Raw genomic sequence first — 72,089 nt, forward strand, 5'->3', positions numbered from 1 at the left:
TCAAATAAATATTTTTTTTCTGTCTATATAATATAAAATTCACGTGACGAAAATGAATTTAAACTTGCCCTAAATTTCATCATAGAGGAATGAAAGTTTTCAATTAAGGGTTGGGATCTGTTGACTTATGAAGAATGACACGATCTCAACCTTTTAAACATAAACTCCACCGATTGAAATTTATTCTTGAAATAAGGATTATAGACATTTGTACCATTTGGAAATATGTAAATCCCATCCATTGAATTTTATGTTTAAACGGTTGAGATCATGAGTTTATTGATCAATTAAATGTTAAAATAAAGTTTCTTTTGTTTTTTTTTTTTTTAATTAGAAATATATGGCTACAGTGGCAAGGGCATTTCCGTCAAAAGAAAAATTCAGAATGACATTGTTGTAAATATCGTAACATGCGTGACACGCCGTAATTTACAGGGAAGCAGTAGTATTCTATTATACTGCGAACATACGTGGAAGGTTTTTGAGAGTCCACGAAAGCTGTAAAACAAACGGCACAAATATTTGTCGTTTTGTGCTGCCCATAGCTTTTGTAGCCATTGGATTCGAGTCAGAATTCCGCAAACCAACGTTCTCTAGTTAATGGATTGGCAGGTCTGGTTAAGTTAAACAAACAACTAGAAACCCTAATGGGCCCCAATACTGGACCAAAATACCCTCGAAACCCGACTTATTTACCGTTCTCATATCTTCTTCAGTTCCTATAAATAGAGGGCTTGAGGGAAGCTAGGTTTGCCAAAATAGAGAGCGATAGGAACATTTTAAAGAGAATAAACTTTCTCTCTCTTACATCTTTCTAGGCTTTCTCTCTTACATCTCTCTCTCTCTCTCTCTCTTCTGAAACAACAATGGCGACTTCTAGAACCAGATCGAGTGGTCCAGTTCTACCTAGAGGGAACGGATTCCAGAGATCTCTCTCACCTGCTGGAAGGTTTTGCTCTTCGTCGTTGTATTCTTCGTCTTCATCGGCTTTCGCTTCTTCAAGTTCGAATTTCTCGTCTCAATCTACTGGTTTCTTTCACAGATCTACATCACCAACTCGTGTAAACCTCCATGGATCGATCTCATCTGCTTCGACCGTTCGTTTCTCGATCGAGCGACCGAGTTCTCCAAGTAGATCGATCGCTGTTTCTCCTCGTGATCAGGTAGTTAAAAAACAGAACAATCGGTTACCTGCACCGTCCTCTCAGAAGAGAACATGTATGTGTTCGCCAACATCGCATCCTGGATCGTTTCGGTGTAGTCTCCATAAGAACTTGAACAATCATCCTGTTTCGTATCCTTCGAATAGATTAAACGCTCGTAGATCAGCCATGACGAATTCACTTGTTAGGATTGGTACTGTTGAGGGAGATTTGGTAAAGAGAGCTTTGGCTGCTTTGATACGACCTTCGTCTCATCAGCAGAAGAGAAGAGCTGCGTTTCAGCCAAGACAGAGTCGGCTTTCGGTCATGTCGAGGGCTGAGGATTTTTGATTTTGTGTAACAGGTTTACTTCTGTTATCTTTTACATCAGATTTCGGCACTGAAGGAGGAAAACATGGATCAACGAATCGCAATTAGACGGATCGATGAACAGAGTGAAGAATGATTCGGTTTTTGTATTTTGGACACCGAAACCCTAATAAGCCCTATAAGCTGTACAGGACATCGAACCGTCTCTCCTTTGTATATAATACTTGCAGCCATTGATGGCTATGGAAGGAGTAATCAGAGATTAAATTTTATTCTTTCTTTTTAGAACTCAAATCAACTAAAATTAAATCTTTGATTAAATTTTGACAAATTAAGCAAAACTGGTTTGCTTGGAATCATCATCCATCGTTAATAACTGAAATGACGATTGCCGTCTTCTGTGTTCGCAGCGTAACGTTATCTGTTGGACTTGCCGTTAAGTTACCCGTCTATTTTGACGTTTTAAGTTCACCGTTATTCTATGGACCACGTATTGTACGTACCTTCGTCGCATATGCACACCTGTTGCGTTTCGTGGAGGTGAAGTAGTATTATTCTTTTATTTTATTCGTTTATTTATTATTTTCTTTTTCTGATTTTTTATTATTATTTTTTTTTTGTTGCAGGTTTGATTCGGTGCGTTGGATGTGGACTAAGCTTTATTTTTCAACTTAACCGAAAAATAAGACTTTTAATTAATTAAAGAATTTTAAAATGTTAATTGATGAAAAAACAAATTAAAAATTAAAAATTAAATTGCATATAACTTCATTAATTTTTAATTATTAAATTGTATTTCAAAAAAGTTATCTGATGAAACTAAGCACAGACTAATATTCTTAGGGCGAAAAAATAAATCAAAGAAAATTAAAAATACATATAACTGTATTACTTTTTAATTAATGAATTTAAATATTAATTGATGAACTTATATTTATGAACTATGATGTCAAAAACAGATAAAAATAAAAATAAATGTACAAGTAAAAAACATGAAATCTTTTCTTTAAATTATAAAAGAATGCCACTGACTTTCGTCCGTTATTTTGCCAATGTGCACTTCAGTAACGGTAGATTTTGGCAAGGATTGCAGGGGTATCTTGGTAATTTCATAAGACTCGAACAGTGTCGACACATGGAACAGGACGTTTCACAGCTGACAGCAAAACCACCTCGAATAAATACTTTAAAGTTGGATTTGACCAAATCAGCAGCGGTGTCAACCTTGCGGAATCATCTCAAAATTAAGAGTGATTATCGGGCAGACCAATCTGTTGCAATTTTATTACAAAAACTCCTTGCTTTATCAAGTTTGTTACATTAACAGGCTGGAAAAACCAAGATTAAAAGTAATTATAATAATAATCATTTATGGGTTGAAATTGGATAACAATCCATTCCAATGTATATTAATTAACAAATTAACATCATCAATTTAAATTTTATGATGTCTATCCCATTCAAGGGTTGTTTCTTGGGTAATAAACTTGATAACCTAAGGTTTGGCAGGTAATAAATTTGCTTCATAAAATGATTCTCTTGGAGTTTGTCATAACTCATAACTCCAAGGGAGTTTTTGTATTAAAAATATAATAGTTAAATCTATCGGGTAAATCCTGTTGAAAATTTTGACTTTTGAAATCGAGAATAATTCAATGAAGGAAGAAGATCGGATCTGAGATCTAATGATCTAAATTGCATCCTATCGAAAGTATGTGTCTCATACCTTTTAATCAACACCTATTAGTTGAATCTGTATGATTTGATGATTCTAATCTCATCTGATCAGTTGTCATTTGATCTAACTGATCCGATCATCCTTGATTAGATACCAATCATGAATCAATACACATGATCGATTCTGATAGTGTACTAACTTGATGCAAAATACCAAATCGTTATTAATTAGGTACTATTTTGATCAATCGTATCCGATCGATTCTCGATCGGATACTAACGTGATTGTGTGGTGTAGATCGTACTCGTTCCATCAAATACAACCGTTGGATGGTTTCGTATCCTAAAAATTTTAAGGCTTCCCAACTCTTTGCGACGATGCACACATGTAAAGTTCAAAGTGCGCTTCAAAACGCCCTAATTACCCAATCGTTCTTTTGCACGATTCACGTGTGAGTGCGAGGGTGGTGCTTACACTACCTTGAAGCACTAGATCAAAGCATTAAAATTATGACACAAATATAACTAACTATGTTGACTACTACTTATAAGATACACCACTATCTCATTTGTGAGTAATATAGGATTAAACCTTATATACACAAAAACCTCAAAAATCTAACTTAAGAAAAAACCAAAGAAATAAATCACAAATTTGATTTTATTTTGAAAATATTCAATAAGCCCCCACTATTTCAAATATAAATAGTACAATATATGTACAATACATATATGGGTAGCGTTCAATGGCTAACTTTTTGGCAAAACATTTTTCAAAACATGAGTTAAAAGTTTTGGAATGGGCTGATTTTTGGTGAGGATGATCTCTACGGTGAGGAGATCATCTTCACGAAAAATCAGTCCATTCCAAAACTTCTAACCCATGTTTACAAGTTAAAAAATTGTGGACCGTCCATTTTTTGTAAACTATTTTTGATGGGGTTAGAAGTTTTGGAATGGGCTGATTTTTGGTGATGATGATCTCCTCACCGTAAAGATCATCCTCACCAAAAATCAGCCCATCCCAAAACTTCTAACTCATGTTTTGAAAAATGTTTTGTCAAAAAGTTAGCCATTAAACGGGACCTATATATATATAGGGAGCGGTTCAGCAACCCTAAAGTTTGTCAAGTTTGGTGCCAAACATTTTTTGTAAATCACTTTTGATGGTGTTAGAAGTTTTAAAATAGGCTGATTTTTTGTGAGGATGATCTCTACGGTGAAGAGATCATCCTCATAAAAAATCAGCTCATTTTGAAACTTCTAAGCCTAGTTTACAAGTTGAAGAATGGTGGACCTTCCAATTTTTATAAATCACTTTTGATGGGGTTAGAAGTTTTAGAATAGGCTGATTTTTGGTGAGGATGATCTCCTCATCATATAGATCATCCTCACAAAAAATCAGCTCATTCCAAAGCTCTAACCCATATTTTGAAAAATGTTTGGCACCAAACTTGGCAAACTTTAGGGCTGCTGAACCGTCCCCATATATATATGGGAAATGTTCAACACCCAACATTTTGCCCAACATGTTTTGTCCTACATGGGTTAGAAGTTTTGGAATAGGTTGATTTTTGGTGAGGATGATATCTACGGTGAGGAGATCATCCTCACCAAAAATCAACTCATTTCAAATCTTCTAACCCCGTGTTTACAAGTTGAAAAATTGTGGACCGTCCATTTTTTGTAAACCATTTGTAATGGGGTTAGAAATGGGCTGATTTTTTGTGAGGATGATATCTTCACCATAGAGATCATCCTCACCAAAATTCAGCCTATTCCAAAACTTTTAACCCATGTAGGACAAAACATGTTGGGCAAATTGTTGGGCAAAATGTTGGATGCCGAACGGGACCATATATATATATATATATATAATATTAAAACAACTGCACTACTTAAGTGGTTACCTACGTATCCAAATAGGAATCAAGCTTCAATAGTTTTTACAACTAAAGAACAATTAAACAATTACATCATTTTACAAAAATTGGCATCATCGTAGAGACCATTACATAGATGAGATGTATTTTTTGGATTTGAATTTTCACTTAGTATAAATAACCAAAGCTTTGTCAAAGTGTTGTGCTGAACTTATCTTGAATCAAAGACCCTTAAAGACGAGTCGGATTCTTCACACATACTATTCTCCATGAGGTTGAGTGTTTTATTTGCTTTGCACATTAATGGCCATGCGCTATAACCTATTTTCATGAGCACTTTTAGAAATGATCTAGTTTTCATAAGAAACGACTTAATTTCTTCACTTGTATAGGTAAGTTCACTTGAAGTGATTCTGCAAGTCATTATTTAAAATTTTAGAACTTATTAATGATTTGCATCCATCATTTATCTTGTAGAAATCAACACTAGATATTAAAAATGGGGTAAATTAATTCTAATGTTCTACTAAACCACTTATTTGACTTGTTTTTACCCATAACATTCAATGTAAATTGACTATTTTCCAAAGTCTATGACTACTTTGTATCACATGCATATACTTTGCATGCATTCACCTTTAAAAATGATTATAAGTAAGAGTACAAGTCCCTATGGACCTATATTCAACATTTAAAACCAACAAAAATAGTCAAAAAATGGACAAAATCTTGTTGAAGTATGGTTCAAGGTAATTTGGGTTGGGTTTATAACTTATATAAGTGATCAACTTATGTGGTGATTTTAAAAGGGGTTTTGATTTTTATGTTTGGTTGTAAGTTTAATTTTAAGTTTAAGTCTTTTCTGGAGAAGAGAGTAAAGAAAGAGATAAAACTCAAAATAGGAAAGGTTAGGAGGTTTGGGAAGATTGAGATCTAAAAAAATGTGAAACTAAGTAATAGAGATGTTTTCTTATATTGATTTGTCCCATTTTCTTCATAGTAAAATCAAGCTCTAACGCTCATACCTCTGTGGACATAGCCTTTGGGTGAATCACGTAAAATTTTTTATCATGGGTATTATTTTATTACTTTTTTGTGGTTGTTTATCTTCTTTATATTTATTACTATTGCTTGGGTTTATCCTTCATTGTCATTATCAAATAAAGTCTTGGAAGTTGTAACATATAATATGTTTAGTTTAATACTCAATATGTGTTTGATCAAATTACTAAATGAATTTCACAAAGGTGTTCACATACAAAACTGGTGGTATCAAAGCCTAGGTTATCTAAAGGGTTTGCAATGGCGAAGAAGGGTACATCGATAATCAAAAGTTCTAATGGGATGAAGTTTGAGGTGAAGCCATTTGATAAAAAATCAAACTTTAAATTGTGGCAAAAAAAGATGAAGAATATTCTTATCCAACAAGAGCTTCATAATTGCATTCGGGAAATTGAAACGAAGTCAGAGAGCATGTCCAATGAGACATAAGAGGAGTTGGATTTGAAGGTTATTAGTTCCATTGAGTTGCATATTTTTTATGAAGTCATGTATAACGTCATGGAAGAAAATACTGCAAAGGGAACATGGGATAAGCTTAAAAAGTTTTACATGGGAAAGATTTTATCTAGAAAGCTATTATTTAAGGACTAATTATATGGCCTAAGGATGGAGGAGTGACAAGACATCATGGAGTACTTGACTACAATCAATAGGTGTTTTAGTGATTTGTTGAATGTAGAAGTGAAATTTGAAGAAGAAGATAAGGCATTATTTTTGTTGAGATCACTTCTTAATTCCTTCAAACACTTTCGAACTATACTTATGTTTGACAAGGAGAGCCTCAAATTTGAGAAGGTAGTTCAAGACCTTAACTCTTATGTGACAATAAACAAGTCAAGTGTGAAGGATGTTCAAGGGGAAAGACTCAATGCAAAGGATTCTAGTGAGTGAGGTCGAACAAAGGAGAAATACAAATTTGAAATGAAAAATTCTAGATCAAAATCTAGAAGTAGAAAAAAAGTGGAGTGCTATTATTGTGCGAAGAAGTGACCTTACAAAAGATTGAGATTATAGAAAGTACAAAACGAAAATAAAAGAAGGGAAGAAAATCGAGTCAAGTTCTATGGCAAACATAGCATCAAAAAAACGATAGAGAGCTATTAATGGCATTTTTGAATCTCACATTCAATTCTTGGATTTTAAATTCTAGATATATTTTTCATATGTGTTCCAATTTTGATTGGTGTGAATCCTATAAACCTCATGACGGTAGAGATATTCTAATGGGTAATGATATGGTATGCAAAATCATTGGAATGTGAATCTTGAAGATAAGAATGTATGATGGGATTTTTAGAACTTTGAGTAGTGTGAGGCATGTGTCAGAAATCAAGAAGACTTTGATATCTTTGTACACACTCGATTCAAATGAGTATTCTTTCTTGGCAAAGGATGGAGCATTCAAAATGTCTAAAGGATCTATGGTGATAATGAAACGTATGAAACTTTCAAATAACCTCTTCAAACTTTCAGAGAATACAGGTCTAGGTGGAATTGCAATATCCACGAAGAAAATTCTAACAAGGATAAAGCTCAATTTTGGCACTTAAGACTTGACCATAAGAATGAAAGAGTAATGCAATAGTTATACCAGCGACAATTGTTGAAGGTTATTGAAGCATGTAAGCTATAATTTTGCAAATTTTGTATGATGGGAAAACAAAATAAGGTGTCATTCAATATTGCAAACAAATGAATCGAGAGTAAGGGATTGTTAAACTATATTCATTCCGATGTGTGAGGGCTTGCACTTACTAAATCAAAAGGTAAAGCTCGCTACTTTGTCACTTTCATGGATGATTTTTATATAACGGTTTGGGTCTACTTTATGACAGAGAAATCTGATGTCTTTGTCAAGTTTATGAAATAGAAGGTCAAAGTAGAAAATCAAATGGAAAAAAAAACTAAATACTTGAGAAACGACAATAGGGGTGAGTACAAAGATGAGAAATTCTTGAAGTTGTGCAAAGAAGGCATCACAAGGCATTTTACCATGAAGAAAAATTCTCAACAAAATGGTACGGCCAAGAGGATGAATAGAACTCTCATGGAGAGGGAGAGATGCATGAGATTATATGCGGTGTTGCCCGAACCATTTTGGACGGAATCGATTAACGATGCTTGTTATTTGGTTAATCGGTTACTATCAGAGTTGTTAGAATTTAAATGTATCAAAGAGGTATGAACGGGAAAATAAGTTGATTATTCTACATTGAAGGTGTTCGGATACAAGACATATGTTCTTATTCCTAGTAATTAAATAAATAAATTGCAATCAAAGTTACTTGAGTATATCTTTTTAGATTTAGAGAAGAGAATGAAGGGATTTAAGTTTTGGGATTCGATAAATAGGAAGAAAATCCTTAGTAGAGATGTGGCCCTTGATGAAAGCTCCATGCTCAGGGGAGAAACAAAGAAAAATGATGGTGAAAACTTAGTTGTTGATGATAAGATAGTTATCGAAATTCCTATTAGCATGGAGAAGACAACAAAGGAATAACTTCAAATTCAATTTGAGGAGGGTAACACATTCGATATAAAAATAATAATAACAAAAGGGGTTCATGATGAACCTTTTAGCATAGCACATGAAAAGTCAAAAAAGACCATCAAACCACTTCAAAGGTTTGGATGGGAGAACGAAATACAATTTGCACTAGTGGCAAGTGAGGGAGATCTTACTAAACTAGTTACAAGGGATAAGTTCAAGCATTGCTTGAACTTGCTTAATCTTAATGTTTGTTGAGATTATAGGGAACTTCCTACTTGAGGTGCATGGAGATGAGAGATTTCTCATCAAGGTGGAGGTGTTATAAACACATCAAGATTCCAACATTTTCGAGGGTTGAAGAGCTTTTTTTTTTGTCAAAGTGGAGATTGTTGAAGTATGACTCAAAACAATTTGGCCTGATCCAAGTATGTGTGTTTTTCGGGATCGGTCCAATGTAATCTAGGTTGGGCTTGTAACTTATGTAAGTGACCTACTTATGTGGTGCTTCTAAAAGAGGTTTTGATTTTCTTTTGGTTGTAAGTCTAAGTCTTTTCTAAAGAAGAGAGTAGAGGAAAACAAAAAACCTAAAAGAGAAGAGGTTAAGATATTGGAGAAGATTGATATCTATAAGAAGGTAAAGTTAAGTGATAGATGTGTTTCCTTGTATTAATTTGTCTTGTTTTCTTCATAGTGAAATTGAATTCCAACATTCATATTTTTGTGGACGTAGTAGCCTTTAGATGAACCACGTAAAATCTCATGTTGTAAGTATTATGTTCTTACTCTTTTTTTATGTGGTTATTTATCTTCCTTGCATTTGCTACTATTAGTTGGGTTTATCCTTCATTTTCATTATCAAACAAGGTCTAAGAAGGTATAGCATATAATGTGTTTGATCAAATTACTACGTAAGCTTCACAAAGGTGTTCACATACACAACAAATCTCATGCATGTAGTCTTGATTCCTACACGGTGTAGTTTAAATCATGAACCTCATCAAAGGATCAAACCAATAAACAAAGGCTCCTACGAGAGCACATAAACTTGTCTTGTAACTTTAGGACCTCAAATGATGAAATCTAAGTGATTTTTCATCAAAGTCCCAAGCTCACAAAAAAAATCCCGCAAACACTTATTTCTAGTAATGGCTTACTCATCATCTTGATTTGCTCTTTTTCCAAAAATAAACTATAAGTAAATTTTTTTAAAATTCTCTATAATTCCCTCTACTTTCAAAAATCTAAAAAAAATAGTTTTAAAGACTTCATTTATGTTCATATTGGTAACCATCTTTAGATGGGATGGACAAGGTGTCTAATACCTTCCTTGTCCCTCAATTGAATTCCTTTACTTAGAATCTCTACAAAGACCTTTCTCATTATCTTTTTGGATATAAAAATCACTACAAGCCAAGAAAAATGAATTTCAAAACTATTTTAGATGCCCATTCACATCTTAATTGAGTGGTCGCGACTCAAAATCTAAGTAGATGAGATCAAACCTCCCCAAAGGTTTCGAAGTCCACGTATTTACAACCATATTCCTTACAATAGTAGCATTATATGTTTCCACTCCGGATCTCCTCCTCCTACTTTTAGATTCCCTATCTGAAATATTTCCTTAATTATTCCTCCATGAACAATCAGTCCTTAATCATTGCCTTCAACATTGGATTTCTTCATAATATCGTTTGATAGGAGCGTTGTTTTGACATATTCCATCTTTACTGTATCTTTCCTGTGCAAGCATCTTGTCACTTGATTATCGTGTAGGAATCTAAAAATGAGATAAAAGCATAAGAACACTTGTATCTTCTTCTTCCAACTTAACATCAGCCTTGTGTAGTTAATCAAGATATGATCAAGTACATCATGTGTTCCTAGATATTCACTTCCTCTGTGAGATTCTCCTTTTATAACATTGAACAAAATGTTATCCGGTGAGATTCTCCCTTTATAACATTGAACAAAATGTTATCTACAAGACCAAGTTGAATTGTACTATCCATTATTTCCATTACATCTTCTCAATCTATATCTGTAATATTCTTTGATTTACCAGACTTCTCTTTCAACGTCCTAACAAAGCTTTGTTGGACCAAGATATCCTTCACTTTTCTTTATCATATATTATAACTACCATTCCCATCGAATCTCTTGACCTCGAACTTCGTGTTTGAATTTTTCAATGTCATTGTATTAACACCCCCCCCCCCCCAACAATATATATATCTAAAACACAGATGATTTGTATTATTTCTTCGAATGAATCTGATTGTCCTAATACCAATAATTGCAAATTTGAAGATACTTGTTTAATACAATTAAAAAGAAAATAAAGAATAAACCAAAGAACATCAAGATTTACATAGTTTGACAACGATTCATAAATTCAAAGATAGATCCAATCTTCTTCACTAAAAAAATCAAATGAAACCCAAAACCTAAAAGAAGAAAATCCTAATCTACCTAAAACATCTTATAACATTATTATTTGGATAATGCTAAAGTAACATTAAAATGTACATCGATTGTACATTCTAATGTGATGGTCCACACATAACCATAGATACTTTTCATCAAGATACGATTGCAAAACATCTATGGTTATGTGTGCACCTGCACATCAGAATGTCAGAAATGATGTACATTTTAATGTTACTCTAGCACAACTCTTATTATTTATATGGCTCACAAAAAATGAACTTATTTTGACAATTGGATTAAAGCCTAATCTAGCGGTAGAGATGAAAGACACAAATAAATAACAAATAAATCAGGAAATCGTCAAAAATTTCTTGTTAAATGGTTCTGATTTTTGGTTTCTATCAATTTTTGTTGGTTTCAATTCTCAATTAGTTCAATTCATTTTGATTCTTAGATCCTATCAATTTTTATCAGTCTTGGTTCTCAATTAGTTCGATTTGAAAGGACCCAATTCTAATATAATGGGATTCAGAATTAGGGTTTTTGGTTCAGACTCAATTTTGATTAAACATGTACTCATCGATACGACTAGAGACATCTAATTGAGAAGAGCCTATATGGACCAAATTAGGGGTGTCAATGAATACCCCATTTAACTGGAATTGAAAAACCTCGGTTATGGTCCCTTTTCATTGGAATTGATTAGAGTTGAATCGATTGAAATTGGAGTCATTATGTTCTATTTGATGAATATCTACGGGTACTCAAAGCTGATTTATTTTGTCATTTCTTTTTATTTATAAATGATTTAAGATTTTATTTTATTTAAAATTAATAAATATTATATAAAGCTCTTCAATTTTCCATATAAATTATGCATTAGAACTTAAAATGGACAATTTCTTTTAAAAATTTATTACTTGTAAAGTAGATAAATTTTAATTTTTGAAATTTTTTTTATTAACTTATAATACCTTTTGTAGAACAAATTATAACTAAGTTGATAATTTTGTAGACAATATAATAATTTTCTGAAAGTAAACAATATTTTCTCATTTGATTCTTGAGAATTAGAATCGATGGGTACTCGTGATTCTTGATAGTTTCGATTCTGGCTCCAATTCTATTTATTTTAGAATCCGAATTGGAACAAACAAGAAGCAGAACTTTAAAAAAAATATAATAATTTTGGTTTTAAGTACCATATGAACACCCCTAGATCTTAATTAGTTTGCCCATTAGATAAAATTTGAGGTTTGAAACTAGATGAAGACGTGGTGAAGAAAAAAGTTTGTACAAAGTTAGTCTCTTGTACAGTGTCCTCTCATTTTCTTTTAGTGTATAAATACGTCTATCATGGGACCTACGTTTCCAAAACTAGGAGAACAAATCCGAGGGCACTAACGTGAATTGGTTAAGAGGTGATGGAGGAGAGAGGTTAGCAATTGAGGCAACCTTATCCAGTGGGAGCCAATTTGTAAGGGAATTGGTTGGAAGGTCTACCTCATATGTCACACTCCCACGCCATGCTCCACCTGTAACAAATATTCTAAGAGGCTACTTTACTATGGTCCTATAGGGGTAAAAGTAAGTCTAGTCTTACTAATTAAGTAAGATTTCAAATCTTATTAAGGGTCTTTGAACTCCCCTTATGACCTCAAAAACATGATCCGACACCACAGGGATGAAGGGAACAAAATTCTATGAATTTTTAAAAAACTTATTTTTACCATAAAATTTTAATTCTAAATTTGCGAGTTTGGTGGGAGTACAAGAGCCACCCATTTTCGAAACCTTGGATGAAGTCCAAGAAATTATTTTTTTGGATTCTGATTTTTTTTTTTTTTCATGAAATCTAGACGGTTGTGATGTTGGATTGTGAATTTGGTAATCCATTTGAGATCAAAATAATTCTCAGTAAGATTTGAAAAATAAGGAAAGTGTTTCTCAAGGGGTATCCAAAATTTTTATTTTAAAATTAATTTCCAAGAGATAGTGGTCCCAAATATAACATGGGAATGTGGGATTAAATGATATTGACTTGGAGTTGGGCCCCGTAATGTATTAGTTTTGTCTGATTGTTTGTAATCTTGTGGGGTTACTTTGAAGGGATAAGGATGAACCTTGAGGATTGGCAAGAACATTTTTAATATTTTAGTCGGCAAATGGGAGTTGTTCAACAATGTCGGACTTTTATTGGAGCTATTAGGGGGAACGAAGCATACGTGCCTATAATTAAATTTATTAGATATTATTTTAATAAATAATTTTTATCCGATTCAAACATTAATTTGGCTGACAAGAGTCGTTTTTTTGGTTTTACTTGCTACATTATTGTCTCTATCTTCTCATTCTCATCTTTATAGATGGGTAGAATTTCATTTTTATTCATTTTTATCTAGTTGTTTGTTTTTATACTCATCTTTATCATGGTTGGATTCTTATCACTGGTGTTGCTATTTATGGATCTCACTTTGAAATTTTTAGAAGTAGAATTGTGTTCTTTTAAGAATATTTTTAGATATTTTTTTACTATTGTACCATTGTCATCATCGTATACTTATAATCCATTACTAATTGAGCAAATATCGAATATCAAATAAGTTAGTAATTAAGTACTGATATATTTTTCTAAAAAATACTCTAATGATCAAGTTAGTGAGAAATTTGATAAAGTTTAAATTTAAGAGATGAAGTTTTTGTAATTTTCTTCATTGTGAGGGGTTTTATATATTTATAGATTTATGGAACTCCTCATATGAATTGCTAATTTTCTTAGTTATTACCATATCTCTTAGAATCTCCTTCCCACGCTTGTGGCCTGTGTTGATCTCGTTGTTTTAGTGATTGCAAAGTTATAAGTCTTGTGTCAACTAGAAAATGGTCACATGGTAGTTTATTGATCGTGATTTTCCACAGAAACCCTTTAGTGCTTCTGGGTGGATCATGAGGTCATGTCTTGAGATTACTTCCCACATGTTATGATGTATTTGTATTAATTTAATAGTTCATGTAATCCCTAAGACAATTATCTTTACTTACACAAGTGAGGAAAACTTGTTTCTTGGGATTGATCCCCAAGGACAATTTGATATGTAGATTAAGGTCTGAACAATGGTTCTTGGAAGGAGGGGTCATTTCATGTGTGTTTTAGCTTCTTAGTTGGCCGATAGATCGGCTTCGGGCAAGAAACAACTCAAGATTTAGAGGTGGTTCATGTGGATCATGTCTTCTAGGTCATTCGATTTATGCCTCCCAATTCTTGAGACTATTTTTTCTCCATTACCAGTACAATTATTGATTCTTAATTCATCATAATAGTGCAATTTTACTTTTTTGCATCATGAATGAGAATAAAAAGACATAAGGGTGATTTAGACATATCCCTCCACATAGTGGTGAATATTTGAGACACCTTTGTATTTTGTGCCACAAATATAATGCCGTTGGCTGCAAACTTTAGCAAAAAATCCTTGATTTTTATTCCCAAAACAAGTTATTTTCAACTTGCACAAACATTTTTACCCTCATCTTTTACCTTAAGATCCTAATCTACTTCAAACCTCAAGAACAACGAGAATTTTTGGTGATGTTGAATACAATGGAATTTTTTGTTGAAAAAACAAGGGTTTTCTATAAGGGTTTAAATTGAGGTTTAAATGGACTAAATTTAAGGTTGGGTAGATTAAAAATACTTTACCATATAGTTGAAGAGGATCAAGATGAAAGGGTTTTGGAAGAAAAATCATGGTTTTTGGCTTGAGGTTAAAGAAGGGCATTTAGATTTTTTATTTTTTTTTAATTATTACTCTACAAGAGAAGACCAGGGTCAAAGTGTGAGTTTATATAATTCATTCTCATACACAAACCTTATAAATCTCTAATATCATGATTGTTGAATCCAACACTATCAAATCTAATTCATTAATGATAATGAAATTTAATTTTAGTTTAAATCAAAGTACCGAACCTTGAGCCTTTGCAAGTGAGAAAGGATGGAGAACATAATTTGTGTGTCAAATTCTCTCCTGATCTTTGATTGCAAGATTCCTCTTCTTTTTTCTCTCTAATCTTCTGTGCCTATAAGGGTTACTGTGATCGATGGAATGAAAGTCATAAATGAGTCATCTTCTTTCTTTTATAGATGAGAAAAGATGGAGTAAAGTTCTCTATTAGTAAATTTATTAATTGATCATACAAACATACCTCCTAATTATCTTTAAGGACATTCCCTTCTAAATTCTAACATAATTAAAATTCCTATATATTGATTTACCTTAATAATAGAATCATTTGTTAACGAAATAGTTCAAAACATGGAGGCCAATGGACAACACCAAATGTAGGTCTAACACAAGAGTCATGCCATCAATTTGAAAACAAAGGGATATCTCAAATATTCACCAAAACTAGGATGGGTATGTCTAAATCATTAAGAAAGAATGATAGAAGAAATTGATGAATTTGAAGAAATTGACGGATTCATGTTCATAGTTTGAAAAATGTTTGGCTCTCTTTGGCACATAGTTTGAACAATATATATGTATATATAGAGTTATGTCCCGTTAACTCAAAAAATATGACTCAAGAAATGACACAAAATCTTGACCGTTAAAAAATAAAATCTAATGGTTGAGATTTTATGCGTAACTCAATAATACATATCCCGGTGATACTTATCTTGAGGATAATTTCCTAGCTGCCAGATTTTATGTTTAAACGGTCAAGATCTTGCGTCATTTCTTGAGTCATATCTCTTTGAGTCAATGGAGCCTATATATATATCGCTCCATCCCCGTAGGGTAAAGAACCCATCGTTGCCTCAGTTGTGCTACCAGAGGCTCTGGGGAAGTTGGAATAGGAGTGCACTCATCTTGAGATGGGCTTACTACTTAAATGCTTTCAGTAGTTATTCACTCCACACTTGGCTAGCTAGCATTTATTGTGGGCACTAAAGGTGTGACCTTCCCGGTCCTCTCAATGCTCTAATGCCCACATTGGATATGGACCAAACTGTCTCACAACGTTCTAAACCCAACTCACGTACCATTTAAATGAGCAAACTATCTAACCCTTGAAACATACTACAACCCCAGGTGGCGAAGACCCAACGTCGAGGTGCCAAACCTTCCCATCGATGTAAACTCTTGGGGAAGATTAGCCTATATACATAGGGGTGGCGTTTAGGGGCCCTAAAGAGAACCAAACATTGTGCCAAATATTTTTTCAATGTATGGGTTAGACGTTTTGGAATGGGATGATATTTTTTAGGATGATATCTATGGTGAGGAGATCATCATCCTCACCAAAAGTCAGCCCATTCTGAAACCTCTAACGCCATAAAAAATTTACAAAAATCGGACGATCCACGATTCTTCAACTTGAAAACTAGGGTTAAAAGTTTCAGAATAAACTGATTTTTGGTGATGATGATCTCTTCACCATAGAGATCATCCTCGCAAAAAATCAGCTCATTTCAAAACTTCTAACCCCTATTTTGAAAAATGTTTGGCTCTCTTTAGGGCCTCTGAACGCTTCCCATATATATACATATGGGTGGCGTTCGGAAGCATTAAAGATAGCCAAACATTTTTCAAAACATGGGTTAGAAGCTTTGGAATGAGCTGATTTTTTGTGAATATGGTCTCTACGATGAAAAGATCATCCTCACAAAAAATCAACTCATTCCGAAACTTCTAACCCTAGCTTACTAGTCAAAGAATCGTGAATTGTCCACTTTTTGTAAATCACTTTTGATGGAGTTAGAAGCTTTGGAATGGGTTGATTTTTTGTGAGGATGATCTCTTCATCATAGAGACCATCTTTAAAAAAAAAAAAAATCAACCCATTATGAAACTTCTAACCCATACATTGAAAAAATGTTTCACACAATGTTTAGCTCACTTTAGGGCCTTTGAATGTCACCATATCTGTCTATCTATATATATAAATGAGATCATCCTCACAAAAAATCAGCCCATTTCGAAACTTATAACCCCATCAAAAGTGGTTTACAAAAAATGGATAGGTCACAATTCTTCAACTTGTAAACTAGGCTTAGAAGTTAAGGAATTAACTGATTTTTGGTGAGGATGACCTTTTCACCATAGAGATCATCCCAAAAAAAAAAAAATCAGCCCATTCCAAAACTTCTAAACCATATTTTGAAAAATCAGCCCATTTCAAAACAGGGGTTAGAAGTTTCAGAATGGATTGATTTTTTTTTAAGATAACCCCAGTTTACAAATTAAAGAATTATAAAACGTTTGATTTTTGTAAACCACTTTTGATGGGGTTAGAAGTTTCGGAATGGGCTGATTTTTGGTGAGGATGATCTCCTCATCATAGAGATCATCCTCGCAAAAAATCAGCTCACTTCGAAATTTCTAACCCATACATTGAATGCCACCCTATATATATATATATATATATATAGGGTAGCGTTATTTGGCCAACAGTTTGGCAAACATTTTGGCAAACACATTTTTCAAAACATGGGTTAGAGGTCTTGGAATGGACTGATTTTTGGTGAGGATGATCTCTACGGTGAGGAGATCATCATCACCAAAAATCAGCCCATTCCAAAACTTCTAACCCCATAAAAAATGATTTACAAAAAATGGACGGTTCACGATTTTTCAACTTGTAAACTGGGGCTAGAAGTTTTGGAATGAGCTGATTTTAGGTGAGGATGATCTCCTCACCGTAGAGATCATCCTCACCAAAAATCAGCCCATTCCAAGACCTCTAACCCATGTTTTGAAAAAGTGTTTGCCAAAATGTTTGCCAAACTGTTGGCCAAATAACGGGACCCATATATATATAGGGTCCCGTTCAGCACCCTAAGTTTTACCACACACTTTAACAAACGCGTTTTGTCCTACATGGGTTAGAAGTTTCGGAATGAGCTGATTTTTGGTGAGGATGATCTCTATGGTGAGGAGATCATCCTCACCAAAATTCAGCTCATTCCAAAACTTCTAACCCCATCAAAAATGATTTACGAAAAATGGACGGTCCACGATTTTTCAACTTGTAAACATAGGGCTAAACATTTTGGAATGGGCTGATTTTTGGGGAGGATGATCTTCTAATCATAGAGATCATCCTCACCAAAAATCAGCCCATTCCAAAACTTCTAACCCATGTAGGACAAAAAACGTTTGTTAAAGTGTGTGGTAAAACTTAGGGTGCTGAACATTTCCCATATATATATTGAGTAAGGATGATCTCTTCACCATAGAGATCATCCTCACAAAAATATATGCCCATTCCGAAACTTCTAACCCTTATTTTGAAAAATGTTTGGCACAATGTTTGACTTACTTTAGGGCCTCCGAAAGCTTCCACGCATATATGTGTGTGTTGTGTGTTGGGGAGTGGGAAGCGGGTTGGGATCCGCACTCACATAAAATGAACTCATATGTTCACAACACAATCCCAACCATTTAAATACGAAATCCATTGGTTGCCATAAAAGAAAGTCCAGTTAGCCTTACAAAGTAAGGATTTCACCCTCACTATGGGTCCTTGGAATCACCTTGTGGCATCCAAAAATGTGACCTTGGCAATAAAAATATTGAACTCAAAAATAAAAATTGTCGACCTCGACGTTGGAAAATTGATTCATTTTTATTTTTTCAAAATTTTTCAACTAAAATATATGGAAAGGTCGACTTAAAACTTGACATAATGACTTGTGTAGATGATTTCAAACCAAAAGAACCATCCTTGATTGATTTTCATCCAAAAACGAAACAAAACAATTGAAAAACCCTAATTTTTTAAATACATCTTCAAAATGCTTGGAAAAAAAAACCCTTGAAATAATTTCTTCTTTCTCAAATCCTTTACATCAGAATGGAGTGTCCAAAACTCGATCAGGATGCCAAAAATCCAATTTTTTGGACAAAAATGATGAGTTTAAATGGTTAGTGCAATTTGGACATTTCAATCACGAGAAATGTCCCAAGTGAGGTTCAAGGCCTGTTTTAAAAAAGAGGGATTTACTAAATGGACTATTTTGATAACTCGCAAAAGTCAATGACTAAATCGAAAGAAAAGTTAATACTAGGGACTATTAAGTAATTTTCTCAAAAAAAATTTCCAATCCTTGAACCTGTGAAGTCCCCCAGCTCAAATTTTTTTGGCCCAAGATTGACCCAAGCTAACTATAATAAGCCTGTTCTGGGCATGGGCCCTTATCCAAAAAGCCCACCCTAAAACCAACCCAAACCAGGCCCTAAAACTTACAAAAGTTCCCTTGAAAAATATTAAATAATAAACTATTATTAAAGATTAACTATTTAAAATTTCTTAAATAAATTATAATTTAATTTTATATCAATCTTAATTTTTGTAATACATGTGCATTTTTACACAAACGGCCTACTTGTTGACTTTGGTAAACTTTAATGCACCATTTCATGTGTATTGTTCTTAAAATTAAGAGTTAATCAATCATACAAATAGCTATTAAAATCAAAGAGTTGGATGGATGAAGTATCTTACCCCTTTCAAATTCGTCAATAGCCAACAATCAACATGAATGATGCACCAATTTTCTTATAACCGACTGTCAACTGGGAAAGTTATATCCATTTCATTGTAACCAATGTTCAACTTGATCAAGAGCTCACAAAAATCTCCAAATTTTTACACAAACTGACAAACTAAGAGCCCATTTGGAAACACACATAAAAAGAAACTTTCTTACTTTTAAAAATTATAAAGTCTCTTTGGATTCATTTTAGAAAGTTACTTTTAAAAAGTAAAAAATCCTAATTTTTTAAAAAAGCAAGAGGAAACTACTTTCTACTTATTTTCTCTAAAAGCTACTTTCTATCCAAATGGACTCTACATCTATGAATAAGATAATCATTTTATTTTTTACCGAGCACCTTACATTTTTTATTTCCTCGACGTTCAAATCCAAAAACTTGAATTTTAGGGTGGTTAAAAATGATAAAATCGAGTGACAATACTTGCAAGTGGCAACCACTTTTTAAGACATCTACACCCACTTAAAGACAAAAAGAAAATGAATGTGTTCCATTCGTATTTGTACTTGGACCAATCATTATTACTAATCATTTGATATTTAAATTTCTAAACTTCTGCGATCGGGGAAAATAAAGAGAACTCCTCATTCTTTCATTTTCTGTTGATTCTAGGGTTCAAAAGGTTCTAAAAACTACTATTTCAACCAATTATAACAACGGAAGTTGGTTACTATAGAAATCTCGTTATATTTTTAGATTTTCTCATTAATTTATTTCATTTGTTTGAACTTAAATGAATGATTCTTAAGAACTCAATTAAAAAAAAAAATAACTCAATCAAATGATCACAATTACAATAAATAAGACAATTCAAAAGTTGTAGATAACACTTATATTTTCGTACATTTATCGATCTCCATCTTTTGTGTTCTATGTTTTACAAAAGAACTCTTTGTCAACAAGACGCATCTGACATGGCTTGAACCATGTCACCCGAGTCCTGTCGATATGGTTTAAACCATGTTACTCGTGTCCTATTGACGTCTGTGTGTATACATATATATGTGTGTGTGTGCACACTTTTTGATAGGACATTCAGATGTGTCATATCAACCTGACTTAACACATGTCAACCTTTTAATGTCGATATAAATAATTAAAAATAGATTTATTATTATTATTATTATTAGATTTTACCCATTATCAAATAAGTTCTTGTTATCATTGCTTTTTAAAAATATTTTTCAATGCCTTTAAACATTCAAATGCCGTACATTAAAATTTTAACCCTAATCTAAATCAATTCCTACCATTTGCCCTAAGTTTTCCAACGTTTTCCCCGTTATAAACACATTACAAAGTAGAGATGATAAACAAACAAAAAACTAAAATTTGATGCCTCGCAAGGTTTAGAGAGCAACTCTTAACCAAAAATAAAGTTCTCCATGGGACAACCACCATGAGGATAAAGCTCAAACGTATTTGGTTGGTGCATATACCATGTGAGTATATTAACAAATTCGTTACAAGTTCTGGGGGTGCAACTACTAAGTGGATGTAGACATCTGAAAAAGTGGGTACATAGTAGTAGAGTACTCTCACCCACTCTGTGCTTTCCTGAAATAGCATAGTTCCTGAATCCAAACTTTGTTACTGTTATGGTCTGAGAGTAGGATGGAAAATCTTACCCTAATATGTCTACAGCCAACACGAAAGATTGCACCATTCCACGATATCATCAAATGTGCCGCCTCAAATGCAAGCGGTTTTCACACAAAATAACGGACTGAACAACAAAAATAAATCTAAAAATAATACTCCTATAGCCTAGACAATTTGAACTGAACTAACAACTATCAAATAAATAAAACGGAACTTAATCAAAAGAGTCTATTGTTAGGGTTTATATGATTGAATGATAGGGCAATCCTACCAATCAAATAGACTGATATGGTCCATTGATTAGGATATCAAACTATTAAAATCATCTATAGATGGAATGAATGATTAAACAAGTGGCTTAGATGGATTCCTTAGATTGAATACTCCACTAGATTCACTCGGACATATCCAAACATGACCATAAATTTGATTAGATGACCCTCTTCAACTGTTACTACCTTCATGGACTGCTCTCAACCAGCTGCATTTTCCCCTAGAAGAATCACAGCCTCAATTTTATTATTTATAATTCGGGCGAGTTATTTTTTGAACATTTTGACCTGTTAATTCTATTGAAAAATATAACCAGGCACATGGACAAAGCTCCAAGAACAACAAACACAATTCAGTGCTTATATCAACTTGGAAACCCATTGTTCTAGAATATATGTACAGAATTTGCATGGCTCATGAGTGGGGTATTTGCCGACCATGCGAAGGAAGCTAATCTACACTTACTTTCTTTCATGTTTTGAAAGAAAGCTTCACATATAGCACGAAGCTGTTTCCCACTCTCTGATAAAAACCATAGTTCTTAATCCATATTTACACCCATCAACATACGTACGACACAACACTTCGCATGAGTCTTCTTGCTCAATTGTTGTTCTTGCATATATTTAACTATATATATATTACCATTATTTCACGCTGATTGTAAAGCTATTTACAGGCTTCGCTTCAAATTTGGAATTACTCAGGTCGAAAGCTCACCAGGTTAGGGAGGGCAGTTGACTGAAGCTTCTTCATCTCGCTCGCTGTCACCTTGCATGACTCCAATGACAGTGATCTAAGATTCTTTAACGGCTTTAAATGCTGCAACCCCACATTTGTAATACGAGAATTTGATATGTTTAGGGATACCAAGGAAGTCAAACCTGCATGGAGCAACATTAAGAGAGAAACAAATATGACAAAATTGATATGGACTTAATAAACACAAGGAGTCCCTCCCTCCTATATGTCCAAAAATAATATACTTGAAACCTTTCGCACACCCAATGCTGGTCAGCACCAGCCAATCAATGGGTCCAACATATATATCATAATCACCCAATCGATATGCATTTTTTTCTGGACTGGCCATATTTTTCAAGCTGTCCAAAATAAGACAGAGTCATGATAATCTGACTCATTTTTCTGTGCGTTCCCTTCACAGAACCGTACAAAAAGATCCGTCCTTGCGTATCCCGAAGCAAAAGGATCTACGGTTCTGTGAAGGGAGCGTACAAAAAAAGGAGTCAGATTATCACGACTTAAGGCAAAAGAGCAGGATCCACAATTGGGCCTGTAGCCTTGGGTATCTCCTCGCAAGGATCTACAAATTGGAATTCTTGACTAATATATAAAGATGGGACAAGTCTGTCCTGCCAAGTGCCACTAATTGAATAAATTCTTCAGATTAAAGATGAGTTACCAGAAATCAATTCCAAGGATTTATCTGAGAGGTTGCAATTCTGCGACAGATTTAATAGGGTGAGGGAAACAAGATCTTTGATATGTTTCACACCAGCATCAGTTATATGTCCACCACATATCTCCAGGGACCGGAGATTCTTGAAGTCTGAAGCACAGAAACAATAAAGAACAAATCTCAGGCATCCCAAAATTTTGATAATTTATAAGCAAAAGTACAATAGTTTGGCTGGAATCAAATTATATTTTCAATAAACTAAGGGACATAACCAGCAGTTTTTCTTTTCTTAAAAGAAAATAGAAGGACAAGTTACAATTTTTTAGGAACATTGTTTTGTGCGAATAAAGGTTAGTCAAAGTGTACTAGGCTTCATCACTGAAGATAAGTGATCTATAAACACATTGTGGTCTATTTTTCGTATTTCTTTTCTTTTTTGACGAGTGTACTCAGCTTCATCACTGGAGATTAATTAACTATATTTGTTCAATCACTTGTTCAACTGTACAAAAAACGGTGAGAACTGACATTATTTAAAAGTGAAGAAGATAAATGTATAAATAAGCTAATGCTCTAAACAGATTTTGTTTCCTTTAGGCTGCCTGTGAAAATCAAATCTACGAGGCTGAATAAACATCTAAAACACAAATGGCCTGTCATTAGGGATATTTAGTAGAATTGCAGCATCAACCAACCAGAGTGAGCGAACACTGGCATAACATTTTTGTGATAGATGCACGCTAGCAGCAGCAATTTGAAATCAGATTCAACAAAACAGCTTTATAATACAATATTTTAACAAAGATAGTTAACAATACCGAACATTTTGTGAACACCAAACGCTTGAAAAGACAAAGAACCCTGATGTAGGACATCTACAATCCTAGTTAGAATTTTATTAGGATTTCTATTTCTATTTCTAATTCTAGTAGGATTTTTATTTCATAATTATGTTAGGAGTACAATTCCTTGTTAGTTTCTAATTTGTTTTAAATTCGTTTTTATTATTTAGGCTATAATTAGAAGTGCTTAGAAGAGTCCAATTTGAGTTCTAATAAGATTAGAAAGTTAGTATTATGTTATATATAGGTTAAGAATGTTAATTTTTTGTATTTGAGTAGGATTTTAAGTTGTTATAATAGAATTACCTATATAAGGAGCTCCAAATCCGAAAATTCAATAATCAATCAATTCAATTATCTTCTCTCTCATAATTAATTTTTTTAGTTTTATGCTTTATTTTCTTTCAAGTTATTGATTGTTTATCAATCGAATCTATTAATTCAAATTGATTTTGAGTGTTCCATTGAACTCCACTACGTCAAATGGTATCAGAATTCTTGTTGCCATGCACAAAATATGGTTGGTGAAGGTGATTTTATCACAAAATCTTATCTAGAAACTCAATTAGAAGTCGAATTGAAAAATTTTGAAGAAAGAATCACCAATAAAATTATGCCTATATTGGAGTCATGTGTTCAAGGCATGGTTCTCAACACCAGTGAAAAAGAAAAATGTAAGAAAACTTTTGGAGATGAAGATCCAAAGGATTCCCATCATCTCTCTCTCAATTCCCCTCATAATTCAGCTCCTACAAACTCTTCTAGAAAGGCCGAATTCCCTCAAAACCAGAACCTTACCCATAATTTTGGTTTTGCCCAAATCAAGCACTCCCCACACCTCAAACCACCCTCCCTCAACCTTCTAGCCATACCACATCACTCCTATACCCTTAAAATAAAATCCCTCACCCTCCAACAGCCACATATTTGCTCCAATAAAATGTTTCTCCTAATCCTAATCCTCCAAATACCCTTCAAAACCCATCAAATAACTTCAATGACCCTTCAAGGACCATAACAACCCCATATATGAATTATATAGATGAATCAGATCCTTATACTACCCCTCCCCTAACTAGACATTCCTATTTTGACCATGATAGACTTCTCCCTAACTCTCTCCATACTCACCCACCCCCATATTGCGAAGTCAATGCAAAATGGACCCATTATCCCCCACCCACAAATCAGACCTTCTATGATCTTGAGGAGGTTAAACGCACCCCCCACATCTTCGCAACAATGGGCAACAAGAGCAATCTTTTGACTATAGGCTTAAGGTGGATATTCCTACCTTCAATGGGCTCTTGCACATTGAGGACTTTCTTAATTGGATCTCCAATGTTGAACGATTCTTCAATTACATGGACATTTTAGAGGATAAAAACTTCAAACTAGTGGCTTTTAAGCTAACCGGGGCAACCTCCTCTTGGTGGGACCATCTCCAATGAGATCAACTATGTCAAGACTTTCGGCAAGTGCAATCATGGTCAGCCATGAAGCAATTGCTTAAGCAACGGTATTTACCACCGAATTACATCCAAGCCTTGTTCATCAACATACAAAATTGTAGGCAAGGGTCCCAAAGTGTACAAGAATATGTTGATGACTTCTCTCGCCTTCTCTCAAGGAATAAACTTCAAGAGAATGAAGACCAAACCATTGCGCGTTACATCAATGTGTTGAATAGAAGAATTCAAGAGAAATTGGCCACACATCAATACACAAACTGGCACACAGCTATAAATTCTCGTCCTTCTTATACCAACACTCGGAGGTCTAACTATCTACAATCTACCTCTCCATCTCATCAACCTTATCCATCCCACAATCAGCCCCCTTATGACAACAACAACATGCTTCCACCTCCACCTTCTAAACCCCACAAACTTAATCCCTATGCACATCCAAAGCAAAATAAGTGTTTTAAGTGCAGGAAAATGAGTCATACCTCCGAAGTGTGCTAGAGGAAGCAAACATTAGTGGCCAAGACTGATTATGAAAATGACAAAGATGCCCCTTATGTTGATAACGATGCGGCTGTCATCTTTGAGGGTTATGAGAACAAAGGTGAACCTCTAAGTTGTGTTATTCACAACTTATTGTTGGTACAACATGTTGATCCTTCAACTTGACAGTCTTTTCCGAACTATATGCAAGTTGCAAGGCAAGTTGTGTCAAAAAATATAATTTCAAGCCACACAGTCGATACACTCAAACTACCCACTACGTAACACCCTACACCTTATTCTATAGGTTGTGTGGACTACAAATGCAAGAAGAATGTGACAAGACAATGCTCCCTTTCTTTTAGCATTGGGCAATATAACGATGAGGTTATTTGTGACATCGTCCCAATAAGAGCATGCCACATCCTCTTGGGAAGGTCTTGACTTCATGATAATGATACCACCTACCAACGAAAAGTCAACACCTATTCTTTCATGCATAATGGTGTCAAAGTGATCTTACATCGTTCCTATGCCAAGCCCAAGGCTTCCCACCTAGTCAAGGATAAGAGAATATGTTTTCTTTCTACCAACATCTATGACGACTTAAAGGAAACAAGCCAAGTGTTTGTGGTGGTAGTGCAACCTTCAAATTGGGACCTTCCTACTCAAGTTCCTCCTCAAGTGCAATCCTTCCTTGAAGAATTTTCTTGTGTTCTTCCTTCGTACTTGCCAGATTCATTGCCTCCCATGAAAAATATACAACACCACATCAATTTGGTGCCCGGTGCAAGTCTCCCAAATCTGCCCTATTATAAGATGAGTCCAACAGAGCATGACATATTGAAGGAAAAACTAGAAAACTTACTTTCCAAAGGTCTCATTCAATCAAGTCTTAATCCATGCACAGTTCCGACCTTGCTGGTACCTAAGAAGGATGGTATATGGAGAATGTGTATTGATAGTCGTGCAGTGAACAAAATTACTATAAGATATTGTTTTCCGATTCCAAGGCTTAATGACATGTTCGACATGCTAATGGGTTCAACCATCTTCTCCAAATTCGACTTGAAAAGTAACTACCATCAAATAGATCCAAACCGGAGATGAATGGAAAATTGCCTTCAAGACCAAGGATAGCTTGTATGAATGACTAGTCATACCATTTGATTTATCAAATGCGCCTCATGAACCAAGTACTACAACCCTTCATTGGTAAGTTCGTTGTGGTCTATTTTGATGATATCTTAATCTACTCCAAATCTGATCGGAGTACCTTTTGCATCTACGGACTATTTTTGAAGCTCTCAAAGCCAAATCTCTTTACATCAACTTGAAGAAGTGTCACTTTTTCATGTCTTAGGTACTTTTCTTGGGTTACATAGTCTCCAAAGAGGGCATACACGTGGATGAAACTAAAATTGCAGCCATAAGGGATTGACCTTCTCCAAAATCAACCTCCAAAAGTTTTCATGGGTTAGCATCCTTCTATCGACGTTTATTAAAGACTTTAACTCCATCGCAGCACATTTAACCGACACATGGAAAAACAAAAAATTTACTTAGACCAAAGATGCCGAAGCTAGCTTTCACTCTTAAAGCTAAACTTATTCCGGCCCTTATTGTGGCACTTCCTTGCTTTTATAAACTATTTGAATTCCATTGTGATGCTTCCATACACTATTTTATCTCAAGAAGGAAAGCCTATTGTATTCCTTAGTGAGAAGCTAACGGAGGCAAGGCAAAAATGTACTTATGAACTCGAATTCTATGTTGTACTCTTAGAAAGTGGAGGCATTACTTGATCAAAAATGAATTTGTGCTCTATTCGGACTACCAAGCCTTGAAATTCATCCAAAATCAAAATCCGACCAGCCGCATGCATTCTTCATAGATTACCTTGCTTCAGGAGTTCAACTTCACTATTCAACACAAATCTGACCTCAACAATAAAGTTGTTGACGCACTAAGTCGTAGTCCTTCTCATACCTCACAAAATAAATATTCTTTGCTCATTACTATAAGGAGAAATGTGATAGGCTTCGACTTACTCAAAAAACTCTACTTTGACAACCCAGAATTTCAAGTTATGTGTGAATAGTACCAACTCGGGACAGTAAGGTACTTCAGACTTTGTGGTTCAAGATGGATTCCTTTTCAAAGGAACAAGGTTATGCATTCCCAATGGTTCCATTTGTGAGCATCTTATCAAATAGTTATATGATGACGGACTCTCGGGACACTTTGGACAAGACAAGACCATTGCACTTGTGGAAGAACGGTACTTTTGGAAGTCCCTCGAGAAAGACGTTGAAGATTTTGTCCGTCAATGCCTCATATGCCAAAAAAGGAAATGACAAGCACAAAACACTGGTTTGTACACACTTTTACCAGTCCCTAATGGCCCTTGGGAAGATCTTCAATGGATTTTGTGCTTGGACTACCTCAAACACAAGGCAACGATTCCACCTTCGTTGTTGTTGATCACTTTTCTAAGATGACACTTTATGCCTTGTCACAAGACTCACTATGCGATAAATATAGCCAACCTCTTCTTTCGTGAAGTCATATGTCTACATGGCATCCCCAAGACCATCACTTCAGATTGTGACTCTTAGGTTTTTGAGTTGGTTTTAGAAGACTTTATGAACTAGACTAAAAATGAAACTTAGTTTTCAAGCACTGCCCATCCTCAAACGGACGGACAAACAAAAGTTGTGAACCGTACTCTTGACAACTTGATTCGGTGCATTTCTGGTGACAAACCGAGATAATCGGACTTAACACTTGTACCAGCTGAATTCACTTATAATTTAGTTCCTAATCGCTCTATGGGCTACACACCATTCCAGTCTATTCCAAAACACCTAATCATACTTTGGACTAAGTGCAACTTCCTTCTCGCCCCAACCCCAATGTGACAGTCAATGATATGATTGAGAACCTTTACAAGCTCTATGGACAAGTGAAGAAGAACTTTAAAGCTTCTAATGAAAAGCACAAAGCAAATGCCGATAAGAATATAGACGATTCAAGAGCTATAAAGGAGACTTGGCCATGGTTTATCTTAGTAAAGATAGCTTCCTTTCTGGAATTTACAACACGACCAAGCTAAAGAAAATTAGACTCCTTCGTATTTTGAAGAAAATAAATGATAACGCTTATGTGGTGCATTTGCCTAATGATATGCACATACCCCAACATTAAACGCAAAAGACATTCATCCCTACTTTCCGGAGGATGATTTTTCTACTAGTACACCAAACTCGGGGACGAGTTATTTCAAAGAAAGGGGACCTAATGTAGGACATCTCCAATCCTAGTTAGAGTTTTACTAGGATTTCTATTTTTAGTTCTAGTAAGATTTCCATTTCATAGTTATGTTGGGAGTACGATTCCTTGTTAATTTCTAATTTGTTTTAAATTCGTTTTTATTATTTAGACTATAATTAGTAGAATTCTAAGTTGTTATGATGAAGTTATCTAAATCCGAAAATTCAATAATCAATCAATTCAATTATCTTTTCTCTCTTAATTACTTTTTTAGCTTTATGCTTTATTTTCTTTCAAGTTATTGCATGTTTATCAATTGAATCTATTTATTCAAATTGATTTTGAGTATTCCATTGAACACAACCTATCAAATCTATTGATTCACACGCTTCCGCTATTTTAGACCCCCCTTCGCATGCATGAACTTTACGTAGAAATGGAAAAGGCATTGTTTTATCCTCTAATACTTCCTAGAAATGCCATGGTCCAGGCATAAATGCCAAAAAAAAAAATGCATGTGTGGAATCTACCTTGGTTTGTAGGAGAAGATTTTCAAGTAACGAGATTCTCTTTCGAAAAAAGAAGGGGGTAGTTGGGTGTTGATAGAAGCCTGCTCGTGGATCTTCCTATGGGAGGAGGTTAATATACATTGAGTCATACTCCAGGGAATCTTGTCCTTAGCAGAGCGATTGCTTGGAAGATCATTTTGCTAATGTAGTGCAGGATACCCTACCAGGACCAACATCGTATCATAAACGGTTAAATCACGACTTTTTCAATAAATTGACTTTTACGAACTTCATAATTAAAATGCGAAGCTCAGAGACGTTTGAGATTAAATCAGAAGAAACAAAATATGGTCTCTTTGACCTAAATGATGAAGATGGTGACCATTTTAGCAATGGTTACTTGTTGACCTATAGTTACTGGTTGTGGATGCATGGATATTATTAATACGAGGTTTTGTGATTTATTATTGTTGTTAAATAATGAGATCTGATGACATAATACAAGAACACTACTTAGTATGAACAATTATACAGCCCTACCATAGCTCGATGTTTTCCCAATTTTCTCAGTTTTTCTTTGTTCTTTTCCTTTTTCTTTTTCACTTTTACCGAATTTTTCCATTGCCGACTTATTCCTGAAGCCTGACTTGGTTTCTATGGTGATAAACCAAGATGCCCAATCGCCTTCAGATTCGGAAATATGTGGCGACATCCAGATTTCATAGAAAGGGAGAAGGACGGTAGAACTCATTCTCTTTTGTTGGAAGCAGTTTGGTTTTGAGACCAAGACTAAAGGTTCTCAAGGATGAGATAATAAATTGGAATGAGGAGGTTTTTTTGTAATAGAGGCAAGGAAAGGGATTCTCAAACAGTTTGCAATGATTGATAGGATGGAGGCGAACCCCTCATCCATGGAACAAAGAAGTTTTGAGAGTAGATCAAGAGGCATAATTTAAAAATAAAAAATAAAAAAAATTGGCAAATCTGGAAGAGATAAATTGGAACAAAAAATCGAGAATTAGGCCACTGAATTTTTTTCATAAGGAGGCCAATGCTAGGAGAATATGTAACCACATCTCAAAGTTGATCACAAAAAGATATTTGGTGGATAGTTAGGATAGAATACGAGGTGGAGTGAGGATGGATTGTTACATTTTCGAGATGAACTTGAAAACCAACTCCAAGAGGCTTGGGTCTTGATTTTGATTGGCTTTTAGTGGATATGGTGTCTTGTTTGGAATGTCCCTTAATGAGGACAAAGTTCTGGATTTAGAGTCGAAAAGGGAATAATGCCCCTGGTCCAAATGGATTTCCCATAGCACTGCTTACGAAATTTTGGGAGAAAATTAGATTGGATTTTTCGAAGGCAGTGAAGGAGTTCTATGAGAGAATTTGATCCCTAAGGTCCACAGAAAAGAGAATATTAAGGACTATAGACCTATAAATCTGGCCAGCGGCATCTACAAGACAGTTTACATGATCCTTGCCTCCAAGATCAGGGTTATTCTCCTCTAGAGTAATCTCAACAGTAAGAAGCATTCATAAGGGATGCCTTTCGAGACAGCATCTTGATCTGATGATTCAAGGATGATGTGAAAGAATGATATTCAACATAGTTTATGATCATGTAAGTTGGAACTTTCTGCACTATATGCTCTTATAGGATGAGGTTCGGAGTAAGGTGGAGGGCATGGGTAAAAACAAATGATCTTTTTTTTCCCCTTATGTGACAGTAGGGCTGGCAATGATCCGAAAGATACCCGATGTCTGAACTGGATTTTTGGATCAGATTCAGATTGAAATCTTAGATCCGATACAATTACGGAACGGATTCAGATATACCCCAATCTGTTCCGCAAAAAATCCGATCCAAACATATTTTAATAGTTTATAATTTTTTAGTCTTTTTGGTTTCACTCTATATTTGTAGTTGAAAAGTGGTTTTTTTTTTAAGTTCTATGATTTTATATTTTTTAAATTTTTTTGAACATTGATAATTTGAAAATAAGGCATGTATTCGGATCGGATCGGTTTTGGATTAAGGATGAATGAAATGGATCGCATTCGGTTTGCACATTCATTAATCCAATCGGATTGGGTACATGTATAAAAAATTTCAGATCGGAATTGGAGTGGTAGTGATCTAGTACTGAACCGATCCGTTGCCAGCCCTATGTGACAGGGTATCCCCAACCCCTTTGGGCTTTGGAAGTGAGGCTAAGCCTTGAGGATATGCCCAATCACAACAAATGGGAATATCGGGCTAAGTAGCAGGTGGGAAGACCTGATCTCACAACCCTGGAGAACGCACGCAGGTCAAGCCACTGCTCCACTTCTAGGATGGTTAGAAAATGTATCTCCTCGATTCATTTATAATTTTGGTTAGCAAATTCCAGTAGGACAGTTTAAAAGCAGATGCATCAGTCAAGATCTTTGATCACCATTCCAGCTCATAGCGATCGTTGAAGCTAAACTGATGGATACTGGGGCAATACAAGGATTTGACATGGGCCAAAAATTTCTCATTTGCAAATGAAAAATCTTTGTTTCGTTGTTCTAACATTGGATCATTTTGGTCGTTTAAGGTGTCTTCAATGTTTTTTTAGGCAGTGATGGAATTTAAACATCAATCTGGGTAAAAGTAAGGTTGGAAATGGGGAAACTAAACATTGGGTCCAAATAGCAGCAACCATCTATCTAACATATCAACTCAATTATTGGATCTAAAATCAGAATATTGGACCAAAAAAGATGAATTATGTATTCTGAACTCTTCTGATATATTTGATGAATTCATACTTAGTAGACTTGTTCTAGACAGAGGTACCCCCAAGCATCTGGTGATCTCAAATGTCCTCCTATTGATAGAATAGGTGACACATTATTCAGATGAATCATTTATTTGGAAAGAAGATGATCAAGATAATAGGCGGATCTTCCCCAAAAGTTTGAACCGAAAAGGTTTGGCACCTCAATGTTGGATCTTCGCCAACTTGGGCTGTAGTATGTTTGATGCAGGATGAAGAGGGAAGAAAATAAAAGACGGGGATAGGGAATCTGATTTGAGATTTAGGTCAAGGATTTGGGCTACAATAGGATTACCCCAAAGGTTTAGGGTAAACCTTTGATGTCCCCATCAATGTTCCAAGGGTTGGGCAGTTCACCGATTAAAGTGGTACATGAGCTGGGCTCAGAATTTCCTTAGACAATTCAGATCATATCTAGTATGGGAGTCAGCATTTGTTGAACTTTTAACTAGTACAGGAGGACCAATAGGAAGCACAGCTAGTGTGACATACCACATCATTTTACTCTATTGGATCTTATGGAGCCAATTCATCCACACCGTGATTTGGGTTTGATTTCCTCTACTACCCCATGTTGGTCTCAAGGGATGGAAGAGAGTAGGTTAGTCGAAAGATGGGTTATTGGTTCAAGGACAGGGCTTTTTTGGACCCGAATTTTGGAGACTCCCAGAGCCCCACATTCTCATTGGTCCATTTGTATTGAAATGAATTCTGAATTTACAAAAATACCCACATTTGATCATGTTGGGATGCTTTTTCAATACACGTGGATCTCCAAAATGCGAGTCTCCAAATTCACTCTCTCAAGGACACAAGTGATATTGCTTTTTAGGGTAATATGAATTCAAGAATGCAAGCTAGGGTTTTTTCCTACAACTTACTAGGGTATCCTTCTCGGAGCCAAATATAAATCCAAAGCCATGTGGGATTTGGTGATTGAAAGGTTTGATGAGATTGACATATCTTGGAAATTCAGTAGCTTATCAAAAGGAGGTAAAATAATCCTCATCAAGAACCACCTATCTACATTTTCAGTTTAGCACGTGTCCATCTTTACCCTTTCCTCAGTTGTTTCCAAAAGGTCGATGAGATTGTAAATGAACTTCTTGAGGCATGATAGGGAGGAGCGAAAATACCTTCAATGAGTCGGGGAAAATTCTCTTCCTAGATAAGCAGGTGGTTCAATATTAAAAACCTATAAAATAAAAAATAAAAAAGGGAAAGAAAGAAGTAACACTGCTCTTCTTGAAAAATGGTTGTGGAATTTAACTTAGCGGGATAGAAGGCATTTGGGGGAAAGTTCTCTCACCCAGGTATGGGTTGCAAGTTCACAGTAGAAGAGCCGGATCTCTAGAGTATCATATGGATGTAGTGTTTAGAAAGACACACTAAATTAAAACAGTACAGGATTCCATTATGAAAGAAGGCGGCTCTCCTACTTGGGACTAACGATTTTGAACAATTGGGAAGTTGATACAATATCAGCCTTACTCTCTATCACTGATTGTCTCTGGTCTAATAACCATGACAAGGATAGGAGGATTTAAATATGGGACAGGGAAGGTTTTTCCGGGTGGAAGCATCTAACAAAAGTCTCTCCATCCAATCCTAGTTGGACTTCCTGGCTTCTTTTGTGTGGAGATCCAAGATTCCATCCTAATAGCCTTCTTTGTGTAGATTGCTGCTCTTAACAAAACTATGACAGTCAATCATCCAATCTTTTGCAAGTGGGTTAGGGTTAATTTTTGTGTCGTGTAAATCTAGTGAGGAATCAAATGATCACCTTCTATTACATTACAATTCTGTGTTTATAATCACAGGTTCCTTTGGTCTATACCTAAGGCTTTGTTGCGGATTCTTCGTGCTCACAATATATCTTGCTATTTCTCCAGTTGGAAGAATCCATTGAAAACTTCTCCCTTATACTATGGTGAAAGATATGGGGAGAGAAGCATCGTAGGCTGTTCACGGAGGGAGGAGGGAGTGGAAGCTTGTGTGCTTCATACCAAGTCCCTGATGTTTAGATTGGACCAAGCTCTTACTGGAATGTAGGGTCTCCTTTTTCGGAAGACTGTCTTCAAATGGGATGTTTTGGTTCATGGGGGATGACAAGTAAATAAGGCCTCCTCATTTTCTTAGAGATTTCCTCGATCTCCCTTTTAGTTGGTTGCTTGTTTTCCTTGTATACATTTTTTTTCTTTTCAATCAATGATTTTGTACTGATAACAAATGACCACTGCAAACATTGGAAAGATAAGTACAGTAAAGATTTTCGAACTTACAACGCAGACAGTTCATTCCAATATCTGTAATATGAGCCCCGAAAAGATCCAGATGAGTCAACCCAGTCAGACCTAGGACAACAAAAGCACATGATTTCAACACGTATATAGTAGATCACATTATGAAAAATAATCAGAAGAAATCTAGGAAGTATCATGTGTGCCATCTAAGTAACATAAAATTTGGCCCTTTATACGGGTCAGATAGCTAGTGGTTTTCATTATTTCATTGGCATCAAAACATTTAAGTATGGAAAAGGGGCAAGGTAAAAAAGAAACAGGTAACTCACTAGAAATGGAGGGAAGAACTTAACGAATATGGATCCAAAATCCTAACTGTGAACTCATAACAAATTTCAATCTTTGAGTGGGTACAGGACTAAACCCTCATGGATATGGTCTGTCTCATTTATGATGCAATGTTTTACTCATATACATTGGCCTACCTTTTTTCTGATAAGTGAGTCTACCTTCACTTGATCAAGAGGACTAAAAAGAATCTGGTAGTCCCCACACACAATAGTGCAGCTATGAGTTTAAGTGTGTTTTAAATTCCCATCCCATATTTTCAAAAACCAAAATGATACCGAAACATTGCCGAGACATTACCCAAACACTCTGATACATTCTGAGACATTAATTTTAACATTTTAACAAGTCTTTTAGAGGAGACTGTGGTCAAGCGGTTACAAAACATGGAGGGGCTTGTCTAAGGCATGTGATGACAAAAAAAACAGAGAGGAAGAAACTGATCTCGAACTTTGGCACAAATCTGGCGCAACTCCGGCAATCCAGGTACCTCTCTCTCAGACAAATCTGAAACCTGAATGCATTGATTCCATACTTGTATCTTCTCGACATGTTGAAAAACCGAGATGCCTCGGTCGATACATTCCGGAAAAACATGAGACGAATCTGAAACCTGAATTCCATACTTGTATCTTCTCAAAATGTTGAAAAACTGAGATGTCTTGGCCAATACATTCCAGAAAAATACAAGATTTTAAACCATGGTTTCAAGGATGGAAATAAACACGAGCTCATTCCAAATTTTAATGAAGAGAATGCATACAACACAGAAAATAAAGGAAACCAAACTAACACAATGAAGAAAGAGAGGAGAGTTGAACTTCGTGGAATAAAAAATCTTCTATTTATATTGAACCACTGAAAAACTTGGACTCAGAAATTGATTCCAACTAATAAATATCTTGACTTGAACGCAGATTGAAAGCTTCAAAGTTAAAGAGCTGAAGTCTTACAACTACAACCACCACACAAAGACACTTTTGAACTTGAAACTTCGATTAACCTTACTAACCTTATTTAAAGGGGTGGAAAGGCGTGAGAATTAAAAAAACAATGATGGAGACTACATTATTAAAGGTACATCACAATAATTTGTTACCATTATGACCAACTTGTGACTAAAGACATACAACTTGCTCCATGATAGAGTTCAAAAGAAATATAATGGTTCGCATTGTGCTAAGACAAAAGCTATAAGAGGCATTTTTCAAGTTTCCAGCCATCAGTAACAGAAAACACAATAGTTTCTGGTCCTCAGGAATACCTTCCTGAGAAGAGTACGACCAGAATGGTCCAACAAAGAGTAGTGACCAAATATGGTCTGTTCCAGGAGTTCATTCTGAACCATCTCTTTAGCATAATCAGAAGGCTGCCAAGAAAGAAAATTTCCTCGATCAATGACACCGACGTAATTTAGTAAATGGCCAAAAACAGTCGTAAGTGGCTGTTAAAGTGGCAGTACACTCTTGAAGGACCAAAGTTGAAGAATCTATCAACACAGGCGATGGTTTGATGGTATGAGAGGCCTGAAGAGGACGAATTGCTGGACCATAAATTGGCAATGATCGAGGAGCAGATCAAATGGTGCAGGCTTGAGAGAATTAGAAATGATAAATAGACTCATTGGAGTTCAACCAAACCAACGACACAGAAGACAATTACACATCAAACTTAAATGATAACAGTTGGGAACTCTGCCCCATTCATCCAGTCAAAATCTACTGGCCAGGCTACCCAATTCGAAGCATTTTAGTCTACTACAGTCAAGTCAATATCAGCCATTTTTACAAGACAGTAAAACCTTTTTATCGAGGGAATATCTTTTCACCTGATAGTAATAATGGAAGAAATATTATGGAAATTCCAACTTGACAAGGGAGGGGTCCATCCATCAAATCTCACATCTCAAACATTGAATATCTAATATTTTAGTATTTTGTGTTGCAAGATGATAGCCATTAGCTTGTCCTAAACTATGTGTTGACATAATGGCACGCTTCAGATTTTCTAAGAGGTCTATAATGAAGCAAGTTGTATTTCATGCTACTTGCAGGCTAAATCTTCATGAAGCAAGTGTTCATGTAGTGACTAGGTGCCAGGCTTCAGCTCTTTAGTTTGAAGCTTTCAGCCTGTGTTCAAGAAGTGAAGATATGCAGTAGTAGGAACAAATTTGTAATAGAGTCTGCCATGCTCTCAAATTATTCAGTACAAATAAAGTGCATTTATTATAAGAAGTTTCTCTCAACTCTCTTTTTTGTTCTGTCAGTTTGTTTCTCCTCGTTTCACATCGAGTTGAGTGAGGCAAGGTGGCTACAAGAGTTAATACAGAATCGGAAGAGCGCTGGACCCCTATCCATAGGTTCAAGTTTGTATCCACTCAAAGATTCTTAGGTTTAGGGTTCCAATATCCCTTAGGTAAGGAAACACAAATACTTAAAGCAGCATCAGCTTTTGGTGAATCAAATGTCATAATGTGTGGTTACATGTCCAAGGGAATGAACCATCTTCATAATTCATACAGATGCAGACATAAAAAAAATGCTTACTTGTAAGAGATGCAAGCCCAGCATCTGTAATTTGGCGAGCATCCAGATTTAGTGATTTAAGAGATGTCAATCCAGACAATTTTCTTAAACCACCGTCAGTTACTTGAGTGAACGACAGATTTAAACTATCCAGATTAGCCAAACCTACAAGAACAAGTGCAATTTAAATTAAGCTATGGTTTTGAAGTATATTGGCAATAATAATAATTACTAATTAAAAGAACACCTGTCACTCTGCATTTCAATGAAAATAAATAACAGTCATGAAAGTTTGTCTACTTCAGTAAAGTGCATGAGTGACAGGACTGAAAACAAATTCATCACAGATTGAGCAAATGCTCTTAGTAGCAACTTGCAAACTGTGAGGTTTCAAACACCAGGGCTTTCGCTTTACGCTGCTGTTTTCTGACTAACAGAATGTCTATGCATGATAAAACTACACTTTTTTAAACAATGCACTGGAAGAAACAGTCGGGCAAAACCTTACAACACGTCTCACAAGGCATTTGGAGAAATGATAAATAGATACTGATATGTACAAACGATGAAGTGTAACCAATCAGTATGAGTGAAAGGGCAATGAACGGAGTGATTTTTCTATTGAGACATGAATAGGTCAGAAATTTGAGACATCTAAGGGGAATCTCCACAACCATAGATCCTCTAAAATCTAACTATGCAACCCTTTCCCACTTTTGAAACGAATACCTCCATTAAAATCACCCGTTCCTTTTTTAATATGTCTCCAAATCCCACAGCCATACGGCCGACTCCTGTCACCCTCCCAACAAAAACTGATGCATGCACCCAATTTTTTCTGAGATAACTGTCTTCCATATACTTCATTGGTCTTCTCCAAACAACCTAAGGCATTTACCAAGAAGAGCTAGATTCATCAGCCTAAGAATACAAATCCCCGGAACTCCCTTCCCCTTACAACAAGGAACCTCCCAATACACTGAGCAATGTTTCTTTGAGTTCCCCGAGTGATCTCCCATTAGACATCCAAATGGGTCCATCGCTACATTCTTTTTTTGGCCTAGGTAACATCTCATCATCTTTATCCAGACACGTTGCAAATTTGAAATCAAAATCAAGCCCTCTATAATGTACTCATACAAGAACAAACTGAATTCCAGATAACACTGTATGTAGTACATAGAAAAAGAAAAGAAAAAAAAACTGATATGAAAAAAGTGAAAACAGTAAATCATTTCTTAAGAAAGAGCTGAAAAATTTACAGAAAATGGGTGCAGTAGTAATATAGAAAGGTTGATCAAACATGGGATTGGGATACTCAAAAACAGTTTTGCACATGGATCTGTGTGCGAGTCTAGGGAAAATTTTGTTTGGATCCACACCAAAAAGCAGCCTATTCTGAAACTTTTGACCCCATGAAAAATGGATAAAAATTAAACCATTATAGATCAGCCATTTTACAGTTAACTTTGACTTCATTTACAGGGTATTAAGTTTCCAAATTAGCTAATTGTTGGTGAGGATGATCTTGGCTCCTAACCAAAATTAGGGTTTGATGCATCTTGACGTGAGCTCTACAGATACAAGTCAAAAAATAGTGACATAAACAGGGTAAGAACATCCAATCATGTATATTTCTGAGTGTCTAACCAGAGAGATGGCGGACGCCATTGCTTCCAACTTCGGTATCAGACAACTCCAAACTTTTCAAATGTCGAAGTCCTGAGCATTAGAAGCCAAAACATAAACATGCAATTACTTCAGAATCATTACAAAATGTTACAACCACACACACTCAAAAAAAAAAAAAAATGTAACATTATAATATAACTATTCGAGAACAGTCATAACAAAACATTCAAATGTGAAGATGCCACCTCAGTGAGGTGGTAAAGTTTGTGTGGTAATACCACAGACCTGGCATCAAAATCCCATATTCACACTTTAAACCTATAAAAATGAACATTCAAATTTTAATGACGGATGCACATTCATGAAATGACGGGCAGTCTTTAATGCATCCGCAATCTGGTACTCCTCGCACTTCTCATGAAACTTACTCCAATGAAATAAAGCAGGGATAGAAATACATATTTAAATGCAACATTCTCATCTAATATCTGGCAGAAATCAAAATAAAAAATTAGAATCAAAAGAGGAAACTGAATCTCAAACAGCAACCTGCCAAGTTAACCATGCCTCCATCACCAATCCTACATGATTCCAAGTTCAAGCTCTCCAAATTTGTTAAACCTGAAACAAAACAATAAAAAATATATAATAACTATTCTTCAAACAATAAAAAATAAAAAATTCTTTGGATCCCCCACACCATACAATTTCAAAATCTACAAATGGCCCAGAAAACTATGGTCTACATGGAACATTAGCTCGGGTGGATGTCGTAAAAGTTTTAACTGGCAACAATTTTCTATATAAAAACCAAATTTCAGCCTTCCACGATGGTCCTACAGTCGATAAAAGAAATTTCTAGACAATTGGTTACTGACAAACGGAATGCAAATAATATTCACACATTTTATGTTCAAATTTTAGTGATGTATCCTCTACAAGAATCTGAAAGACCCAGTCAGCCTTAGTCAATGACCATAAGCACCAAACTAATTCATAAAAGAATCTTTCCCCAAGTATTCTTGGTGTTTTATGAGCTACAGAGAACACAATTTTTACACATTGGATTGGCACCAAAAAATTGACTATGTACATCATATAACAATGCTCAAATTTCCTTTAAACACCATCCCTCAACAAAATAAATGGAGATATGCTCAAGTCAAATTTCAGGATATATAGAACATATGAGAGTCAGAGAAAGACAACCTTTAAGGTTTACCAAACATGCATCTGTAATATTATTGTAGCCCAGGTTTAACACCTTCAAATTCTCAAGTCCTGCAAAACATGACAGGTGCAATAATGTCAAGACATACTTTGAAACCCATCCTTGCACCAACTAAAAGTAAATCAAAAGCAGCCTAGTATATGAGCTATGTAATCCATGATTTCTTCCACCCAATACAGTGTGACAATAAATTCTGAACACTACTCACCAGAAAAATTCTCACATCCATCATCCGATAGGCCACATCTGTTAAGATTCAAATATGACAAGGCAACAAGGGCTGTTCCAAAAAAACAAAAAACAAAAGTGAGATCCAAAATAAAATAATAAAAACGCCGTCACACTACAAGCAGCATGAAACAGCAAACAGACCAAAAGTAGAGTGATACATGCTAAGATTTCTAAGAACCATTTTTTGGTATTTTCTCTTTATAAAATGGATACATATAAGAATTTATTTTTGTTTTGCTTTCTCACTCAAAAAATAACAATATTTCACAAAGATTTAACGTTTATTGTTCTTTATGAAATGGAATAACAAACTTCTCAGTACATGATACTGATCATGTGTGTGTGTATACATGGGTAGCATTCGGCAGCCAACGTTAGGGGAGCCAACGCCTTTGTCCTATATGGGTTAGAAGTTCCGGAATGGGCTGATATTTTTGTGGTGATGACCCCTATGGTTAGGAGATTACCCTCACAAAAAATCAGCCCACTCCAAAACTTTTAAGCCATATAGGACAAAGGCATTGGCTCCTCAGAGCTGGTTCAATTGACCTGAAAATAGATTTTTTTGGTGCTGCCGATGGGAATGGAAAGAGAGAAGATGGTGGTTCCTACCTGCTTGGATATCCAGATATGAGGTAACAATGACAAAAACTTTTAATCTAACGTTGGCTGCCGAACGACTTTAATATCCCCACATGACCGTGTGAAATGCCTCTCCAAAAAAATTTGTGGGATACAATAACACAATACAAATAAACAAAATGGCTTAACTTCCACTTCTAATACAGGATTTTTAAATTACAATCGTCAATTATAAATATATATCAATGATAAGGAATACAATGATAAACAAAAATGTCAAGCATCCAAGAGAATGTGAACCTGATATGGATCCCAAGCATACAGCAGTAACAGGGCATCCCTCCATGTTCAATAGAACAAGTTTATGCAAACCTGTCAAGCAAACAAATATGATCCAGCAACTCCATAAAGTTCAACAAAACAAAAAAGAACAGCCCAGCCAACAGTATATACTCCCCACCAGAGACACAAGAAAATACAATATCAATAAGTGTAGCAAATATCAAAAAACCCATATTAAGTCTTTCGAAGAAAAAGAATAGCAGAGCATTCGACGCAGATACTGAGATTAGTATTTTTGTGTTCTGTTTATCTGATGTAAGTTGTTTTAGAAGTTTAAAGGAGTGTTTTTTCAAGGCTTGCTCTTTAGATGGGAGTCTGTTTGTAGTGGCTAAGTAGTATTTGCAGTGTCTCTCTCGGGTATGGAAGGGCTTTTTGGCCTCCTATCCCTCTGTCAGTAAAATTCATCCGGTTTTTTTTTTTTTTTTTTTTTTTTTTTTTTTTTTTGCTTTTCAATAAAATAAAAATTGAAGGGTAATTTTAAAATATTTGTGATCGGTAACGGATTAAAATATTTCAGTAGAGAAAGTAAAACTGCATCTCAAGAAGGAAAATTCCAACTTTAAAGAAATTGGAAATCAAGGACTTGACTTAGTAAATACAGTAGCCATGAAGAAGAAATACTAGCAACGAGAAATTCCATATAATGAGAACTACAGATTAAGATCTGCGTAACACACTGCATCAAATATAAAAAGTGCCAATAAATAAAATAAACTTTTACAGTACCTTTCAAATAAGAAACTCCTATATCCGTAACCTTGCTGCAGGAAATTTGCAACTCCTTCAAGTTTGTAAGGTCTGGAATATAAGTGAAGTATATAATTTTCAAGCCTAAACACAATATTTGACTTTCGCAGAGTGATATTCAAAACAATATTTTAATTTCAGCTTGAAAAAAAATATATATATGCTCCAAGTCAAAAAGTGTTTACCACGAACAAAATTTTGCTTTACATACATCAATTATGAAAAATGAAGATGCAGACAGCAGGGACAATTATTTCACAGATAATGCAGAAATTTTTTTAAAAGAAAATAAAATTAAGCTTCAAAAAATACAACACAAATAAATGACGATTATTCAAAGTATTTCTCCTCTTCTTAAAATTAACCATAGCAACATATTCTAAGGCTTTTGAGGCTTACCCCTAGAAGTGAGGCTTCCTTAAAATGCCTCAAGGGATGTTAAAAAGCATAAAAGCACTTGATGCATATGCCTCATCATTGAGACCTTAAAAAAGTACTTAGTGCCTTGCGCGTATGCTGGCGGTGATGTGGCAATTTTAGATTGCCATATCTTAAATTTTAATCAATCTCCCCCCTCCACCAAAAAAAAAAAAAAAAAGTAAAACCAGGGCCATTGAACTGGCTCATCCTACACATCAGCATTTAAGAAGATTGAACCATTGCAGTATTAATGTTTTAATACTGCCAGTCTTTAACAGCTACCACTCAATGAAACACATGAACAGCTTCAAAAAATCTTCAGTACAATATTAAGGAAATTATAAGAAATTGAATATATATCCATAATTTTCCTCTCAACATTCTCCTAGGATAGATGAAGTCATAAAAACAAGGTTAAACAAAAAGAAAAAAAAAAAATACATGACTAACCATCAACACAAAGTTTTTCATTAAGCATGCTTCAAAGCCTTGGTGCATCTGTGTCACTCTATGGAGGATTAGGACCATACCTCGAGCACACTTTTAAGGGAAGGCATATGTCTCATCATAACAAATTCAATAATTGCTATTAATCACAATTCACAACCAAGAAAAATTGACTGCACATCTTGTTTAGTATAAGCACCAGTGAACCAACAGTGAACTTCCATGACACCGAAAGCCAATTGTTATCTGCAGCAGATTTTTTATTTATTTATTATAAGTACTGCAGCAGTATGTTCACAAAGTTTTGATAACAAGTTCGAGAAATAACAGAGGCTAATGAGGTGTTGTAACCATATGACATAGGAATCCAAATATATACTATCGTCGACAGTTGCATCAGTGGACACCCCAGGCCAATTTAATTTCTCCTGCACGTACTCTCTGGATTGTGGTATCATCGGCCATAAAGAAAACCTGATTAATCTGGATGATTTTACAAGAAGGCTACAAGAGTTATTTTTCAGTATCACAAGTTCTCTTTCATATAGTTTTTGAAGCTCTCTTTTGCAAGGGATTAGAAAAATTACACTATTATTGCATATGATTTTGAAAGCCTAAGTGAGACTTCAGAAAAAATTCACTTCAATTAGTTTTAACTACTAATCAGGGCTTTGCCTGCATATTTATGGTTCAAGCCGGAAATTGGCTTTGCAACTTCTGTGAAATGAAGTATATCATGTTAGTAATTATCGACATTATTATCAGAGCCATATCCCAAAAACTGGGGTCAGCAGAACAAATCTTGTTCCTCCTTTTAATACTATCTAAATTCATGTCTCTTGTTAACTCAAGAGTCTATAAATCTGCTCTCATGACTTCAATCCATGACCTTTTTCATCTCTCTCTCTTTTGGATCTCAACTTCTACATTTCTTCTAACTGGACTATTACTGCTCCTTGTTGTACATGACAAACCATCTCAATCGACTCTCCCTTAGCTTATAACCTAGTGGAGCTACTCCACATTTTCACAAAAGCATCCATTTCTAATTTTATCCTTTTTAGAGCAACTCCAACCGAGAGCTTTAAAAGTTGCCTTCAAATTGGCATCTTCTTCAAAATGAAGGCTCCCAACCACTTTTCTACTCCAATGGGTTCTACCTTCAAATCACTATTCATTACTCTAAAACACTATTCAAGCACATTAAAAAAAAAAAAATTAAAAATCTAAATAAAAAGAGTTGGTATTGGAAATCCAACTTTTACTTATTATACTTCAATTAAAAGAAAAAAAAAAAAGAGAGAGAATTGCTATTGGCACCCCAACTTTATCTTATTACACCCCAATTTCGTAGATTATTTATCACCCCCCAATTAAAATTAACACACTCTCCTAACATTACAAAGGTTTGGCTCAAATTATAATCTCAACATTACATAACATTATAACACTTGTTCAAAAAAAATTTAATAGTTGTTTACAATTATGATTAGGCTCATTTAAAATCCTAAACCCAAAAAAAAAAAAAAAAAAATCTAGCAACTATTGAAGTAGTTTAAATGTGATTTGATTTGATTTTTAAAATATTAAATGGAAAGACTTTAAACTTTGTAAGGGACAAAAGTGGCATTTAAATCATGGTACATGAAAAGAGTAGGCTAAAATTGACATTTATACAAAAAAAAAAAAAAAAATGAGACACGATAGGGTTTATTGGAAAAGGTGAATAGTGATAGAGGTGGAGCTTCAAATCTTCTCTCTCCTCTTCAAATATGAAGCAACGAATAGTGATTTAAAGGGGCTCCCTTTAAAATAAAAGACGGTTGGAGTTGGTTCAGTTGCCAAAGCCTCCATATTTGAAGTTTTAAAAGACGGTTGGAGTTGCTCTTAGTCTTTCCACTCACCCAACTCAACGGCACCATCTCTGCTATGCTAAATTAGTGAATGTGTTGTTTCTTGATTCCCTAACATTTAGCTCACAAAGCATAGTAAGATTAATTGTCGTCCCATAAAATCCTCCCCTTAATTTGATTGGAATGTATCAGTCACATAACAATCCAGAGGAAAATCTCCAGATTCATCATCCGACACTAATTTATGGGCACTATCCTCTTCCATTTCTTCATCCTTCAGGATAATAGAACCAAATTAACAGAGATGATCGCTTCGGATTATTCCTGACCATCAATTGTTACTGGACCTTCCTCTCTCTGTGTGTTCTTACTAAAGTTGCAGTGCATATACTCTCTCTAGGTACTACTTACTTTAAGGCTCTCGCTTTAAACAAGGAGAAATTCCAAATGCAATACCAAAGAAAAGTGGCAAAACTAACTCGAGGAAAAAAGATATCGAGAATATTGTCCTTTTTCCTTTTCTTCATTGTGGGAAGGCAGTTAGCCACTAAATTTAACATCGTATTATGCAAGAGATATCTCATCCACTTTGATCTCATTAGAATATCAGAAGCCCCATTAATGAATTTGTATTGATAATAAATAAAGTTTCATAATACTTACCATTTCACGGTTATATTATGAAGTGTAAATTGTAAAGCATCCCATTATTGTTCATCCAATCACATAACCGAGTAATTAATATCTATAAATAGTTTAACCATAGTACTACATTTTGACATATTTTCATAGAATATAGCAAAATATTTCCATTTCCAAAAGGCTCGATATGCCTTGACCAAAGCCGGATTAGATCTTAGGAAATAAAAAAGAATGGCTTGGACTACTAAGGGACTTAAACGGAAGCAAAGTGGACCATAACCCACAGTATAATATTTACTGGTAATGCATCAAAAATATATTTCTAGATACTATTCTACGAGCTGATCCTAAGGGCTATCCTAGTTTTAATTATTTTTGAAAAATTAACCCTAGACCCAGTTTTGGTATCAAAGCCAAGTTCCTTCCAGGAGCAACATACTAAATTTTTCCAAGTCTTTTTTTTTTTTTTTATCGATAAAGATAATTTATTGATAAATTTTTCCAAGTCTTATGAAGTTAGTTCAATAGTCCATAACTCATTTGAGGTAAGACTAGCTTTAAATCTCGCCTAGAGTTTTCAGGCCACCTTCGGATATAAAGACCTAACTTAGACAATGGAAAAAATGACCTCCTGACCCTCCGTGGAGTCAGATAGACCTTGATCCCCACTACGGATCAGAAAAAACAGATCCAAATAGATCTGAAGGTCCGAGTTCAACTCAAACTCTAGACCAGACTGATACACAACTACCAACACAATCTCAGAATGAGATTAATGACCCGACCCGAAACCCGGAAGTTTCTGGTCCAAGATATATTCAAGTACACTCTAATGATTATTGCACTGTTAGAATACTTGTATTACAGTCAAAAGAATAGAGGCAATAATTACTTAAGTACTATGCCTTTCTGACAACGATGGGAATCCCATATTTCTCAAACAGAGACAGAGTCTTGAATATTTTAAGACATGCTCAAAATAACTTCATTTTAGAAGAAGAAAGAAAAAGACAAAACCCAAACTGGTACACTTCTACTATATTCCAGTTTAGGATGGCTTTACTCAACGAGTATAAGCATAGGCAACTAGCTAATGAGTACACCCAAACTGGTACAGTGCTACTATATTCCATTTTCCTCTGTCATCTATCTTTAGGCTTCCTGTTCTGGTAAGGTGAATGTGTGTTTTTAGGGTGTAGGGTCTAGACTTCCCAGAAGAAATAAAAAACAGAAAACTGTTACAGCCATTCTTAGGAATACTTGTTTGCGCGTCAGACTATATCAAAGACATAGCAGTCTTCAGGGGGGAGCCTTTCCGCTAAGCAGCAAAAGACAGAAATCACTAATCCCTTCAGATGGGATGAAAGAGAAGTAAATAGTAAGGCAAGTAAAAGAAAAGGTAAAAACCCTTCCTCCCTTACCATTACCCACTAGAGACAACGAATTCGTAGTCCAAACAGATATGCATCTGATAAAAAATGGGGTGCCGTCTACTTAGCCATTAACAAATTTGACAAAGAACGAAAACGCAGGATATGCTGCTACAAATTAGGAACCTTTCCAGACCAGTCACTAGATATCATATCCACGAGAAAGAACACTTCAAGGTAATCAAGGCATTCGAAAAATATGAAATGTTTCTCAGACCCAATGAATTCACTCTTGAAACAGATTCTATGTTTGTCGAGTCATTCCATAAAAATAATATTGGAAATACGAGGCAAATGAGACTCATTAACTGGCAGAACTACCTTGTCGGTTTCAAATACACGGTAAAACACATCCCAGGAAAAGACAATGTTATTCCTGACATTTTATCTCGTGATCGGATTTTTGGAACTAACAATGCTTGTTTGCAGGTAAATATGTTCCAAAACTATAGAGGCCGGGGCCGAGGTAGGGGAATGAAACCCTTTATAGCCACTGGTGAGACAAAATCCTTTGATCCATTTCCAAGGAACAAGCCAATGAGCTCAGACAACTCAGACAGACACTACAGACAAAAATTGGAAACCAGACCCGAAACAGGAGATTCAGCGAATTCTGGTGAAAAGACTCCTAAGGAGCAAAGAGGAAAGGTAGCTGCCGCACCCTCTTCAGATGAAGAACTAGACAAACTATTTGAAACCCAGAAAAGAAAAAAGGACAAAGTTGATCAATAAAGACCAGATCCTTTTCACCTACGAGACATCAACCAGACCTTATACCCACAAGTTCTTAATGTAAGGACAAAAGACATATAAACTCTTTCAACAAGTATATCGCAGACAACACAATGAAAGGGAGCAGTTCCCAATCCCTAAAACCATTAGAGAACACTTCTCTATTGGCTAACTTTATGCAGCTGACACAGTCTGGAACGCTACTCAAAATGGCTTAAAAATCGAGTTCGACCAAGGTATTTTCTCCATGATCCAAGCTATGAGAGGGTATAGAAGCCAGATTCAAAATTCTCCCAGGAACATGAAGACCGGATTTACATATGCAGACATGACTGGAGATCAAGGAAATTGTTTATGAGAGATCAGACTACAATATCTCTTATATCGTCCCTACCTTCATCCTTGACCCAAAGATAGAAGAACCCTATCTTGAACTCTACCAAGACCTTTTGCAGGGTAGAATCCCTTCAAGACGGAGATTTAGTAGAAGGATTTGTTCCACAAATCCCTAAGATCTCTAAAGACACTGCAGTAACTGAGCTCACTGAGAAGAAGTTCACCAAGTCCATGATCAAACTTGGACTTTTAGACAGCATCAAATTGTGTAACGATGCTCATCTAGACATATTTGACCCAGAAATCCAGAAAATTCTCAGGATAATCCTCCAAGGACAATATCCTATCTGGATTACTACGTGGGTAATCTTCTCTAAAAGACCCTTTACCTTGATAAGGATTTGTGAAGACAGAATGCATAATTACAATGTGCATACCGGAGACATCAGTATTAATGTGCACGACTTCCAGGCTCACCAAACTGGCCTCATCAGCGATATGGTGCACTCCTTAGTCAATACTCAAGACAGATGGTGGACTGTCTACCATACTCAGACTTGCTTGATCCAGTCTCTTGATGTATATGGTCAAGGAGTAACAGTCAAAAGATGGAAGGAAGGAGACAAACTGAAGGAGATTGTGGTCCCAGTCACCATCCCACAGATCGCATCCATCTGCATGACAAATGGAAAGCCAGCTCTAAAAACCCTTAAGCTTCTTGCCTACGAAGACCTAGTCAACCTGAACCAACTAATTGAAGGAAAAATTGATGATCAAACTTTTCATGTCTTTACTGAACACGAGGAAGAAAAAAAGGAAGGAGAAAGATTCAACTCAGCCAAGTCAAATCAAAAAGAAAAATCAAAATCAGTACTGAGTAAACTTAACCACCAAAAGACAAAAGATATACGGTATTTCCTGACAAAACACTATCCATGAACAGGTAGATTTAGCTTTCATTTCGCAAAATATTTTGGTGAACAAAAGAATCAAATTCAAAGTATAGAAATGCAATACTCTGGTGGAAATCTTCCAATATAAGAATACAGGATGCAAAAAGCAAAAGAAAACACTCACGTCTACAAAAAAACAAAACAAGACAGAAAATGTACTTATATGTTCATAAAAAATGACACAAAAGCAAAAATATCTTAAGAAAAGAAAATTGAGAAAGGATAACCCTAGCAAGCATTTTTAGGAGAAAAAGCTCACAAGACAGATTCAAGCAAACAGTACAACCATGGGAACCTTAACTAACTGAAAACAAGTGATAAAGTAGAAACCATGTTGGCAAAAACCTATGCTTTCTCAGTTTAGAAAACTGGACTCTATGAGAATGTCACTCCAGTCAAAATTTCCATTAATATGGGAAGGTAAAGAATGCAAGCCAACAGCTACCTGAGAGAGGCTTCATGTCTGCATCTGTTATGCAGTTACAACATCTGATATTAAGAGTCTCGAGCTTTGTTAAATCTGTCGAAAGAAAAGAACACCATAAGTAATACATATAACCCAATGCCTGATTACAAACATATCCAACAACAGACGCTAGCTTGAAAGCTCCTTGTGGAACAATAAAAAAAAGGTAATTGCTCAGAGACAATATATATCCCTTTAATGAGGGTTTGTTTTTAGGCATTATTCCTTCGTTATCAATATCTAATCACTTCCTTAACCTATTCCTATGCATAGTGCATCCATTTCAACATATTTATATGAAATGACGAACATTTACGTGCATACAAATGTACATTAATAGGAGCTATGAATTTCCAATGAAGATGCTAATACATTTATAGCCCCTCGGAACAATAAATTCTTGGAAGACAAACAAGTACTCCCGCATCATGTAAGGAAAAGTTCACATGGCCAATCAGAGAGAATTTACTACAAACAAACCTTTAAGATGAACAAGTCCACCATGAATCCCTGAACATCGTTCCAGGTCCAGCTTTGCCAAGTTCACCAAGCTGGAAAAAGCACGCATTCCTTGAGCAGTGATAGCATTATTCTTTTTAAAACTCACAGATGTCAAGCTTGAGAAACCTGAAAGCATGAAATAAATAATGCATGTAAAATACTTAACTGAGAGAATGTAATAAAATAAGAAGGAAAACAAAATCAAGAAACATGTCCATGAAGGATGTCAGGATTATGATGTTAACTAAATACCAAGAGTCATCATCATGTACACCTCATCCCAAACATTGGGATCAACAACATGAATCCGTTTTGGCCATTTAATTCTAACTGGAGAAATATATTTTGTCGAAGCGTGACTTCAAATCTTTTCTTACTAACTCAAACCACCTTGTTTCCGACCTTCCACTTCCCTTTTTAGAGCTTCCAACTTGCAACAAAGTGCAACTCACTGACAAGGCCAATGGTCTTTACTGTACCGCCCAAACCATCTCAAACGAATTTCCTTAAATTTATCAGAGTGAATAAGAACGATATCCACAAACATAATTACATAAGCACATGATCGTAATACTATGAACTCATGTAGATGGCCAACAGATTTATAGATTCAAGCAGGCAAAAGGAAGACATCAAGCTTGCCAGTTACCACAACAGTCACATGGCCGTTAACTGCTTTTAGGGCAGTGTAGATGTTACTGATTTAGTTAATATTTAAATATTTATGAATCCTTGGGAAACAACAAACCAGGAGCACACAATTGTAAACTGAGCACTCCACCTTAATAATAGTAGCACATGTAGTTATTACTGATTCAGTTACAATTAAAATATTTATGAGTCATTGGGAATAACAAACCAGGAGCACACAAATAGAAAATAAGCACTCCACCTGTAGTAGAAAGATAGAATTCTCTTAGGATTTTAAATTTTTCATTGTTTAAAAAAAAATTTAATTATATATTTAAGTTATTTATGATTTAGGTATTAGGCTATGCTTGGTTTAAGTTCTGATATTGTGGAAATCTTGTTTGTCACCTATAAGTTGGAAAGGAACCCTGATTTCATGTGCATAAATAGGTAATGGCAGACAGAGAAAATAGAAATCTTCCGGTCAGTGATGAGTTGCAGGATGTGTTTCAAGCACTCCATGGAATCACAGGCGCAATCCAATAACAAGAAGCCCCTATGCAACAGCAAATGGTGGCTGCGCCTCTCGTACTAGTTCGGGAGAGGACTGAGGAAGAAAAAATGACGATAGACATGCAAGAATGCAAGGGGCTCTATCCCAATGTTTAAGGGCACCATGAACCCCCCATAGGCCAAGTCATGGTCAAAGGAGATCAACAAGACTGTTGACCCCATATGAGTGTTAGAAAACCAGGAAATGTCACTTTTGCATCTTTCATGTTCTAGGGAGAGCTATTTTTGGTGGGACATGGTTAGAAGATCCAGGGATGTACGCCAATTTTCCTTGGGATTTTGAAGGGGAATTATTTGAGATATATTTTCCCTATGCTGCTCCTAGTTAAAAATGAGCAGAGTTCATGCAATAAATTCGGAGGGAGATGTCAGTGGCCCAATATGAGGCTCAATTTGCTGAGCTATCCAGCTATGTCCCTAATATAGTGGCAGTTGAAGAAGATTAGGTAAGAAAGTTTCAAGAAGGTTTGCAACTGACCATTAGAGAGAGGAGAGCAGTGTTGAAACTGCGGAATTATACAGAAGTGGTTGACAGCGCCTTATTGGTGGAGATAGAATTGGAGGAAGTTGTAGGATCTGTGAACAAATGAACAACAGTTACCATCAGTAAGGTTGTAATGATAATAAGAGGCAGAGATTGAGAGATCACAGTAGTCTGGTTAGGGCAGGATTATTGGGGGAACCAGATGATGATTTTAATACTACATATGCGGCCAATGGAGGCATATCGCCTGCAACGTGTAGGCCAGCAAGTTAAACAGTTCCAACCTCAGAACCAGCAGTTTCCTTGTCCTCTGCGGTGAAGGCCACCTCAGCAGAACTTTGAGGTTAACGAGTAGATGGAGGAGCAGTAGCAGCACAACCCACAACCTCAACCACCTCAACAACAACAGCAGAATAACCAGGTAGATCAGGGGCGAGTCTATGCGGTAGTTCAACAAGATGCCTAAGCCAACAATGCAGTGATTGGTGGTAACATTTTATTATATATAATTCATTGGCTCGTGGATATGGTTTTTAAACTCGGTATTTGGTCTCGTCTCGTCCACCTCTGATACCGAGTTGACTCGGACGATACGTCTCGTCTCGTCGAGTCGTCTTGTTCAACATTGAAACAATGGTTTTTAACCATTTAAAAAATCTGAAAAATTCAGGAAAAATTCAGAATTGATTCCTATTAAAAAATGAACCCCTAAAAAAAATATAAATTAAAAAAAAAAAAAAAATCATAATATACCTATCAATCAAATTCAAGGTAATTAAATAAAACACATGTTTCCTAAAGATTAGTATAAATTTCTAATGAAAATTTCATCAAAAAGCTTCTAAAGAAAAAATAAAACAAATTATCAAAAATATATTTAAGTATTTATGACAAGAAAGTAATAATATTACTCAATAGCTATTGCTTGTAAAAATAAAACATAAATTTTCATTTGTAACTTTTTTTTCGCAAAACTCGGTTAACTCGGACGAGATTTTGAAAATCTCGTCTGATACAACTCATTTGTATCGCGAGTTAATGTAAAATTTGTAATGTCTCGGATATCTCGGACAAGTTTTGCGAAAATATCGTCCGAGACGACTCACATAACTCACGATACGCGGTCGTCTCATGACTCATTGTGAGTTGGTCTTGTTAGGCTGCGATACCGAGTTAACTCGGGCGATACGTCTCGGTCTCGGACGAGTTTAAAAACCATGCTCGTGCGATATTTGATTCTAGATCAAGTCCTTTTACACCATCTTTATATGCATCGTTCTGGGGCTTAGATGTAGAACCTTTTGAGTTATAATCCTGTTTGTAGCTACTCTGATAGGGAGTGGAGTTGAGACATTATCTGTCGTTCGGATAACTGACAAGGAGTTAGAAGCCAATCTAATCCTGTTAGACATGATAGAGTTAGATGTCATACTTGGTATGGACTGGTTAGCAGCTCATCATGCCTTGATGGATTGTTTTAAGAAGAAAATAACCTTTAGGTTACAAGATGGCCCATCTTTTCGATATATTGGAGAAAAAGAAGTTTTCCTATGCATAAAATTGGTCTAAGACCAAGGTCTTTATGAATATGGCATCAGTCTCAGGATGAAGATTTTCCCATTGTGAGGCATTTTCCAGATATCTTCCCAGAGGAATTGACTGGATTACCTCCAAAGAGGGAGATAAAGTTTCCCTTTGACCTCTCTCCAGGGACAGCTCCAATATCTTGAGCTAAGGAAATTGAGCAGTCAGTTGAAGGAGCTTCGGGAGAAGGGATTCATTTGTTCCAACACATCACCCAAGGGAGCACAAGCGTTTTTTGTCAAGAACAATGATGGATGTTTGCATTTACATATCAGTTATAGACAACTGAATCAGGTCATGGATCAACTTAGGATATTTGGGTCAGGACGTCAACATTCAAAATTTGGGGCATCACACTCCTATATATTACTAAGATACTCACCAACCATGAGTTCCATGTGTGTTACATGTCCTAGAGTTACATTATCTCATTTCAATAAGCCTTTGTAAACACTTTCATCATCCTCAACATAAAGGTATTCCAAGTTCATCTAACTATCTAACTCTATTGTCCCAAGAAAAAGTTTTGCAGTGAGAAACAACATTGAGTTTGATGCACATGTAGTCATTGTTGAAGAATAGGAAAGCACAACATGAATCATGTTCTATGCCCAACATAGAGAAGTTAGATATTACAAAACAAGAAAGGAACCACCTCAAAATCTCAAAAAAGCTTGACTATCAAAATCTACAAAAAACATGAAATCCCTTCAATGCCATAAATTTGGAGAGGTTGAGTCGATCAATCATAAGAAGAATTAGGCCAAAAATTAGGATATATTTTGGGAAAATAAAACTTCCACGGGATAGAAGCAAATGAATCGCTTTCACAAAATTCTCGTAGAATTGAGAATAAGGGTTTCATTATGTACATGCCAGATTACTGAAGAATAACATGACTTTCATTTGAAGATAGCCCCTAAACAAAAGGAGATAGAAAGTGAATTACCGCTTATGTGCTCTAGCCCATGGTCTGAAATCTGGTCACAATAATTTAAACATAAGGCTTGAAGATTTGCACAATCTCTAAGGAGAAGCAATACAGAATCTGTTACACCAGAACCAGAAAGATCAACAGATAGCAAGGATGACCCTTGTGAAGCGATGACATCCATCCAACTGTCCTTCACTCCTGGGTATTCTCCCAAGTAAATATCCTGTAGAATAAGTTAAAAACTTTAGAGGTCACCATGTCAATTAACTTAAGTTCTAATACTCATTGCTTTACACAACAATAAGATTTCAACTTCTTAAACGATTTATTGGGTTATTACCTGGAGAGCACAATCTCGAAAAGCTTCAAGAGAAACATCAGTTAAACAGTGGGTATGCACCAACTCATTAAATATCTGCTGACTTATATCCCTTGGTAGCATAGCAAAGGTTCTATACTTGTCAATATATTTATCAATGTCCTGTTATCAAATAGACAAGAGAAAACAAGATCAGTTGAGACATGAAGACTTAGAATTCTAAGACACATATTCTCAATAAAAATAAATACCTCACGTATCTTATGAATGCATAGTTCCATGAGAGATGGGCATTTTCCACGTCTCAGTGGGATATCTACACCAAGCCGAAATGAAGTCCTTAGCCATTTTGAACTACCACTTTTACAATATTTTCCAGAGACCCCTCTTTGTACACTCTCCTCATTGACTGCTTGGTCTCTCTTTCTTGAACAAGCTCCCCCCATTGAGTGAAGATCTTGCAAATACTTCAATAGTTATAAATTAAAGCAAGCAGAAGATTAATATACTCCATGTCTCCCAAAGATTTGCTCTGCATGCAATCTACTTCACCCTATAAAAGGAAAATAAATGTATACAGAGCAATGAATTATAATTCTAAATAAAAAATAATAACAATAAAATAAAAACCAAACAATCGAGTTGAATATTCTGGAATTGAACCTATGAATAAAATAAGGGAATGTTTTTAATGGATGTTGCATAGGTACAACAATTTCAACAATTGAACCTATATCCTTGCTGTTTTTCTAATTTATAAATAAATTTCTTTACATGTTCGGAAAAAAAAAAGTCAAGTGGAGTGGTCCCATCATCCCTAGGTCCAGACTTCTGATGATCCTCAAGCTTCAAACACCACAAAACTCAAAAATCATCAGACGTCTAGCTGTGAAGATGATAATTCTATGTCCTTAATATCGAAAGGGATCGGTGTGGTAGCTCCAACAGACCCATATCATCAACTCAGTTGCAATGACATACAACTCTAATTTGGACTTGTTAATTCAAACTAGTGCTCATGGGTTGCCACAATTTACTAGAATTAACAAAGTATGTTTCATCCAGAATGCATAAATTGTCCTTCAACACTATTTTTTATATTTTTTGATTGGTTCTTTTCATATATAGTTGAAAGGAACCATTTTTAGTATCTTCGATACCATAATAGCGACAAACAAATTTTATGATCTCTTATTAATAAACAAACACAATTACAAACTATGATGGATCAAATACTGTAGAAACCAAAAACAAGTAAAAAAAGTTACATAAATTCCAGCTTTTTTAATCTTCCAGAACAATCATCAACATAAATAAAATAAAATAAAATAAAAAACACACAACTATACTTCAAAAAAAGAACTTGAAGATCATTCTCATGGAATCCAAGCTATGAAAAAATCAGTAGAAACATAAATATGGAGCAAAGAATCATAACAGTAGATGATCGTCGAAGAACAAACCCTAGAAGACGAAAAAAGAGAAGCAGAAAACAAGTTCTCGATCAAACAAACGAGTTTATTTGTTAAAGTTGATGGAGATGATCGACTGCAAATAAATTACCTCAAATTACGGGAAAATTAGATAATATTTTTTGGATCAAAAGTTCGATTTTTGGAGAAAAAAGGCTTGTGAGAAATCGAATTCTCTCTGTTGTTTTGGTCTCAAGGCCTCACAGGGACAGAGTGAGAGGTTGAAGGCTGAAGCTAGAAGAAGAAGAAAGGCAACGTGGAGTGGATTACCGAACCGAAGTCCGAACCAACAGATCTTCGCCACGTGTAGATTAGTCGGTGAAGATAGTCCGAAGCTAGTGGTTCGGAAGATGAGATAAGACGTATAAGAGCGGAAAGAGTGGGTCCCACATAAGGCTTTTTCTATGCTTTATTCATGACGCCACGGATAGCGTTGAAGAATACAAACGCAACACGTTTCAGACACCTTCACTATTTTGGTGAAAATTAGAGATGTACCCTTGGTTTTCAAACCGATTATTTACCCTTTTTTTGACTGTGGTCTTTCACGTTCATCTAACATAAATTGACCAAAATATCCTCTCCTTCAACCTTTGGCCAAAAACACCTTTGAGTGTCTTTGAATGCACATGGAAAATTAGTTGAAAATTTATTTTCCATGTGTTATATTGGTGTTTCAATGGAAAATGGATTTTTACCTACATCCAAAAAATTTAATAAGGGTTGGATTTTATCTTCCTATTTGCTCCAACGAAAAAATGAAATCCACACAAAATTGAAACCTTACTCATCTTCATCTTCTTAGTTGTCTTCTTCTCTACCACTGCCACCACAAGTCATGATTTCTCTCTTTCTCTTAAGAAACTTATTCAACCTCTTGTTAAGATTCTTTGATTTCTTTTTCCCAAAACTCAACCTTATTCGACCTAATTGTGTTTTAGGATCGAAGGTTGAAGGCAAGGCCAACCCAAGCATAAGGAAACTTAGGCCGTTATAAAAATGTATTTTTTACCATGTAATCTTCAAAATTGCCCCTTAATAAATATTTTAAATTACAAATAAGCCATTTAGATACATTTGTATTTGTACATGCCACCTTCTAATTACGTTTAAATGTAGGGGGTTGAACCACTTCTACTCCACCTTCTCTCATTATACTAATAAAAGAAAAGTCTTAACAAAAAAATGATTTAGACACACCTCAACCTTTTAATGAATATCAAAGCTATCCCTATGTTTGGAAACCATGCCTCAACGTTTTAGTGAATATTAGAGATATTCCTATGTTTTGAAACTGGCCATATGCCTCCTTGACCTCAATCTTCTTAATAGACATATAGAAAAAGAGCTAAATACCATTGTCCTCAACTTCGAGTCAAAATCCCTTACATTTTTTCTCAAACTAGTCATCCTCAAGCTCTTCAATTTCTGTTGTATATTTTTTTAATTTACTCAATCTGATCTTCAATTCTTATTTTCAAACTAACACTAACCCTTTAAAGAAAATCCTAGATTTTTTTTAAAGCAAAAAATCTTGTTTATTCTACATTATTTTCTTCCAAAAATCATTCATCATCTTCTTCAATGTTTATGGTAACTTAATTTCAATATATTCAACTTTAAGTTTCCTTAACCATTATACAAAATACTATGATTTTCTATCCAAAATTTTATCATTTTATACTTTCAAAAAAAATTATCTAGACTTGAGGTTCGTAGGTTGACGTAGATTGAATCTTAAAGTTCGAAATAAGGGTTAAATTTTTATCAAAATATGTCATGGAAGATTGGTTCGGGAGGGCAAGTGCATTGTGTCATGCCCCAAAATCCAACACGAATCCTAAGGATTCTTATGTTAAATCTCAATGAATGATTGGCTATCCATTCTCATGATAACATATAATACTAAAAGCATAGAATCTGATAAACAATTATAAAAAAGCCGAAATAAATGATACCAAGGATTAATAGGGTGCGGAAGTAAATATAATCCAAAATCCTTAAATCTCAAAATAATAATTGTTCTTACTAAAACAAGGCATAACTAGATGATTGTACTGAATATAAATTGACACACAGTTCCTAAACATAAAAGTTTCAATCTAAAACATAAAATAAACAACTACTAAGACCCTAAGACTAATCAAAATAACAGAAGTGGCTGCTCATCCACATATTCAACCTTGGGTACCTCCTCATAAACCTTATCCTCAATAAATGACTCATCAACAACTGCAAAATCTGAAAGGTGAATGGTAGGATGAGTAACGAGAGTTACCTAGTAAGAAATTTATCGTTCCAACAATCAGTTACAGCATGCAACGTATAATCATTTTGAAATTTAAATCATGTAGATTTTTTTATATAATCAAACTTTTGAATAAATATTGTAGAAGTCAATTTTGTGATAAATTAACCACGATCACAATTTCATCATTAAATCCATAAAATAATAGAAAAAACATGAAAAATAAATACACAAGCATGCCTATGTCAACGGGCTCGAGGAGTCGTTTCACTATATAATCGAGTTTATTACATGACCTCCTTACCTTGATCTCCCCCATTCCTCTTCTCATCCATCCTCTTTTACAGTGGTCTCAAAGCCTTTAAATAGAAAAATCTTAAAAAGAATCATAATCTTACTTAAAATTACAATTGACTACATTACCTTTTATCCAAATTAATAATTATATAAAAGATGAAGAATCTTATTAAATTGAGATTCTTCCCTAATAAGATAAAGTCATCTGCAAACAATACCATGTGTATGTATCGGGATGTGTGTTAATGGTGTAAATAAACGATCTAGATAGGAGATGATTTTATCTCTCCACATAGCCCACTCTTGAAGGTGGAGATTGATGTATCGAAATCCATCTTCGAGAAATACTCCTGACCTGAGTGAGCACCATCTCTAATTTTTGAACTTGTATAATTCCTGAGCTCCCGATCTTATTTTTCATAAATTTGATCTTCTATGTAGATTAGACTTACATCCCAGAGTGATCTAAGATTTTTCATCTAATAAACTGACCAAATTGAGGGTCAATCTTGATTCCTTAGAAAAAAATAGAATTTTTTTTGTGTGTCAACCGACTAACAAAGATGTCGAACTCCATCTTATATATGACTGGCCAACCAACAACTAAGTCAGATTCCCTCGAATATACTCAACCTCAAGAGTAGGGCTCAATTTCTTCCTTGAATCGAGTTGTCTTACTTATCCATTCTAGTTTTGTTCATTCATCAGAATAGGGCTAGTTCTCTCATTAACTTAAGCCTTAACCTTATTAAACCTACTCAACATCAATAGTAAAGTTCAGTTCCCTCAATGAACCGAGACTTGACCTTAAACCTACTCAACTTCATATGAGTAGGATTCGATTCTCTCAATTAATCGAGTATTAATTTACTCAACCTCATATGAGTAGGGCTTGGTTCCCTCAATGAACCGGGACTTAAACTTTTTAAATTTACTCAACCTCATATGAGTAGGGCTCGATTCCCTCAATGAACCGAGTATTAACCTTCTTGAACCTACTCAACCTCATGTAAGTAAGGTTCGATTCCCTCAATGAATTGAACTTAAAAATTTATCTTTTTTCAATGTGTTTAACCAATCAGAACATGTCTTAGTTCCCTTAATGAACCGAGCTACATTTACCAAATATAATAGGGTTCGATTCCCATAATGAACCAAACTACCTTTCGATAATATGAAATAAATCAAAAGATAATCATTTTTATTATTAACATAAACTCAATTAACAATATTTAAAGTAAAATCCCTATGCCTCGTGAAATTTGATAGCATAACGTAGATTTCCTACTGCTAATTTAAATAAATCCATATACTTATTAAAATCCTACTTATAATATCTTTTTAAGTATACCCGAGTCCTATTCCCTGAATAATTATACTCAGATCGAGCTCCCATGAAGAATTACCTTACAGACTAGATTTAAATTGAGTCCCTCGTGTATACAATTTAACCCGATGGATTAGATTTTCATTTTGTGTACCAACTTACTAACAACGAAGTTAGGGATTTTTTTGTGTGTACTTGATCAACAATGTAGTTGAATTCGCTTTTGTGCACCCTTCAAAGTTCCTAAAATTATATTTGGGCGATCCCAAAATACAAATTAACTATTTTACCTTATTGACCGAGCTTGCACTGAGCCCCAAGTGTACCCTTTAACTTTGTGGGTAGAAAATCAAACGATAAATTAAACCATTTAACTCAGTAGAGTCCTCATCCTTGATCGAGTTAGACATAGAACTTAGCCCTCAAGTTGTATCATTTTACCCGATCAAACTCCTAAAAAATAAATTTGACTTACTTTAGTCGAGCTTGCACCCACATTACTTTTATGCCGAGTTAATTCAAGTAATAATTGGGTCACGTGGGACCCTTAATTATGGGTGTGACCCAAGCCCCTAAGCAATTAATTGGCTTGGTATGGTTTTGTGAGAATTGGGGGGAATGCTAAGAACTAATTGGGTCCATCCCCCCTCCCCCATTTTACCTTTTATTTTCTTGATCCCTTATACAATGATGGATTTCAATGCACATCAAAATTGACATCCCCCGATGAACACTTTAGCCCTTGGACTTTATTAGAATATATAAAATTAATAGAAAATTCAAAATGAATTTAATACCTAGTCATATGACTATATTTATGATATTATGTCCCTTCGTTTGACATACTATAATGTTCTTGTCTTGGCATGAACCCAAACATGTTTGATGTGTACCGAGAGAAGTTGTGAGTCACCGAGTCATCAACTCTATGTGCACTTTACCAGTGTAAACTTGACGTTATCCAATACCTTTAGAATAGTAAACTCTTCCAATACTGCACACATACGTTGATTGAAGCTGCCATCAGACTTTGCCTTTATTCCTCATTCTTTAGTTTTTTCTCCCAAACGTTAACCTTTGCCTTTATTCTTTGGTTGGGGTTTAATGTACATCGAGGAATGATACATAAGCCAAGTATCAAATCTTGACCCATTTAATATTTTTAATATTCCTGATCAGTTTTACTTTACTTATATTAAACTCGCATACATCAACTTTGATGTTCATTTCATGGACCTAAACTCACCACTTAATTTATGGTTTCCTGCTACCTTCTACAAAACAGGGACGGTGATGGGGCACCCACAACTCTAGCTTTGTCTTTTTTTTCTTTTACAGCAAACACCCATATAGCATGACATCACCCCCACCTCTATTCTTTTTCATTTCTTTGTTGGCCCCCCTTTGCGATAGCCCATGCAACCCCCCCCCCCCCCTTTTATCTCTTTCTATTACTTTAGGTTTGTGATTTTAGGATAGATCAATCTAAACCATAAGAAAAAAATGAATTTAAACCTTGAAGGAGACATACGAATGCTTCCCCACACAACTTCTCGATTTTGTTTCTTTAGTTCTTATCTTCAATTGGTGTTGCAACACCATAACACACCAATTTTTTTTTGTTTTTTTGGTTATTTAATATCTACTTTCAAGAATTGACCAGCCCCCCATTAATTATTTCCGCAATACACAGAGCATTCACCACCCCCAATGACTCTCTCTCTTATCCAACAAACTCCCTCTCCTCTTTGTTCTTTTCTCCTTCTTTTTGTTGTAGTTGCCTACTTGATATAGAAGCCACAACTTCTCACTTTCGTTAATTAATTATTCTTTTAGCAACATAGCAGTCCACCATTCCAAGAAATCCAATTTGATTAGAACTTTATCTACCCTTCTAATTGACCTCCATCTATTCCTTGATCTAGGGTTTATCTGAGCTTCAATCCATGTAAAACAATGGACCAGCCATTTCAGCCATGTTTTCCTTTTTTTGAACCCTCTTTCACAATCCAGAAAAATCAAAGAAACTTAAACCCAACCAAACTCACACTCGCCTCAGATCCACGAGTCATTGAATTCCCCCTCACCCCAGATATCTTTTCTTTGATGCTTATACATCGGTTCTTGTACTGTTGACCATGAGTACGTTGTGTCCCTTACTTTGTATCCTACGGATGACGTCAATTATAGAGGTCAATTTTGTGATAAATCAACCTTGATCACGATTTCATTATTAAATCCATAGAATAATAGAAAAAACATAGAAAAGAAAAAGACACAAAGGTTTTTTACATGATTCGACAAACTTGCCTACGTCCACAGGCTCGAAAAGCTGTTTTACTAAAAATTTAGTTTATTACATGAACTTCTCATCACAGTTTCCCACCTTTCTCTTCTTTTTCCTCTTTCTCAAGGCCTTTAAATAGAAAAATCCTAAAAGAATCAAAATCTTACTTAAATTACAATTGACTATATTACTCTTTATCAAAACTAATAATTACATAAAAGGGGAATAATCCTCTTAAATTGAGAATCTTCCCTAATAAGATAGAGTTTTTTTTTCAAATAATGCCACGTGTCTGTCTTAGGATATGCGTTAATGGTACGAATAAATGTCTAGATGAGATGATTTTATCCCTCCACAAATACTAATTAAAACAAGAAATGTAAAATAAATATAATAAATAACAATCAATCAATCAAATTATTAACAAAGTAACTATCTCATCATATTTTTTAAAGTAAAATTCTTGTCCATCAACATACAATAAGGAAATACATAATATATGTACGACAATGTAATCGATAAGAGTATTGAAAAACAGGTCAATATAACCGCCTTGACTAGGAAAAATCGGTATTCTAATACTTAAACTGTAGTGAGGAATCTCACCGTTCTTATCTGATTTTATGGTTGGTCTAGCATACCACGGGTGGGTGAACATTTATCCGACTTAAACTAACCGTTGACCAAGAACCTAATACTGAGTTCAACTAACGGTAAAGTCAATTGTTTGACGACTACAAACTCTTAGTGATCACAAACTAGCCTAGGAGAAACTCCTCACGTCTAAGCCTATCAAGGGACAATACATGTAAATCTCAAACTATTTCTATACTATACAAAAATAATCTTTACACACAAATGTTTTAGTAAACAAAAATAATTTTATTTTTATATATACACACACATATATATATAGGGGGCGCTTCAAGGGCCATATGAGAAAACATATGAAAAAACTTTCGTTTTTCAAAATAAGAGTTAGAGGTTTTGGATTGAGCTGATTTTTTGTAAGGATGGTCACTATGATGAAAAGATCATCCTCACAAAAAATCAGCTCAATCAGAAGCCTCTAAATCCATCAAAAGTGATTTACAAATTAGTGATAAAAATTGGTAAAAAATCAACGGTCCACATTCTAAATCACTTTTAATGGGGTTAGAAGTTTCAGATTGGGCTGATTTTTTTTTTTTTTTGATGATCTTCCCATCATAGAGATCATCCTCACAAAAAATCAGCTCAATCCAAAATTTCTAACCCATATTTTAAAATTTTATTAAAAACGAAAGTTTTTACATATGTTTTCTCATATGGCCCTTGAACTTGACCCATATATATATATATATATATAGTTTTTTTATATCGAAAATATAAATAAGATATGGTAGTGCCCTCTAATGACATTTATTTATTAATCAATCCATCAATCAATCAATCATATCTCACGTGATCGTGAGAAGGTGAGATATTCATCTATCTATCTATTTTTCATGCATCGTGGGGCATAGTCAGTGTAAAAATGTGGAGACACTATCTCATCAATCAATCAAGAACATAAGTTCTTTTTATCCATCCATCAATTCTTCGATAAAACATCTATCTTCCTACGTATCTATCAAAGTATATATTTTTTAGAAAGTATTTGTGATTATAAAGTATCAATCAAATCCATATTATGATCTTGATTGAGTAGAAAAGACTCGAAAAACGCGATAAAATCATAAATATAAAAAATGATGAAAAATTATGAAAGTTTGGCCAAGTGTTGGAAAAAATAATTTTTCAAAGTTTTGTAATCATCAAATGAGTTTTTAGAAATGAAAGTCTTAAATAAATATAGTGACATCATGTAATTTTTATAGTTTAATTCAAAATAACCTAAAAAATAACGGGATTTGAAAATTTGACAAAACCACTGTAAATTACATTTTGTTTTTGGAACCAAAAATTTAATTTTGATATGTAGATATTTGGATTTTTAAATCATTCTTATTTGATCCAAATAGGGGGTAATCCCTTAATTTCATTAAAGTATGTAAATAAATGAAAAACTAAAATTTACTTAAATATTTTTAATGAAAATAAGGTGTTGAAAAGTGCACATGCTGGTGGGGGGAAACTTATGTTGAAAATAAATTGCACTAGGCATTTTAGCATTAGATCGGTCGATCGAATTTTTCTTGAGTCGACCGAGAATTGTTGGATTGACTGAGCATAATAGTTTTTAATCTTTTTCTTTGATTTTTCCCCAAACTCGCTCACAATCTTTTTTTAAATTCTCCCTATTGATCATGATTATAAAACTAATAGATCTATTCTTTTTTTTTTTTTTTTTCTAATTTTTAACACATGATTTATAGTTTTAAAACAAGATTAAGAATTTAAATTATCTAATCATCTATGATTTTTGAATAATGTGTCCTTAGATTGAAATCCAAATCTAGTTCTTGGATGTAAAATAATTTTCTACTAAAAACTTAGCAACTAAAGGGTAGAAGGGAATATTTCCTACATGTTTTGCGTCTTTTACGGTACAATGGCTCTGAGATCAACTCCCAATATCCTTTTTTATTCAATTTTATTTTTCCTCTTTGATGAAATCATGATCTCCTTGGATCCATATGAAACCCTTGACAAGAGGAAACTTTTCTTCTCTTTCGTCGAGTGTTGAATCTCGTTTTACAACCATCGAATCAATTATTCTATCTCTAGGGAGGCTAGGGTTAGGATTTATCTTTAGAGGAGAGAATGAAAAATCTGTAAATTTCTAATAAGTTTGATATTTATAGTGACTTAAGAATGTAAAGGTCATTTTTGAGCTTGTTTTATTTTTATTTAAAAAGTCTATGTCCCGGACTTCAATTTTCACAAATTTATAGTCTATTTTGGATCATTTTTCAATATGAACTTAATGGTGTTATCGAATTTTCAAAAATCAATTTTTAAGAAATTTTTTATTTCTAAGTGTCCGAACTTGACCATCAATCAGAATTCCCCGAGCAATATAATGGACCTCTAAGACATTACAATTTGGGCCATTTTCCATTAATCTATTAAGAAGATTGAGATTAATGGAGGTGGGGCATCAATTTCAAAATGTAAGGACATCTCTAATATTCACCAAAACATGAGGGTATGTCTAAATCACCTAAAAAAAAGAAAAAGAAAATCTTAATAGATCACATCAGGGGTATAAATGGGTCAGTTTCGATTTCGATCCCAAAATAAATGGTATCAGAATAATTAAATAAAAATACACCCATCGATTTCAATTCTCAAGAACCAATGAGAAAAAAATGTATATCAAATCATTATAAAAACTTTATCCCTTAAAAAATTAAATTATTACATACAAAATCATTAACTTAGATATAAGTTGGTATACTAAAGAAATAAGTTAATGATTTTTTTCAAAAATAGAGATTTATCTTCTTTAAAGGTAATACATTTTGTAAAAAGACAGCTTATTTTAAGCTTCAGTCCATAGTTTATATGAAATATTAAAGAGTTTTGTATGGCATGCATAAATTTTAAAATAAAATGATACCTTAAATCATTTATAGTATGGAAAGAAATGACAAAATAAATCAGTTCGGGATACCCGTGGATACCCATTGGATAAAACCTAACGCTTCTAGTTCCTATCGGTTGGGTTCCCTTTTAGCCGACTCTAAAAAAGGGAATCGAAATTGGGATTTTTGATTCCAGTTCTGGTTAAATAGGTACTCATTGACAGCCCTAGACCACACATTGGTAGTTCAGACCATGGAAGTTTAAAAAAAAAACATATTAGCATCCCAAAAAAGAGAAGAATAGATTTTAAATAATATTTTTATTAATATATAAAAAATTAATTAATATTATTTACATAATATATAAGATAAAAAATTCCCTTTTTCAAATTTTTGTCTTAGAACTCAACTTCTATTGAGTTGGCCCTAAGGAGATACCTAAGCAAAAGCGAAGCCAACCTCTTCTTATAAGGGGCAAGTGTAGTCAACTAATGATTTTAGTAATTACTTTACTACACTTTTTTTTTTATAGTAAGAATAACAACAGGAAGGGAAAATATGTTAATTATTTTATTTTATAAATAATATACCATTGAGAAGAACATTAAAAATCCCAATAAACAAAAAGCTCTTCTAAAAAAAACATTTTTCACTAAACCATTTCCATTAAAGAAATATGTTTACAATTGTCATGATCTCAAGTGAAAGAATTGACAAATTTCACCTTCATTCACTTTTTTTACTTTCAGGGGGAAAAGTTGGTTTAAATATGCCCCTCACGTTTTTGTGAAGATTAAGATTACTTCATTGTGTTTTCAAACTAATGAGATATCCTCCTTGATTTAGGTTTTCTCATCTGAGACCTAACTAACGTCTCTTGATTTTCTCTCAAAACATGAATTTTCGGGTAAAACAATCAAGAATTTTACATTGAGGACAACGTTAAAACATTAAAAAAAGTTTGAATAATGTTGAAGTGACCTCAAAATTGTACCTCAGATATGAGTCAAAAAGCTTCTATGGTTACACACTTTCAAGCCAAGATGTGCGATATGAGGTACAATCTTGAGGTTATTCTAGCATGACTCAAAAAGTTTACCTTAAAAGGTTAACTATTTGAAAATCCCAAACTTCTAGAATAAAAACTCATTAAAATCTTTAGATCCTCTCTCCTTCAACCTTCAAATCTCAAGAACAATATGGGCAGGTTTTTATTTAAAAAAAATCAAGGATCTTGAACAAGACATAGAATATGATGGATTAGTGACGAGATTGAATAGGTTAACATTGGTTTACCCTACAAGTTAACAGTTTGATGATGAAAATTTTTCGGAGAAAAATAAAGGGCTTTTGGTAAGAGGTTAAAGACAAGGCCATTTAAATTATTTCACATTAGTCTCTTAGACAAAACCTAGGTCAAAGGAGCAAGTAAAAAACACACAAGGTTACCTCTAATATTGAACAAAAAGTGGAGGGGAATTTCTAAAAGATTGAAAGAAAAAGGGGACATGGCATCAATTTAAAATCACATGGAATATTTCTAATAATGATGAAACCGCGGAGGGGTGCATAAAAAATTCAGAAAATTATTGAGGGCGCCACAAGAGGTTAGGTCTTCTGTTATTCTTGGACACATTCTCTCAAAATACTACTTGAGTCGTGCTTGAGTGACATTAAAATTTAAGAAAAATGACTTAAAGGACCCTTGTGCAGATGGAGTTATTTCTTTCTAATTAATCCCTGAATTTGTGGGCTTCTCTTAATAGTCCATTTAGTAAACTTTCTTTTTCTAATCGATCATGAACCTCATTCATCACATTTCTCACGATTGAATGTTCTAACCGTTTTTATCCAAAACAATTGGATTTTCAACATCTCAAATAAATTTTGGAAACTCTATTATGTTAGAAAGGATTTAAAGAGGAAGAAATCATTTTGAAGGGTTTTTTCAATTCTTTTATTTATTTTTGGATGAAAATCGTTTAAGGATTGTTTTTTTGGTTTGAAATCATCTATAGATAAGTCATTATCTCAAAATTTTAGTTGATTTTTTCATTTATTTTAGTTGAAAAAGCTCGAAAAACGAAGATGGGTGGATTTTAACGTGTCGAGTTCACCACTTTTTATTGTCAAGTTCGACATTTTTTTAAAAATTGTCAAACTTAACAATAAAAATGTTGGCCTTCACAATAAATAAAAATTGGTGAGCTCACCAATAATGAGGGACTCTTAAGCAAAAAAAAGTTTTACTAAATGGATTATTCAAAAACCACTCAAAACTTACAGACTATTTAGAAAAAAATCACTCGACCAGGATCCTTTAAGTAATTTTTCCTAAAATTTACATCGTTTCGCATATTGCTGGTGTGGAGGTGCACACAAAACCGTATATTCTTTTCACTCTTATCTCAATGAAAAGCATATGCAGTTCCATACCCTTATTAGCAATCTCTCGTTTAATTCTTGAAAATTTCCATTTTTTCAATGAACATATTATTCTCCTGATTATTGAACTATTCTGAATAATTCACAGATTTAAAATTTAAAAAGAATAAAATATGATTTTTACGAATTTTTATAAAACTCGATGAAAAAAAAAAAAATTGCTACTATAACTTATTGTATATTGCAAAGTGTAAACTTGTAAGTTGTGATATGTAACACAAGTTGATTTTAAAGCGGCCATACTTCAAAATTTTGGATGAATCCACTTTTTTACATAACAAATGTCTCTTTTATCGGCCCTCTATATTTATTTGAGATCCTTATTATCACCACCATAATTATTACCATCACCAATTTCATCATCACTATCACTATTAACATACTATCATGTGGAAAAATTTTCAAAATAAAACGGATAATAAAAGATGAAGCATATGCCGCATATTTTTCATTTATTGAATTTTTGGCCAAATTTTAGATTGGATTTTTGCAATCCAACATTGAATAGAACTCACATTTTTCATGAATCGAGTTTTTGCCATATTCCTAATCAAATTGAAAACAAGGTTCATACACACATCCACATCAGCAATGTGTGAAAAGATGTAAATTGTGGAATGGGCATGAACCATTATCTCGAGGAATTTCAAAGGTAGGTTCTGTGCACATTCCACGTCAGTTGAGTGGATTTGAGTTATTATTATTATTTAATTTTAGGTCAGATTGAATTTTGCATCTGATCCGGCCCACAGCTGCTTTTGGACAGTCCCAAATTAGAATTAGAATTTAAGAAAATATGACTGAGAAGGCAATATATCACTGCACCTCAGTAGTCAGTAACAGTTAATTTCTGGACTAGTGATGAACCCGAACCCTGTCCGATTCAGCAGTAGTTCATTACCAGGATCCTTTCTAAACATTAAAAATCTGAAGTGGATAAAATATGGAAAATCCACACAATAGCTTTCATATTAGAGCTTCTTCCCCTATATATATGAGTAAATTATAAAGTTACACCCAATCTCACATAATATGCATAGAAATGCCAAACACTCGTAATATTAGGCTGTAAGGTTTCAACCAAATCATCAAATAGAACATCATAATCATCAGAATCTGTAAAATTTTCTTATTATTAATAATCTTCAACCCATAACCCAACACCATCATTTTCACTTCAAAATCAATTTTGATCACTTTTTTTTTTTATCCTGAAAATATTTGAAGTAAAACAAAGGGTTTTGTTGCTCAGTTATAGAAGCTAATAGAGAAAACAATTACTAAAGGAAAATATGCAAACTCTGGAATTATCATCTGCATGGCCAGTAACAGAATGAGTTTACTTCATTCGCTCACTCGGTCACCTCATCATTGCCAAGAAAGTCGTCTTTAATCATTGAGTAGAAGAAGTAACAGAACCTACAAGAGGAGAAAGCAAAGGATCCATTCAACACCTTAGTTTAGTTCCAGAGAATTCATTCATGTTTCAGAAACCTAGAAAGAATATCCAATGATGAGCCCCAAAGGCAAGGGAAATAAATAACATCTGTTTGTTTTAAGAGGAGAGATTCATGCAATTCAATCAATATGATGTTGACAAACCAGTTACCCCAAAAGACCAATTTGATGGGTAAGGTGCAACTATGTATATAAGAGGGTCATGGGTTGATTTGGGGCACAATAAGTGAGCACGTGACACCCGGGAGCAGAGGCGGATAAACCATTTACCCCAAAAGATCGATCTGATGGGGAAGGTGAAACAATGAATATAAGAAGGTCACATATCAAACTGGGGCCCAATATGTGAGCACGTGACACTTGGGAGTGGAAGCGGATAACACAACACTCTTCAGATGAAAACTAGTTTTTGCGATGTCTGCAGCTCAATTTAGTCATAGGAGTGTTTATAGCAGAGTGTGTTGCTTATGTTCTTTACAAGAATTATCAATTACTAACAAGGATCTCAAACACTTGATAATTCTTTACAAGAATTATCAATTTAGTCATAGGAAAGACAATAAAGTTCGATATCCCTCAATGACCACAATTAAGGTGATTGCATTTTATGTTCATTGAATCCACATGTAAAAGGAAGAAAAAAAGGGTAGACCTAGACCCCCAATTCCTTTCACAAGAGCAATGAAATACCGTAGGATCTCAATTCTCATATAAAAAAAGGCGACTATACACTCAATTGTCTTCGATCATTTGAGCAACCAAATTTCTACTACATATTCAAAATTAATGTCTAATAATATACTAGAAAGAGAGTAACAATTCTAGAACAATAAAATATGAAATATTATTTTGAAAGTGCATCCTGAATTTAAGAGATAGACAGCTTTCAAAGAAGGTAAGGGAACAAGGTTCGATAATGGGAGGATCCTAGTATCGTAATGCTTTTTAAAAAAAACAAATTGATTCACAAATTTTTATTCAATTTCTTCAAAAAATAATATCCCATAACATAATTTTATGGTTTGGCCTGGAGACTAAAATTTTTGGGACCTCGAATTTAGGATTAAAATATCAATTAGGTCAACTTAATTGCTAACTTAGCTAACAGCTTGTTTTCCATTCTCATCTCTCATCTCAGGGAAGAATGTCGGGTGGATTGAGAACACCTTCCAACTCTTCTGATTTTGTTGTGTCAGTGATTTGGGGTCGTCGGGTTCCTTCCAAGGAGGTTTGTTTAGGCCATTTCTCAAAGAATTATGTTAATCCACTTTTTCTCTATTGTAAAGCTAATAGTATTTTGGTGAATTATATCCTGATCAACTACAACTTTGCCCACATCATTTGGTCTCATTTTACCTCTCATTTCCACATATAATAGATCTTTCCGATGTTCACGTATTCAGCTTCCAATCCTAGTATTCTACTACTTTTTCTTCATTCCTTTAGTCACTAGTTCCCATTCCTATTTGTTAGATGGAATGAAATGGTCGCAACTTTGATAGGAATGAGCATTACTTTCTTAAGGTCATTGTTAATCAAGCACTTTGAAGATTTTAAGAGTGTAATCTTTGAGAATTCTTTTTAATTGTGAGCTAATTTGTAGTGAGAGATCATAGTTTTGGGGTTTTGTTTGCCAGTTGTAACCTTGTTCATTTTTCTCTCTTTTAATTTTCCAGTTTCCTTCACGACATCTGTTCTTCTTTTCTGATATTATATCTTACATTCATCCAAACAAAAATTCTAGACCCACCGACGAAGGAGAGAAAAATCTCAAATTTGACAACAAAAAAAAAAAAAAAACAATATCAAATATATTACTAGAACTATATAAAATACCACAGATATTGCATCAAGAAGTAGATTTAACATTAAAAGCACCAAATTCCAGCAACCAAATCAAACAAATGGATTGTTGACTCACAATGAATTATGGAAGCTTCCCGGATCGAAAAACAGCAAACTTGGAAACCTCGGAATCCGAATAATCAATCCCATTCTCCTTCAGAAACTCCTCAATCAACTTCTTGGCTCCCTCTGGATCTGAACTCTCGCACTCGATCTCATAACTAGTACCGAAATCATACTGCGTTTCATCCAACTCCAATGTCAAACCTTTCCAATCATAAACTGCTCGAACATTCCTAAATCCACCCAAACACACAAAACCCTTATCTCCAATGCTAAATTCCTCTCTAACCCTCTTCAAGATCCTCGAAGAATCAATCGATTGAAGTCGCGACGGATCAGTGACACAATGACGACCGATTAATGGATCGAAATCCTCTTCGTCTTCTTCAACCCGGCTGATCCCATTGATGAGGACAGCTTTCGCTTTGAGAGAGACGACGCAGCGGGAATCATTGTCATAGAAGCGAAATCGAAGGACGGCACGCTTCGATGAGAGTTCAGCAGAGGCGCCATCGAAGAAGATGTTTTGTTGGAGATGGGTTTTGAGATGGAAGGGCGAGAGAAGTTCGAAGAGCTTTTGGTGAGAAGCGGAGTCTGGGAGATTGAGCTTGACCTCAACTTCCATATCTGATTTTGGGTTTTAGGGGTTAGGGTTAGGGTTTTAAGAAGAAAGACCGATGCGTTGGGGTTTGTTGGAAGGGTCTT

The 72,089-nt window shown here is 34.7% G+C and overlaps 3 protein-coding genes across 5 annotated transcripts in view; 1 reads left to right on the forward strand and 2 right to left on the reverse strand.

Moving 5' to 3' along the window:
• Nucleotides 1–744: 744 nt before the first annotated feature.
• Nucleotides 745–1,744, forward strand: LOC147389219 (uncharacterized). The gene has a single exon (XM_086419036.1). It carries the CDS (start codon nt 867–869, stop codon nt 1,491–1,493), a length of 627 nt encoding a protein of 208 aa, XP_086275162.1. The 5' UTR covers nt 745–866; the 3' UTR covers nt 1,494–1,744.
• Nucleotides 1,745–21,783: 20,039 nt separating this feature from the next.
• Nucleotides 21,784–56,155, reverse strand: LOC147389220 (uncharacterized). Of its 3 annotated transcripts, none has more exons than XM_086417675.1 (16): nt 55,997–56,155; nt 54,685–54,986; nt 54,455–54,595; nt 54,130–54,337; nt 49,889–50,035; nt 49,388–49,462; nt 42,109–42,180; nt 41,341–41,412; nt 40,436–40,507; nt 40,206–40,277; nt 39,546–39,617; nt 39,015–39,086; nt 37,386–37,529; nt 34,531–34,602; nt 22,872–23,018; nt 21,784–22,332 (listed from the first exon to the last, which is right to left on the reverse strand). In XM_086417675.1, the coding sequence occupies exons 2-16, from the start codon at nt 54,877–54,879 to the stop codon at nt 22,148–22,150; spliced, it is 1,746 nt and encodes a 581-aa protein (XP_086273801.1). In that variant the 5' UTR covers nt 54,880–54,986; nt 55,997–56,155; the 3' UTR covers nt 21,784–22,147. The 3 variants fall into 3 exon arrangements, 2 of the variants coding, with proteins under 2 accessions (XP_086273801.1, XP_086273802.1); XM_086417676.1 differs by having other exon boundaries at nt 55,897–56,104; XR_015170441.1 differs by lacking the exon at nt 21,784–22,332 and adding an exon at nt 29,463–29,661 and having other exon boundaries at nt 22,917–23,018.
• A 12,948-nt stretch (nt 56,156–69,103) lies between these two features.
• The window catches only part of LOC147389221 (triphosphate tunnel metalloenzyme 3-like), a 3,058-nt gene continuing 72 nt past the window's right edge, over nt 69,104–72,089 (reverse strand). Inside the window, exons 1-2 of the mRNA XM_086419200.1 lie at nt 71,398–72,089; nt 69,104–69,437 (exon numbers count right to left, since the gene is read on the reverse strand). The exon at nt 71,398–72,089 is cut by the window's right edge and continues 72 nt beyond it. Coding sequence (XP_086275326.1) covers nt 71,404–72,009 — 606 coding nt within the window. The 5' untranslated portion in view covers nt 72,010–72,089 and the 3' untranslated portion in view covers nt 69,104–69,437; nt 71,398–71,403. The remainder of the gene's footprint in view (nt 69,438–71,397) is intronic.

This window comes from Akebia trifoliata, chromosome 12, assembly GCF_017979445.1.
Source record: "Akebia trifoliata isolate Shusen 1 chromosome 12, ASM1797944v1, whole genome shotgun sequence".
Lineage (NCBI taxonomy): Eukaryota > Viridiplantae > Streptophyta > Magnoliopsida > Ranunculales > Lardizabalaceae > Akebia > Akebia trifoliata.

What these genes read in the sequence shown, in the direction of transcription:
- LOC147389220 (XM_086417675.1), bottom strand. Translation starts at nt 54,879, where the DNA reads ATGGGGGGAGCTTGTTCAAGAAAGAGAGACCAAGCAGTCAATGAGGAG. An exon ending in AGACATGAAGCCTCTCTCAG is followed by an intron (nt 42,181 to 49,387) that starts GTAGCTGTTGGC and finishes CTTATATTCCAG; the next exon opens with ACCTTACAAACTTGAAGGAG. An exon ending in ATGCTTGGGATCCATATCAG is followed by an intron (nt 40,508 to 41,340) that starts GTTCACATTCTC and finishes TTTTTGGAACAG; the next exon opens with CCCTTGTTGCCTTGTCATAT.
- LOC147389219 (XM_086419036.1), top strand. Translation starts at nt 867, where the DNA reads ATGGCGACTTCTAGAACCAGATCGAGTGGTCCAGTTCTACCTAGAGGG.